At 41.6% G+C, this 72,089-nt stretch overlaps 1 protein-coding gene across 2 annotated transcripts; it reads left to right on the top strand.

Annotated features, from left to right (window-relative positions):
- Positions 1 to 23,706: 23,706 nt before the first annotated feature.
- On the top strand, positions 23,707 to 67,268 carry CNOT2 (CCR4-NOT transcription complex subunit 2). Of its 2 annotated transcripts, none has more exons than XM_075274428.1 (15): positions 23,707 to 23,855; positions 45,348 to 45,470; positions 47,713 to 47,785; positions 48,482 to 48,629; positions 49,244 to 49,426; positions 50,207 to 50,286; positions 51,392 to 51,517; positions 53,933 to 54,057; positions 54,655 to 54,775; positions 56,409 to 56,565; positions 58,496 to 58,557; positions 58,732 to 58,781; positions 59,778 to 59,878; positions 60,593 to 60,737; positions 65,987 to 67,268. In XM_075274428.1, the coding sequence occupies exons 2-15, from the start codon at positions 45,360 to 45,362 to the stop codon at positions 66,071 to 66,073; spliced, it is 1,569 nt and encodes a 522-aa protein (XP_075130529.1). In that variant the 5' UTR covers positions 23,707 to 23,855; positions 45,348 to 45,359; the 3' UTR covers positions 66,074 to 67,268. The 2 variants fall into 2 exon arrangements, with proteins under 2 accessions (XP_075130529.1, XP_075130528.1); XM_075274427.1 differs by lacking the exon at positions 23,707 to 23,855 and adding an exon at positions 23,950 to 24,347.
- The last annotated feature ends 4,821 nt before the right edge of the window (positions 67,269 to 72,089 follow it).

The following is a 72,089-nucleotide window of genomic DNA, read 5'->3' as shown; positions in this document are numbered from 1 at the left end:
CTTATGTACTTGTTTTTGGAGCACCATATACAAAATATTGCAATTTTCATTTTTTTCACTAGATTGTAAATGCGGGACCTTCAGAGTAGGTTGGTTTTTAGGTAAATCAGGCAGATGACGGCAGGGATAGCAGCTCACAGTTGTAGCTTTATTGGTAGCAGTTCACACAGTCCGCCAGTTCATAACTCAAAATAGCTTGCTTCAGCATAAAGATAAAACAAAACAGCTTTCTTTAGCAGGAAGGTATAAAATCAAGTAAAATAAACAGTCCTTACTTGAGGATACAAAGAAGGTAAGTCCCCAGGGTTTTCTCACCAGTAGACTTTGGGCTTTCTCCTCCAGACACACAGGGCAGTGTATACAAGATTTCTCATACAAGAGATGGCTACACCCACTTTACTTGGCTAGCCTTAGCTGAACACTTGGGTCACCCAGGAAAACCAGGACTGGAGTATAGGCCTGGCTTTACAACAACTTCTAAATCCCGGACCCATACTCCAGCCAGTCACCTTGTAGATACCAGCCATCTCAGTGGAAGGTACCTGCCATCTATAATTTTTCCCTCTGCCTGTCTACAATATATACAGACAACCAGGAGACAACATTTGCTCTATCATATCAATAACTACTGTAGAATATAGTCTAGACCAGTCTTATACGTTTTTTTTTATTGATAGTAATGAATATGAGTTTCATCTCCCAAGTTTTAGACAGATGAAAAAAGCACACCAGAATTTGGAAAGCACAGTGCACTGTGGCAATGTTGTTGGTTCTGCTTCTCTAGCTGCTTGGTGTACAAATAAACGTGCTCCAAAAGAGCCAGCCACATTCCTTCTCTACTGGCCTCCAGTCTCCTGCTGCATGCCAACTGGAGAAGCCATCTCTGAATGATGCTGCCATCTGCAGGCACTACTAAATATGTCACCTAATAAAACAGGAGATAAAATGTTTGCAGTTCCTGAAGTCTTAAAGGGGTATTCCCATGAATATAATTATTTTTAAATTTGTAGTTTATTAGGGCCCCTTCACACAGAGTATACGCTGGCTGATTCTGAACGTGTAAACATTCCGAATCAGTGGCGTTTAAAACAGATCCCATTGCTTTCTATGGGAGCCGGTATACGTGTGCTCCCCATAGAAATGAATGGAAAAAAGCAGCCCATTCATTTCTATGGGGAGTGCACGTATGCCGGCTCCCATAAAAAGCAATGGGATCTGTTTTAAACGCCGCTGATTTGGAACGTTTACACGTTCAGAATCAGCCAGCGTATCCTCTGTGTGAAGGGGCCCTTAAAAGTTAAACATATTTGCAAATGTAAGTAATTAAAAATTTTGCAGAGTTTTAAAGATTTTCTCTAAATATCTTGTGGTCACAATTTGTTGTCTTGATCAGTTGCCAGTGGCTACGACCATGAATGCAGGACCTTTCTAAAGTCACAAAATCCACCATAATTTCCTTATTGTGGCCGGGATATCTTCTGATACATGTAGTGTCCCTACCTGATAACCCAGCTACAATAAGGACATCATGGCTGGGTTCCTGACAAGTCCCAGACCCTAACGTTGGGAAACCCCAACAACAGAGACGTGGACCGCTAAAAAACAGTGGCAACAAACAGAGTCTGACAGACCCCAATGACCATATTGGGGTCCTTTGGGTGTCTGTCATTATAAAACTGAAACCGGCATGGAGGACTTTTTGGCTGGTTTTGGTGGAAGTGGGCCCCTGTGCAGTTACAATGGTTGCCCACATGGTATGTCCATCCCTGGTGTATTAACTGAGTATTTGAATTTGAGTAGCTTGCAAGTAAATAACCTTCAACACAGTACAACAATCAGGGCATTTAATAGGAACAAGCCTTCCTAGGCATTCTCTTTCCTATTAGCTGCCCAGTTTAATGATGCCGCCACTCAGCTGACCATCAAAGGAATAGTGAGCTATTCCTTAAAGGGGCTCTATCAGCAAAATAGCCTTTAAAAAGGCTATTCAGGCACCGTAAATCTTATATTAAACTACCCCCCCCCCCCCCCCCCCCCGTTTTAAAATAATAACCTAAAAAAGAATGTGCTGTACTTACCGAACGTGCACCCTGGGCGGGCATTCAGGGTGTGTCTTCATCTTCTTCCCCGCCTCTTCTTCCTCCGATGTCCTCTGGTCCCGTCTTCCTCCAGCGCTCGCGAACGGACAGTGATAGCCTGGGCGCATGCGCAGTAGCTGTAGTAGAAGCCGCATGCTACTGCGCATGCGCCCAGGCCATTTTTTTTATATCAGTGTCCGCGAGCGAGCGCCGGAGGAGGACGGGACCGGAGGACATCGGAGGAAGAAGAGGCGTGGAGGAAGATGAAGACACACCCTGAATGCCCGCCCAGCATGCACGATCCGTAAGTAGAGCACATTCTTTTTTAGGTTATTATTTTAAAACGGGGGGGTAGTTTAATATAACTTTACCGGTGCCTGAATAGCCTGTGGGGCTCTATCAGCATGATTTTGCTGATAGAGCCCCTTTAATATACCAAGCTACTACACATGGTACAGTTTATTGTAGGTAAGTCTACGTTCACATTAACGTGTCTCCATCTGGCACAGATCCATCAGATATCACCAAAGGAAAAGGTCCTGAAAGCCCGACTTTTTCCAGCAATTTCAGTAAAAAACAAAAACTAAAAATCATCTGATGGAAAGACAAAACATGAAAAGCACCGAGCCGTATATGGTGAGTAAAGTAAGGTGAGAAAATAAAAATAGTGGTTGGAAAGCCTCTCACCTGGTGGAGTTGTGAATAATTCACAACTACCATAAACACTTCGGAACCATTTGCAGGGGGTTCCTCCCTTGGTGAGGTACAGCAGCTGGATCCTAAACACCAGAGGTGTGCAACAACATGGATAAGGACTAGGAAAAGGACTGCGCTTCACTGAATTGGATTAAATCACACATGTCACACATCTGGCCTCCCACGGCAGTTTGATTGCACTTGAAAAAGGGCAAATTGTTCCCGAAACGTGTCGTGATGAACTTTAATAAAGAGGTTTTGTAATCCAATTCGGTGAAGCGCGGTCCTTTTCCTGGTCCTTATCCATCTAATGGAAGGAGACCTTTGTGATACATTTGTGTTTGTCATTTCCCTGTTCTGTTGCTGTTCGTTTTGCTGTTCGTCTGGTCCTGAGCTGGACCATAAGAGCGGATCGGACAGCGCAGTTGGTAAATACTTTCTTTCTACACTCTTTGCAGTGATCTCCTCTACCTTTAGACAATGAAAGGATTATATCTATTTAATGTTACTATTTTCTTTAAGTTCCTGCTTATCATTGGGCTGAGGATACGAAAATGTATTTGAGAATATCACTTTTCATATATTATACACTACCAACAAAATTAGCCTCATATAGTAAAGTGTATGTTGTTCAGGGGTATTACTTTTCTATAGCCATCTGACATTGTCATTCATATTGTTTTGTAGTGCTGCCACTCACAGGAGCCGAGAAATAAACCGTGTGGTTCTCATTCAAGTGTACAGCACCAGGACCTGCCGCAGATGAAGGAAGAAAATGTAACACTAACACGGCCAATGTAAATATATTCTTTTGTTATTATCTCAGCAGTGACAGAGAACCATACATTATTAATTACAATGTATTACTTGATGATTATGAGTGCATATGGGGCCCTTAACATTGCAAATGAATTGGACAGTATCACCCATTATCCAAATTGTAGTCAGACATCTTTACTTAACCTATTTACTTTACTGTATTCTTCATAGCAGTGGTTATAGGTACTGTAACAGTGTCCTTTTCAAGTCTACAGGACAATGTTACAGTAGCCATAACTGTTACCAAGAATAGGGCAAGTGAGCAGCACAGTGTCTGGCATATAAATAATGCTAGGAGCTCAATGCCCAGGGTAACAGTTGAACTGCGGATGTCCCAAATATTGACCCCTACCAATCTAAAACTGATGGCCTGTCTTAATGATAAGCCCTCAGTATTGAACAGGTGGATAACCCCTTTAAAAACACAAGATAATAAAACATTACAGCTCTCTAGCCTTAAAGGGATCCTATCATTAAAAGTTATTTTTTTGTCCCTAACATGTAGGGATAGCCTTAAGAAAGGCTATTCTTCTCCTACCTTTAGATGTCTTTTCCGCACCGCCGTTCTGTATATAATCCGGTTTTCATCGGTATGCAAATGAGTCCTCTCTCAGCATTGGGGGTGGGCCCCAGCGGTAAAACAGCACTGGGGGTGTCCCAAATGCTGCGAGAGAACTCTCCAGCGCCGCCTCCATCTTCTTCAGGAACGGGTCTTCTTCGCGTCTTCTTCCGGGGGTTGGCTTCAAACTTCTAGGCCACAGGCCTAGGGCAAAGCCAACTGTGCATGCCTGCTGGCCACAAGAAAATGGCCGCTTACAATACTGTGCAAGCGGCCATTTTCTTGTGGCCGGTGGGCATGCGCAATCGGCTTTGCCTAGGCCCGAGGCCTAGAAGTTTGAAGCCAACCCCCGGAAGAAGATGCGACGCAGACCCATTCCTGAAGAAGATGGAGGCGGTGCTGGAGAGTTCTCTCGCAGCATTCGGGATGCATCCTCTTCTTCCAGCGCAGGTCTCAAACTTCTAGGCTTCGGGCACAGCAGACTGTGCATGCCCACAGGCCAAGAGAAAATGGCCGTTTACAATAATGGGCAAGCGGCCATTTTCTCGTGGCCTGTGGGCATGCGCAGTCTGCTCTGCCGAGGCCTAGAATTCTGAGACGTGCGCCGGAAGAAGAGGATGAAGAGGACGTTCCTGACGAAGATGGAGGCAGCGCTGGAGAGAGTTCTCTGGCAGCATTGGGTACGCCCCTAGTGCTGTTTGATTGTATACTGAATGGCGACCTGGAGAAGACATCTAAAGGTAGGAGACAAATAGCCTTTCTTAAGGCTACTCCGACATGTTAGGGACAAAAAAAAAAAGACTTTTAATGATAGGATCCCTTTAAAGGGATTGTCCCAATTGTATCCCCCAATGATAGGATAGGGAATTACTTCATGATCAGAGGGGCCCTGATCCGGAGAGCTTTTCTATCCTTTTTCTGTCCTTTTGTCAGAGCTCAGCTATTTCCAGCATTCCCATAAAGAGTCAATGGAACAGCAAGGTGCATGCTCAGCCTACCACTTCTTCAGGATGGGAAACTCTGTCCCATGTTCTCAGGATTGGTGGGGGTCCCAGTGGTCAACTCCCACTGATCATGAAGCTATTGAAGGGGGATATTTTTAAAACATGGTGACGGTCTTGAACAGAAAGTGGACAATTTTTACTATTTTTATTACTTTCATATTATAGAAAGCTGAAGTCTTCCGCAGTGCTGTAAATCTGGAAGACAAAGTGAAGTTTCAATGAAATAAGGCAAGGACATACATTGCAGAAGACAAAGCTATTTCCCAGAGCTGAAAACTGAATTTATGCTTCATTACCATAACACTCTAAGGGTGCATGCACACTACGTAACGCCGGGCGTGTATCAGAGCCGTACACGCCGGCATTACAGCAGACTGCCGAACACTTCCCATTCACTTCAATGGGAGCGCTCGTAACAGCGGCGTTTACGAGCGCTCCCATTGAAGTGAATGGGAAGTGTTCGGCAGCCCTGCTGTAACGCCGGCGTGTAAGGCTCTGATACACGCCCGGCGTTACGTAGTGTGCATGCACCCTAAGGGTGCATTCACACTGAGTAAACGCTAGCTTATTTTGTAGAGTAAAATTACACTTGTAAATTTTGCTATCCCATTGACTTCAATGATATTTTTTTACAAGTGTAAAAATACGCCTGTAAAAAATACGCCTGTAAAAATACGCCTGTAAAAATACGCCTGTAAAATGTCATTGAAGTCAATGGGATAGCAAAATTTACAAGTGTAATTTTACTTTACAAAATAAGCTAGCGTTTACTCAGTGTGAATACACCCTTTGGGTGCATTCACACTGAGTAAACGCTAGCTTATTCTGAACGTAAAACACGTTCAGAATAAGCGGCGTCTAAAGCAGCTCCATTCATTTGTATGGGAGCCGGCATACGAGCGCTCCCCATAGAAATGAATGGGCTGCTTCTTTCACTCCGTGCAGTCCCATTGAAGTGAATGGGGAGTGCCGGCGTGTACGCTCCGGCATGAGCAGAGCTTGCCGTATACGCCGGCACTCCCCATTCACTTCAATGGGACTGCACGGAGTGAAAGAAGCAGCCCATTCATTTCTATGGGGAGCGCTCGTATCCCCGCTCCCATAGAAATGAATGGAGCTGCTTTAGACGCCGCTTATTCTGAACGTGTTTTACGTTCAGAATAAGCTAGCGTTTACTCAGTGTGAATTCACCCATAGAACAGAAAAGTATAGTTAGCTAGTACATAAATATCATTCACAATTTTCAGTCTTTGTATACTATTTCCTCTGGTATGTTTGAAGAAAACATTTCACCATAATCAAACTGTGTGTTTATGGGTCCCAGCTCTGACCGTTAGAATAAAATTTAGATCAGGAAAGGAAATATATTATAATCCTATTTTATGTATCTATGGCAACTCTGGGACCCTCACCTACCTAAAGAACAGAGGTCCATATACTTCAGTATAATCCTCCCAAATCAAGTTAGAGAGAGAACAGCATAAGCAGCACTCCTGGGTCTGTGTGTGTTTGCAAGACTGAACAAGATGCAAAATTTTATAAAAATTGTATTTATTTCTTTATTTGTAGGTCGGAAAACGCCAAACCATCAAACAAGTTGGTACAGATGAAGGACATTGCCAGATCATTTACCTACTTAGAGGAAGTAAGTACAATTTGTAACTGATTAATAAACATACCAATGTGGAATATAACCCTGAAATGCTCAGTATGCACCTGTTTGCCACAGTATTTTGTGTACTTCTGAGGTAGATGGGTATAGGGCAGTTGGAGATTTGTCCAAAAAACAATGAATTATGACATTATTGCAAAATTTCAAGGATTTTAGAAAACAGGATGTTCCAACTATATGTCTTTAATCATGATGTAGAGTATATATCACGATGAGTATATCTCACGATGTAGAGTATATATCACGATGTAGAGAATATATGTAGAGTAGAGCACAGGTCCACTGAATAAATAACCTCTTGTAGAACTCCCTCTAAACTAGTCCTCTTTTGGCTGAATTCTTTCAAGGGAAAATGAAAACTCACCGAAAGAGAAATTTAAAAGATATACAGCATCTGGATTTTCTGGACCACATTATACTGCAAATTCTGACACAGACTTAAAGCATCATGAGGATCTGAAACCAAGGTCAAAATTGGTCTGGAAATCCTGGATGCATTACGGTTGTGTATAGGAGGCCTTAAAGGGATCCTATCACGCAAACACATTTTTTTTCTTAGTAACATGATGGAATAACCTTAAGAAAGGCTATTCGTCTCCTACCTTTCGTTGTCTTCTCCGCGCCGCCATTCCGTAGGAATCCCAGTTCTTGTCGGTATGCAAATTAGGTCTCTCGCAGCATTGGGGGTGAGCCCCAGCGCTCAAACAGCACTAGGGACGTCCCCAATGCTGCCAGAGAACTCTCAGTATTGTAAGCGGCCATTTTCTCGTGGCCTGTGGGCATGCGCAGTCTGCTCTGCCCGAAGCCTAGAAGAAGAGGATGAAGAGGACGTTCCTGACAAAGATGGAGGCGGCACTGGAGAGCATTCTCTGGCAGCAGTGGGGACGCTCCCAGTGCTGTTTGAGCGCTGGGGCCCGTCCCCAGTGCTGCAAGATAACTAATTTGCATACCAACAAGAATCGGGATTCCTACGGAACCGCGGCGGCGCGGCTTTCTTAAGGCTATTCCGACGTGTTACTAAGAAAAAAATGTGTTTGAATGATAGGAACCCTTTAAAGAGGTGTCCAACATATTTTTTTTTTTTTTAAATTAGGCTGGGGGAGGTCAAAATTTTTTTTAAAAAACCCCATACTCACCTGTCCCTGTATGCTCAGGTACTTCCCAGCGCAGCCTGTTCCTGCTGCTTGACTGTCTTCTTTTACCAGAAGTCCCGGGTCTCTTCCCTTAGACTGCCTATTGGCTTCGGCAGCCTAAGGAAAAGACCCAGGGATATCACAGGTAGTAATGTTCCTTGTCCATTGCTGAGGCTGCTGATTGGCCTCAGTGGTTACGTGCAGTGGGGACTTCTATCAGAAGAATACAATGAAGCTGCAGGACTGGACCAAGCTGGGAGCTAACCAGAGCATCAGGGCAAGGTATGGATTTTTTCCCCCTTGATAATCATTATGGAGAGGAGATGATCACCAATGTAAGATTAAGGCACCATGTAGGAAACACAACTAAAAATGCTGCGAAAATGCATTGTGTTTTTCCACAGTGTTTTTCATGTAGTTTTTGCAGTACTGTTCGTGCACTTTTACTTCTCCTATTAAGTGTACAGGGAAAACACTTGCATTTCTGCAGGTAAAAGTGACATACTGTGTTTCTACAAAAAGAAGCTTTTCTGCAGCTCTGTATTTTCCCACAGTATGTGGATGGGACTAGCCAGAATCTCATCCACAATGCTGTCACTATAAAATGCTTTTTTTTTTCTACTGCATTACCACAACATGGGACCTTAGCCTAAGCCTTAGTTCATATGGCGGATTTTGGTCCGGAGTACAGTGCACCAGCAAATGAATGTGCCTAGTCCGGAGGGAGTGACGCACTGCCATCTCCCGCGGCTGATTCTGCCACGGAAGATAGATTGAATTCAATGGAAGGCGGAATTTTAATCCAGAATTTGATGCTGTATCCGCGCCAAATTACGGACCAAAGTCCACCATGTGAACTTAGCCTTACGTTGTACTCATGGTCACTATAAACATGGCTGTAAGTTTTACATTACTGTAATATATGTTAATGCATTATTAGAGTAAGTTAAATGTTATAAACTGTTAGTATTTGAACCATTGAAGCCACAAAAAATATGGATATTTATGGAGATGTCAATTCGAGTCAACATGAACTCTCTGGGAAGAAAACAGATCATATCATTAGGGTTTGTTACTGCTATAGCCTTAGATTTTAGGTCTGTGATTTCAGGCAAACAAATTTAGATACAAAAGTAAGATCTACCTAGTTACTATTGGCTTACAATGGAGAGGTCTACTGACAATGGTCCATTAGAAGGACTACCAATTCAGAATCAGAATAGACAAATGATATGGCTGTTGTCAGTTATATTATATGAATTATATCAAATCTTTCTGACAAGTCTTTATTCTGTGAAGCTCGCTATCTTTGAAGAAGAGAGGAAAGAGAAGGAGAGAAAAGAACTGGAACAACATTGCCTTCAGCAGGAAGAAAACAGGGACCGATGGAGGAATTTGCATTATTTAACCCTTAACCAATGTCTAAGCAAGTAAGGCCGATAAGTGACCACTGATAACAGAACATAAAAATAGTTGTACAGATCCATACGGAAAGAAAAAATTCATGAATTGTATAATAGTAACTCTAAAAATACATTACATCCCGTTCATCCTTTCATGAGTTGATGAATCAGGCAACAACATAGAGTCCTAAAACAAATACATTCTGGTTAGGAAGTCTTAATTTTTACATTGTTTAGCAAGTTTTACATTTTGGCCTTTTTCCACATTTAAATCTATCTATCTATCTATCTATCTATCTATCTATCTATCTATCTATCTATCTATCTATCTAGATAATATTTATATTAGGTTTCTAGATCATTTCATGACTGAACACACACAAATACCATATTAGGGAATTCCTAGTTATTAGAATTCTCTGTTTCACAGCTAACTGTCTAACATATGGGTGTCAAACCTATTTTCGCTGTTGGCCATATCAGCCATACAATTGTCTTCAAAGGGCCATTAGTAATTCTGTAGTTGTATGAATGTAGCTCTGCTAGTTAGGCTGATGTTAACATATTGTTAATACACACAGTTAATAGTGTCCCCCACACCTAGATAATAGTGTCCTATTTATCCACCCGTATAGATATTGGTGGCCTTCATAGGTAACAGTTCTCCATATCCCAATCACTGGTGTGAGGTTCAGATTGGCAGCTGGGTTAGGGGTCCTTCAAAAAGGGTTATTTACAGTACCCCCCTTTGTCAGATGTATGGACATCTAGTCTGTCCAACCCCCTGCTAAGCTCCACAGCCAGGCCTGTAAGAGGATATTGTTTGCTTGTATTCATGTCTTTTTTATTACATCTATTTCATTGAGCACTGTACCTTTTTGGGGTATATTAAATCTTTAAATTTAATAAGAATGCCATTAGCTCTGAACTAAATTAGTTTTTTGTTAAGCATCCCCCCATTCAAAACAATCATGATACACCACCAATAACAGACTGCTGAGGCTCTATACACAGCAAGTTATGGCTGATGGTATGTGAGAAAACAAAAATAAAAATCCTCTTTATCTGTAAGGCTGAATATGACCTCGTCATATAGGAAATTGTAATATATGCAATACAAAGTGTGAGGACTGGATAACTTACACTTACAAATCCCTTTAAATTAATGTTTTTATAAAAATGGAAATAATATACAGATGAAAGTTCTAAGCTTGCACAAGTAATACAGGAGGGAATGAGTGCAGATACATGCATATACTGCAGCACAGTTCATTTATAGCACAAATCCAAATAATGAACTCATCAAAATGTTTTTACCGCACAGCAATATACAAAGTGCCTTCTGCATAGTACATGACTATTAAACAGTATATGGCCGATACATTCTGCAAAAAGCAATGTTCATTTCTGCAGATGTTTTCTTACCCTGCAGTCACTAAGAATTTGAAAAATATTTTATTTGGGAAGTTTTTCATATTGTAGGCAACAAGACTAGGTTATATGCTAATAAATATCCATGTTTTTTCTCTCGTAGGCCTTGGGTGTCAAGTTATTTTAGAAATATTCCACTGCGGATCTACAGTCTGCCCCTAGGTAACAGACCACAGGTGAAAAAGAAGAAGAAGAGGAAGTGATAACTGGAATATACATAAACTGCAAGAAAGATTTTTTTTAGAATAATAATTTCAGACAAAGATGTAGACTGATCTTGTCTAATGACAAAGTAATTATCTTTAAGTCCATATCCTTTAGGCTGAGGCCCCACGTTGCAGAAAAGATGCTTTTTTTTTTGCAGATTTTGCTGTATTTTATTGAACCGATGCCAGGTGTGGGCTAAGCAGAAGCGAGAAGCATAAGTGTTCCTTATTTCCCATTCCTTTTGTAGCCACAACCTGGGTTTGGCTCCTGGAAAAATCTGCAACAGAAAAATCAGCTCTTCCACTACATGGTGCCTTTTGGCTAAGGCACCATGTTGCAGAAACACAGCATTTTTGCGTTTTATATTAGTAAGGGCTCGTTCACATCTGCTCCTGATTTCCGTCTGTCAGGTTTCCGTCTTGTGCAGACAGAAGATGTAAACCCGACAGTGTCCGATTCTGAGTGCTGGGGAGCGACTTTTTGTCTGGTTAAAAATAACAGGTTTCGCCGCGGAGAGCACAAAACGCTCCCCGGCGCTCACGGCTGGCTAGTTTCCAAACCCATTCAAATGAATGGGTTTGAAAACTGACTGCAGGTTTCCGTCTTCTGTCCATTTTCGGGCAGGAAACGGAAACCTGCATAATGGAGGCCGGGGCGCAGATGTGAATCCGGCCTTAGGCTGCTTTCACACGGCAGTGTTTGGTCAGAAATTTTGTTCAGTGATTGTTAGCCAAAATTGAGAGTGGAGAGAGATCATGTATAATAGACATATTTGTACCTGTTCTGTGTTTCTAATCCACTCCTAGCTTTGACGCACACTTACTGATGAAAATCAATGACCAAACCCTGACCGTGTGAAAGCACACAACATAAATGAGATTTTGTGTAATCTCATCCACACACTGTGGGAAAAAAAACCCCAGCAGAAAAGTTGCGTTCTCAAAAACAAGTGCATTTGCTGAAAAATGTGGTATGTTAAAGAAGTTTAAGAAAATTAGATTAAAGGCAGGAAATACTTGTTATACAAATGAATAAACATAACTGAGTACCTGTGTATTATGTGTGATTGGACCATTTTTACCATTCCTCATATTCTCAGGCTCATGCAATACTTATTGGTTTCTACTTCCTGGTTGTGGGAGTGTTAGGGCCCCTTCACACGGAGTATATGCTCGCTGATTCTGAACGTGTAACACGTTCCAAATCAGCGGCGTTAAAACAGATCCCATTGCTTTCTATGGGAGCCGGCATACGTGTGCTCCCCATAGAAATGAATGGGCTGCTTTTTTCCCTATTGCTTTCAATGTGATACGCTCCCTTAATGGCACCTCCTGTGACCCCAGAACTGAATGTAGTTATATCTACATCCAAATATATAGTATGTCACTCTCTCTCTGTTCTGAGAAATAGCATTAAATTAATCAGTGCGTCAATTACTTATTAATGATGCTACCTGTCAGCCCAGAACGGAGTACAGTTATAACTACATCCACGTACATAGTGTGTCATCTCCCGTAGTAATAAGAAATGGCTGGCCTGAAGTTAATCCGTGTGTCACATACTTATTAGTGACAGCACCTGTGACCCCAGAACTGATTGCAGTTACAGCTACATCCAGGTACACAGTGTGTCACCAAACTAATAAGAAAAAGTCTGGAATTAATCAGTGTGTCACTTATTAGTGACGATTCCTATGACTGCAGAACTGTGTGCAGTTATAGCTACATCCAGATACATGGTGTGTCACCAGAATTAGTCAGTGTGTCACTTACTTACTAGTAACATCTCTCATGACCTGAACTGAATGGAGCGCCGTTTCCGCAAGCACACTGATGCTCCTTTCACAAGGAAGTCTTAGGAGGAATTTTGGTCCCCATCCCTCTGACCACTGGGGGGGACCCAGCTATTGGACATTTATCCCCTCTCCTATGGATAGGTTATAAGTGTGGATAGTGAGACAACTCCTTTAACGCAACACAAATTGGCAGTTCCTGCCACTTTTCAGTACATGACATGTAAACTAAGAGCAGAGGGTTAGCAGACATATCATTATCATCAGCAGGAGGTCTTACAATAAAAGGTCACGCCACTATTCTAAAGCTAGAGGCAGATAACCCAGGATTACAGCCCTGGCATGAGGTAATGGAGACATCTTAGTTAGGTCATGTGATAAGCACACAGTTTCATGACTCCTTACAAGGCAGCTCTGATTACTGTGCTGTAACGAGCTGTGCACCTGTGTGTCCATCACATGACCATGGACTGTAAGTCACATGACCATGGACTGATTTTTATCCACTGGAAATAAACAAAATGAAAGGCAGCAAGCAGAGATCTAGAAAACTGTAAGGAATTGATACAGAAAGTATATTGGAAAACTGTGCAACTTTTCATTATACAAACAAATATTTGTCTCTCAATTTTGTTCTGAAAATGGTCAACTCCTTTAATGATCGGGAGAAATGATTTATAAAACTGTGCTTGATCAGTGCCTCTGCTATCTCTGTATGTAAATCCCAAGCAAACTTTTAGTCTCAGAACACAATTCTGCCCTCAACTTGTCACTGAAACAGTAGAGGATAGCAGGTGAAACCCTTAGGGCAGGGGTGCTCACACTTTTTCAGTATGTGAGCTACTTTATTAGCTGACCAAGGCAAAAGATCTACTAGGGCGTGGCCAGGGCGTGTCTGTGGGCGGGGCTGGGCGGATTGTGACAGCAGGAGACAGCGGCGTTCTGTGGCCGCCCAGGGATCCCCGGTGTCTGTTTGTTCACAGCGCAGGCTGAGAGTTATCTATGGACATTGGCAGGCTGGGGCTGCGGCATCCCCGCCTGCCAGTGTCCGGAGATGACTCTCAGCCTGCATTGTGAACAAGCAGACACCGGGGATCCCTGCATCCCACGATCGACCCATACGTCCTTTGCGATCTACCAGTAGATCGCGATTGACGTATTGGGCACCCCTGCCTTAGGGTAAATTCACATGCAGGAATTTGGCATTGACTCTTTTCTGATTTTGCTGCCGATTTTGTTTTGCTGACCTTTTGTGCATAACCTTTGCTTGTCTCCGACCTGTGAAACTAAGCGGCTTGTCCAGACCTTTTGGCTTGAGACTGCCAATCTGGCAACAATAACCATTTAGATGCTGTAGTTTAGAGCGACAGTGGAAACTAACTGGCTGAAGAAAGAGGGGAGCTCCATCAACTAGGCATCAGCACCCCAGGAATGCTATTGTGGAATGCTGATACAAGAACATCGTAACTAGAAGCCTAATGAAGGTTCTGAGGTTTGCCTTCATGCCATGCCCGAGGCACGTAAAAAAAACAGGAGTTTAAATCAATTTAGTATTTGTTGGGACCATCCTATAAAGGAGTAGTCATGAAAGTGATGATATGGCCCCCACAGAGCCCTGATCTCAACATCATTGAGTCTGTCTGGGATTACATGAAGAGACAGAAGGATTTGAGCAAGCCTACATATACAGAAAATCTGTCCTGCCGAATTCCTTTGAAAAATTGATGCAAGTGTACCTAGAAGAATTGATGCTGCTCTGAAGGCAAAGGGTGGTTGCACCAAATATTGATTTCATTTAGATTTCTCTTTTGTTCATTCACTTAACTTTCTTAATTGACAAAAATAAACTATTAACAGTTCTAATTATGAAAGCATTCTTACTTTGCTGCATTTTCCCATACCTGCATAAAACTTTTTGCACAGTACTCTATATTTTCGAAAATGGTGCTTTGAAACACTACAATGTGTCCTACCCCAAGTCCTTATACACTTAGATTGATGGAAGAAAAAATGGCTTGATTCATAAAGGGCCAGAGGAGGCCAGTCACTAAGGGATTAGCAAAACCATAACCAATTGAAGCACTTATGTCCATAGCTATAGAAGTCCATTTCATGTCATGAGGTATGAGAACACCAATGGGAGAATGGCTGCCGCCTCAGGCCCTGTATTAGATAATACACAGTGTATCAGTTTTGCTTAGTGTTCCTTTAAAGAGGACCTTTCATCAGATTGGGCACAGGCGGTTCTATATACTGCTGGAAAGCTGACAGTGCGCTGATTTCAGCACACTGTGGGCTTTCCCGATCTGTGCCCCGGGTAAAGCGCTATCGGTCCCAGTACCATAGCGCTTTATAGTCAGAAGGGCGTTTCTGACAGTTAGCCAGGGACGCCCTTCTGCCCAGCAGCGCCTATCGCACTGCACAGTGTGAGCGGGGAGGAACGCCCCCTCCCTCTGCTCACACAGCTCGTCCATAGACAAGTATTATCAGGAGAGAGAGGGGGGAGTTCCTCCCCGCTCACACTGTACAACGCGATAGGCGCTGCTGGGTAGAAGGGCGTCCCTGGCTGTCAGAAACGCCCTTCTGACTATAAAGCGCTACGGCTCCGGGACCGATAGCACTTTACCCGGGGCACAGATCGGGAAAGCCGACAGTGCGCTGAATTCAGCGCATTGTCAGCTTTCCAGCAGTATATAGAACTGCCTGTTCCCAATCTGATGAAAGGTCCTCTTTAAGTTAAGCTTAGGTTCTGCTAAGTGTCAACCAAGTACAATAATGGTGAGTAAGCATCTGATACGTTACCAGTAGAGATGAGCGAACACTAAAATGTTCGAGGTTCGAAATTCGATTCGAACAGCCGCTCACTGTTCGAGTGTTCGAATGGGTTTCGAACCCCATTATAGTCTATGGGGAACATAAACTCGTTAAGGGGGAAACCCAAATTCGTGTCTGGAGGGTCACCAAGTCCACTATGACACCCCAGGAAATGATACCAACACCCTGGAATGACACTGGGACAGCAGGGGAAGCATGTCTGGGGGCATAAAAGTCACTTTATTTCATGGAAATCCCTGTCAGTTTGCGATTTTCGCAAGCTAACTTTTCCCCATAGAAATGCATTGGCCAGTGCTGATTGGCCAGAGTACGGAACTCGACCAATCAGCGCTGGCTCTGCTGGAGGAGGCGGAGTCTAAGATAGCTCCACACCAGTCTCCATTCAGGTCCGACCTTAGACTCCGCCTCCTCCGGCAGAGCCAGCGCTGATTGGCCGAAGGCTGGCCAATGCATTCCTATGCGAATGCAGACTTAGCAGTGCTGAGTCAGTTTTGCTCAACTACACATCTGATGCACACTCGGCACTGCTACATCAGATGTAGCAATCTGATGTAGCAGAGCCGAGGGTGCACTAGAACCCCTGTGCAAACTCAGTTCACGCTAATAGAATGCATTGGCCAGCGCTGATTGGCCAATGCATTCTATTAGCCCGATGAAGTAGAGCTGAATGTGTGTGCTAAGCACACACATTCAGCACTGCTTCATCAAGCCAATACAATGCATTAGCCAGTGCTGATTGGCCAGAGTACGGAATTCGGCCAATCAGCGCTGGCCAATGCATTCTATTAGCCCGATGAAGTAGAGCTGAATGTGTGTGCTAAGCACACACATTCAGCACTGCTTCATCAAGCCAATACAATGCATTAGCCAGTGCTGATTGGCCAGAGTACGGAATTCGGCCAATCAGCGCTGGCTCTGCTGGAGGAGGCGGAGTCTAAGATCGCTCCACACCAGTCTCCATTCAGGTCCGACCTTAGACTCCGCCTCCTCCGGCAGAGCCAGCGCTGATTGGCCGAAGGCTGGCCAATGCATTCCTATGCGAATGCAGACTTAGCAGTGCTGAGTCAGTTTTGCTCAACTACACATCTGATGCACACTCGGCACTGCTACATCAGATGTAGCAATCTGATGTAGCAGAGCCGAGGGTGCACTAGAACCCCTGTGCAAACTCAGTTCACGCTAATAGAATGCATTGGCCAGCGCTGATTGGCCAATGCATTCTATTAGCCCGATGAAGTAGAGCTGAATGTGTGTGCTAAGCACACACATTCAGCACTGCTTCATCAAGCCAATACAATGCATTAGCCAGTGCTGATTGGCCAGAGTACGGAATTCGGCCAATCAGCGCTGGCTCTGCTGGAGGAGGCGGAGTCTAAGGTCGGACCTGAATGGAGACTGGTGTGGAGCGATCTTAGACTCCGCCTCCTCCAGCAGAGCCAGCGCTGATTGGCCGAATTCCGTACTCTGGCCAATCAGCACTGGCTAATGCATTGTATTGGCGTGATGAAGCAGTGCTGAATGTGTGTGCTTAGCACACACATTCAGCTCTACTTCATCGGGCTAATAGAATGCATTGGCCAATCAGCGCTGGCCAATGCATTCTATTAGCGTGAACTGAGTTTGCACAGGGGTTCTAGTGCACCCTCGGCTCTGCTACATCAGATTGCTACATCTGATGTAGCAGTGCCGAGTGTGCATCAGATGTGTAGTTGAGCAAAACTGACTCAGCACTGCTAAGTCTCTGCATTCGCATAGGAATGCATTGGCCAGCCTTCGGCCAATCAGCGCTGGCTCTGCCGGAGGAGGCGGAGTCTAAGGTCGGACCTGAATGGAGACTGGTGTGGAGCGATCTTAGACTCCGCCTCCTCCAGCAGAGCCAGCGCTGATTGGTCGAGTTCCGTACTCTGGCCAATCAGCGCTGGCCAATGCATTCTATTAGCCCGATGAAGTAGAGCTGAATGTGTGTGCTTAGCACACACATTCAGCTCTACTTCATCAGGCTAATAGAATACATTGGCCAATCAGCGCTGGCCAATGCATTCTATTAGCTTGATGAAGCAGAGTGTGCACAAGGGTTCAAGCGCACCCTCGGCTCTGATGTAGCAGAGCTGAGGGTGCACAAGGGTTCAAGTGCACCCTCGGCTCTCCTACATCAGAGCCGAGGGTGCGCTTGAACCCTTGTGCAGCCTCGGCTCTGCTACATCAGAGCCGAGGGTGCGCTTGAACCCTTGTGCACACTCTGCTTCATCAAGCTAATAGAATGCATTGGCCAGCACTGATTGGCCAGAGTACGGAATTCGGCCAATCAGCGCTGGCCAATGCATCCCTATGGGAAAAAGTTTATCTCACAAAAATCACAATTACACACCCGATAGAGCCCCAAAAAGTTATTTTTAATAACATTCCCCCCTAAATAAAGGTTATCCCTAGCTATCCCTGCCTGTACAGCTATCCCTGTCTCATAGTCACAAAGTTCACATTCTCATATGACCCGGATTTGAAATCCACTATTCGTCTAAAATGGAGGTCACCTGATTTCGGCAGCCAATGACTTTTTCCAATTTTTTTCAATGCCCCCAGTGTCGTAGTTCCTGTCCCACCTCCCCTGCGCTGTTATTGGTGCAAAAAAGGCGCCAGGGAAGGTGGGAGGGGAATCGAATTTTGGCGCACTTTACCACGTGGTGTTCGATTCGATTCGAACATGGCGAACACCCTGATATCCGATCGAACATGTGTTCGATAGAACACTGTTCGCTCATCTCTAGTTACCAGCTTTGAAATACATCCTGTGTGCTGAAAATTCAGTCAAAATAATGTCTTGTTACCATGGAGAGTTCATAGCCTCTGTATTTTGCAGATGTTACACTTTCACTTCCTATATGTTCCTGTCAAACATCTTGCTCAACCACAGATCACACAACTACATTATAAGCCATATTTAATATTGTCACCGACAGAAAAAGTCTGGCTTTGTATTATTTAGCTTGACACACTTATAAAATCATTTTTTTTTGCTCAAAGATATATGTCACTTCATATTAAAACAATTGCATGTAATAAGCGGCAATGTCTATGCGGAGATTTTGGAACACACACTTTACTTGGTTTAGCTTTGCCAAGCCCAAGCTGTGTTTTTATGATGTTCATCCAAAAAGACATTTGCAGTCTTTGGTGCATAGTATAGTCTATGTTGTGATAGTACGCTTTACTGGCAGGTAGGCCATTACACAGCATACTATAAAGACTGAACCAAGGCAAGGAGTTGTCCAGACAAACATGTTTTGGAAACAGTCCAGAATGGGTTAAAATAATCCTTAAAAGCCAGTCACCTTACCAGTCACTCATTGTTCCAGTTGTAATGCTCCTAGTCCCCTGTGGCCTCTGCACTTCTGGCTGCAGTGATGGTGTCCCAATAAAGACATATAACCGCACCAACCAGTGACTGACCATAGTTGTCACATTTCTACATGATATCATTACTGTAGCAGGTAGTAAAGAGACTGGTGAGGGACCACGAGTGTTCGTACTGGAGCAGAAGACTGGTAAGGAAAGTATGGCTCCTTCTTTTATTTTACCTCTCAGTTGTGAAACTGCGCTCAGATATTTAGTCAAAGGACAACATAAATTGCTTGACAATTATTGCCCATAATTACTTGACTACCACTATGACTAAGCAATGGGCTACTATTTCTTAACAATTTAAAAATACATTGAATTCAGCGCACTGTCTTTTTTCTAGCGGTATATAAAACTGCATGTGCCCCAGGAGGTGAAAGGTCCTCTTTAAAGAGGACCTTTCATCAGATTGGGCACAGGCAGTTCCATATACTGCTGGAAAGCTGACAGTGCGCTGACTTCAGCGAACTGTGGGCTTTCCCAATCTGTGCCCGGTGTAAAGCGCTACCGGTCCCGTTACCGTAGCGCTTTACAGTCAGAAGGGCGTTTCTGACACTTAGCCAGGGACACCCTTCTGCCTCGCGGCGCCTATCGCGCTGTACTGTGGAGCCGGGAGGAACGCCCCCTCCCACTGCTCACACAGCTCGTCCATAGACGAGTATTATCAGGAGGGGAGGGGGGGGGAGTTCCTCCCCGCTCCACAGTACAGCGCAATAGGCACTGCTAGGCAGAAGGGTGTCCCTGGCTAAGTGTCAGAAACGCCCCTCTGACTGTAAAGTGCTACGGTAACGGGACCGATAGCGCTTTACACCGGGCACAGATCGGGAAAGTGTGTTGAATTCAGCGCACTGTCAGCTTTCCAGCAATATATAAAACTGCATGGGCCCGATCTGATGAAAGGTTCTCTTTAAAGAGATGCTAAATTGTTGCAGGCTCACTCCAGCGAGTGGGTGGCATAGAGAGTGTTACAGATGTATCACATTTATCAAACATTGTTACTTTGATAAATTTGGTGCAAAGTAGTCTAAAGCAGACTCCAGCACAACTGACTTTAAAAAAAAAATCCCCTTATGATAAATCTTTCCCATGTTCTATTGCTACTAGCTCTGCACATAGCCTGTTAGTTGCTGCTTTAATTTTTTTGCACTAAAAAACTTTATTAAGAGTCTGATATTATGAACAGGATTATATGCCACATCCAGCCTCACTCCATTTTTTGGATGCCAAGGAACAATTATTTAACTTGAGTAGAGACATGCAAGAGGGGTTGTCTAAAATAAAGGTGACAATTGTGGCGCAACTCAAGACTTCTGGGCCCGGGTGCAAACTTTTGTTCGGAGCCCACTCCCTTGAGCGAATTCTTGATAGTGGCAGTTATGGGCACTGCAACTCTGATACTTAAAAGGGATACAAATTTAGTACGAACAACTGTAGTTATTAAAAATACATTCAGTGAGCTGTGCAGTGCCAGCATGTAAACAATACTGGGACAGTATTATGCGGCCCCCCCACACGTGGGGCATGATGACGTCATTATGCCGGCGCGGCCCATGTGATCGCTGGGGCCAATCACACGTGCCCTAGCTGTGAGGTCTGGGGTGCATTACCACAGAAACCGGCCAGAAGATCCCCAGAGCCCAGGACAGGTGAGTTTAAATATTTTTTTAAATTTTTAGTCACCTACCCTGGGCTGGCATCGGGCCCCTTTCTGTTAACATGTATAGCAATCGGAGAAAGCCTAGATCTCTGACCACTGTCATGGTGGTTTGGGGCCCCGGCCATTTCCAGCTGACCACAGGCTCCATATCCCTCCGGGCCTGGTTGCATCCCCTGCGACCACGATCGTCACTGGAGACAATGCAATAACTTGTCTATGTCATTAGAATCTGGTTTTCCAGGCCTCTGCAGTACTTTATCCTACTTGTCACTGCTTGCCTCTAAATTAGAAGAGATGATGCTCAGTGAAGATTATCCTCTAGGAAAACATCAATTACCTGTGAGAATTACATGGCCTTAGCAAGAAGACATTTCTGAAATAAGAGGGATAGTCATTGTAATTGTTATTGACAATTAAAAGGGTTTTCCAAAGCCAAAAACATTGATCACTATTGCTACAGATAGCTCACTAATATAAAAACTGGGGTGGATGTCTGAGTACTACAAGCTCTGCGTCCCGGCATTTACATATGCTGGAGAACCTCTACAAGCAGAAACAGACGAATATACCACGCATACCAAAGAAATAAAGCAGGGAACATTCACCTATCACAATATTAGAGCGACCTGCCTAATATTGTGCCATCTTGAGAATATGGTGGCCAAGTCAAAACCCTGAAATTACTGTTATGTTTCACAAACAATTCCTGAAGTTTTTACAGTGTGATATTTTCCTTCTGAAATGGGAATACCATTGTCATGACGGGGAGTCCCCAACAATGTTTACATAGGTGGTATTTGCTTATATAACATCTACACAAGAACCCAAGATTTGCCATCAGAACATTGCCCAGAGCTTATATGGTCACTAACGTTTCTGAAACATTAGTCTCATTTCATAGAGCATGTGATTCTGGACCAAAATGTAATGCACTTTAATATAAAATATGGTTGCTTTCTTCCTGAAACCCCCCTGTACAGTTGATGCCACCAAGTGTCTCCCTTCTATCTAATGTGCAGTTCACTCCCAGTTGCTAACAAAGGTCTGTCCATAGATACATTAGATAAGCAAAACTTTTTCACAATGATTTCAGGTGGAGGTTCTGATCTGTCTTTACACAGTGAATGAAGAGGGAAAAGGTTTATCCTCTTCAAAGTCTACACACATTTGCAAATATTTGCTTTCTTCACAAGACTGAACTTTCTGAAACCCTATCACTTACAATGTATTTGCTCTATATTTACAGTCCATTGTTCCTAAATCTCCTATATTATGCTCACTTAGGCTTTTCTCAGCTATTGTACAGTTACTCCCAGCAGAATTACATATAAAGTAACCAGAAGTATCAATAATGGATACCCACAGTCTGAGAGGCAAACTTAAAATGCGCTGCACCCATATTGTGAATACTAGTAGCAGGAAAACTTATACAGTGATAGTACAGACTGGACAGCAGGATCCTGCACTGTTTTTTTTTTTTTTTTGCTATAGTGTCGAGGGTGTCTGGTGAACATTTTTGTAATATACTTAAAGAGGACTTTTCATGGCCTCATGAATGTGCGGTATTATATACTGCTAGAAAGTCAGCATTGTGCTGAATTCAGCGCACTGTTAGCTTTCCCGAGTTGTGTCCCGGTGGTGGAGATATCAGTGCCGTTAATTTCGGCACTATTATCTCCCCACTGTCAGAAGGGTGGTCTTCACAGCCTAGCGTCATAGCTGGGATGTTAACAACACCCCCTCTGACTGTACTCCAACATAGCCTTATACCTTTAGCGATAAGGCTAGGCTGTAAGGAACACCCTTCTAACAGTGGGAAGATATCGTTCTCGCAATTAACGGCAATATGGCCACCATAGGGACACACATTGAGAAAGCCAACAGTGTGCTGAATTCAGTGCACTATCTACTTTTTAGCGGTATATGATACTTTCTTTCAATAGAAAATAGGCTGAAGTTCCCTCTGAGAATACTCTAAGGGTAAGTTCACACTGAGTTTTTTGGACCGGATTTTGACGCAGGAAGCTGCTTCAGAATCTGGACCAAAAAAACGCCTCCCGCGGCTAGCCGCAACTGGATGCCACCGGCATCCAGTCGCAGCATTCCGCTCTGGATTAGGCCCAAATGAATGGGCCTAGTCGGGAGGGAGTGTCGCGCCACAGATTCTGCGGCTGATTCAGCGGGATAAAACCGCTAGTGGTAAAAAGAAGTGAACGGCTCCCATTGAAGTCAATGGAAGGCGTTTTTTGGAGCCGGATTCTGAGGCGGATACCATGTCAAAATCCGGTCTAAAAAACTCTGTGTGAAGTTACCCTAAAAATGCTGAGGATTACAGCTCTAGCAAAGTGAATACAATTGCATTATTGTATTAACGCTCGTCCCTAAATTGCGCAAAAAAAAAAAAGCATATTAATTTTAGCTGCAAAAGCACTGCCTGTCCCACATAGACCTGTATTTAGGAAAGCAAAAATGCAAAAAGCAGTTAAGAACTGAAGCGTTTTTGTTCCGTTTTGCTGCAGGTGTCCTTAGCCTTTGACCACACATGTTGTGATTGCATCAAACGTGTTTTTGGTGTAAGGCTGTGTTCACATCTGCATTAGCGGTTAAGAGTTTCTGCATGTTATATTAAAACAAAGTCAATAAAAAATAGCGCCACATGTCACTCTACTTTGTCTGGCAAACTAAGAGACGGTGTAATGGAAACCTCCTATATATCATAGTCAGTGTGGTCCGTCAGGCTCATCCTATGGGGGACCAGCACTGCTGTTTTTCAGTTTTCTGCTCTTATGACAAAACAAACAAAAATATTTTGTACTTTCTGTAAAGTTTTATCCTTTTTTATAATATAAAACCAGTTTTGCATGACCCAACTGTAGTGTGGACAGCACCCAGCTGGCATAACACCAAGTATTGGGGTAATGGGAACAGGCCAGCCCTGGATTCTGCTGTGTAGTCTGCTAGCACAGGACACAGAGCCAGCATGTAATGTACCGCAGTTATTACACGACAACTGTAGCTTTGTTCCGGTGTCAACGATGCCCGGTAACTGACACCCGGAAGGAATTGTCGGTTACACTGACTACTACCTGAGGTAACATGTACTCAGGAAATGAGAAGTGTGAAGGAAAACTGGGTCCGCGGGCGGCAATAGTAATGAAGAAAGTGTGCTAAAGGTATGGTAATGTGAGCTACATAGTGACCCCCCCCCCCCCCCGGTAATACATGTCGGGCTGCCCCCGGAGACACAACGTGGACGGCTCCGTCTCCTAGAGGTTAGCGCAGACAGGGACTGTTGCACTATTGCTATACAAGACGGTAGGAAACGACCCCCGGAGCAGCTTCCTCATCTCCGGCCTGGGCTGTGACTGAACACTGAAGCCGCCAAAACGGCAGCTTTCTCCTCCTCTTCTCCCCTCCCCCGCCAGCAGTCACAGGAAGGAGAGGGCTCCCTGAGCACCGGAGAGGAGGGCGCACTACCCGAAAAAGCAGGCCGATCCTTCTAGCTAGGCCCGGGCCGCTTCCTGGTTACCAGCTGCCGTTGTCAGGGAGGGAGGAGAAGGAGAGAGGGTCACGGCGGAGGGTCAAAGGGGAAAGGTCACCCACCCAGCATCCTCCGGGTTGGAAACACAGCCATCTTGGTTCTGCGAGACAAGAAAATTCATGCGGTGAGTGTTTTTATTTGTCAGAGCCGTCACTCGCAGCCGTCCCCCATGCCCGGCCGGCCTTGCAACTCTGTCAGGGAAGGCCGTGAAGAAGAGCCGGAGGCTGGCGGCCGGGGAGACGGGGGGCCGGGGCGAGAGAGAGGCCCGGGCGGCCGCGGCGGCTTTTGTCTGGATGTGGCCGGGGAGGGAGCTAGTGGTTGGAGGAGGAGGCGTTGTATGGCACATCGGTGCGGCGGGAAAGATGTGAGGGGATGGGGAAGAGTGGGGCCTGCAGGAAGATGGCTGAAAGACGCCGGGGCAGCAGTACTAGAGCCGCAGGCTGTGTCCAGGCCTAGGTGATGGATCCGGTGATGGGGGCTGTCAGTGCTGCACTAGCACAGGCTGATCCCTCAGAACTGGCACACCTGGAGGGGGAGCTAGGCCTCTGGTATCCTGCAGGCTGCTGGGCTCCAGTATCTGAAGAGGACACGTTATCTGCTGCATCAACTGTCACTTCCTGCTCATGGATGTATGGAGGTGCACTATCTGTGGTAGCATGCTTCATACTGTACCTGTATACGGCATACCTCCTGTATATACCTGGCCTGCACACATCCTATGTTCAGGATAGGCCTCCTGTAAAGACCAGTACACACAAAGAGGACGACTTGCCAGGAGCAACTGTTCTTGCTTTCCAGTCTACACTTATGGCAGCTGGGAAAAGACTGGTTGCTATAGGCAATGTTTCTATGGTTTGCCTATGCCGGGTTTATACATGAGGCCTTTGTCGCTATTGACATATTTGGTACGTCCCTGGATTTCTGTGACATCCAGTGTGAGACAAAAGGCCTCTGATGTTAGGACTAAGACCCAGATGAAAGTGCTCTGTGTCTTCTACTCTCTTATGTCTGGAATCGGCTGTACCCCAACATTATGCCAGGACGGGTTGTCTTACCATTTAGTGCTCCTGCAGATGTTACAGAGAGGCCACCATGTCTCTACAGCATACTACTACCATATTACTGAGAACATTACACTGATAAACAATTTCTCTGTCTCATGAATGTCACTCTTGTAAGATTTGGAGAAAAACAACTTTGAAGTCTTGAGCAAGTGAGGCAGTTGCTGCATCTGTGGTGGGCCTTAAACTCAGGTAGGATGGGTGATGTAATGGCAGTTGTAATATTGGTCCTCGCTGTACGGGGTGGTGCAGGTAGGGGTCTGAGTAGTAAGACCAGGGCTGAAGGCCCACACTAGTGCACCAAATGCCTCATTTGCATAAGACATCACATTTGTTTGTTTTTTTTCCTCCAAATCTACAGAAGTGAAGTGTATACCTTTGTTATGTATAACACAAATGCAGTGGTAAGCAGTTCTGTATGCTTGGGGGAGGTGATAGACTCCCTTCAAAGGTGTGAAAATTGACACACTCTTTGTTTTGTTGTTTTTATATTTATTGCATTGTTGCCGACAGCAGCCAAATAGACTTCTGCTATATTCTACACATGGTTAGAATGGACCACTATGCTACATCATAATAAGCATGGGGACAGAGTAGAAATGAGCCAGCTGTAGTCAGAATGGTAAAGGAGCAATGGAGTATATGATGGGGGCTTCTGCCATAGAAGGGTAATAATCCTCCCTGGTCAGAAGCTGTTTCATACATTTGTTAGACAATTTTAAAGGGGTTTTCCGGGTGTAGTAATTTAGTTACCTGGTTCTGGGGATCACTGATGATGGAGCCGGGAGTTCAGCAATGTCACGACCAAAAGGTCATGTGATCCGAGGCAACGTTTGGCCCCACTGGGTTTGTACGCCCTCCCCCTTTGTCCGAACTGACAGGTAATTAACTATACTATGGGAACTGACTGACTATAGCGGTTAATGCTGCATCGGATCACATGACCTGGGTGTCATGACGTTGCCAGAATCCCCAGGTCCATCACTAGTTATTTTAGGAACCAAGTAAGTAAATTCTGTGGAAACCCCTTTTAAAGTAGCTTCATCTTCCTTGTAAATGTGTGAATCTGCACTTGTGTAGCAGAAACTAAGTTCCCTCATCCTCTAAAGGCATGTCTGTACTTGTAAAAGAAAATATATACAGCAGTGATGCAGAAAAATACTTGTGCACCACTAAATTCCACAATGTAAACTGGCCATAAACATCAGATAAATGGGAGAAGAATCCAGTGATTTCTCTGGAGCTAGCTGACCATCTAATGTCTATGTGGGTTCCAGACTCCTGATAGCAGATGATTGGAGGGTACAAGGATTGGCTTCCTGGATTTCAGCAGTTTGATGCTTTTGTTTTAGGGAGAGATAAGCAGCCACCAAATGTCAATGGAGAGAACTACTGCCAGACACAACAGATGCATACTTGGCCCAGTCAAGCATACAGGTGTTTGGGGAAGCATGGAAGAGATAAAAGATGTTTACTTGCACCACTTTTACCTTTATTGATTGAATAAAAAAATTTCATCCGCAGCATAAACACTACATATGAACATGAAGAATCCTCATAAAGGGAGTCTGTCACCAGAACCCAGCATAAAAAACTCAGCCCACAGATAGATAGGTTCACTGAAGCAAATCATATTTTTGTCCTTGTGATTCAGGGCCTCTCTTGTCAAGATACCACTGTTTTTGTCTATATGCAGATGAGCTCATTTAGGCTACAAAGTGATCTCCATTTCTCCAAAGAGATAAGCGAGGGCACCCTGCTTGTGCCAAAGAGACAAAAACAGCTGTATCTCGGGAAGGAAAGCTCCCGTTTCATAAGGGAAAGACACAGTTTTGGTCCTGTGACCCTAACCAATCTATCTGTTGGGCAGGGTTGATATGTTGAGTTCTGGTGACAGACTCCGTTTAAGATGGATCCCGTCAGTTTCTGTGAGATCTCATGCTTTTCTATCACAAGGTTCTTCTAAATGTTGCAAAAATGTGTGCTTCCCTCCTTTTGATGATGATATGTTAGGGATGAAAAATTGGAAATCTCATACATACAGTTGAACTGTAACCCAAAACAGTTGTGCTTCTCAATGGTCTAATTTGTATATAGTAATTACACCATTTTGGGATCACCAACCCTTCATCAGGCTACAGTTGCATTATATTGAAGTTCCCCCGTTGAGCAAAGTCAAATGGACGTATCATATGGGGGTTTCCTGAGTGATGAGCCCAGAAGGTGCAGAACAAGGCTGAATGTCATGTCATGTTTCGTTTTTGTTTTTTTCTGAAGACCATTACAGATACCCCATCTCTTCGGGTATGTGACCAGCTCCCCACTCTGGATTCATCACTCAGAAAACCCCCATATGATACATCCATTTGTTTATGCTTGCTGAGGGAACTTCACTCCAACTGCAGCCTGATGAAGGGTTGGTGAACCCGAAACCTTGTAATTACTATATACAAATGAAACCATTGAGAATCATAACCTTTTGGAGTGTCTATGAGTGTTGCATATAGGTGGTGATGGGGGGGGGGGGGGGGGGGTTAGCCCCTCAATGAACTTGCGCACATTTTTGTTCCAGTATCTCAGTGCTACTTGAATGAATTTAGTTGAAAAATACGATACCATCTGCATGACAGCAGAGGCTCCGTTAATAAGGTAATAATATAGTGTTTAGGAATACATTGAGAGAGATCTATCAAAAATGCTTAGGAAATGTAGAGCGACATCCACTCACATCTCACTATTGTTTTTCATAGATCCTTTAGAAAATGTAAGCAGTGGTCTGATTGGTTGCCTTGGGTAACAGCATCACTTTTTATATTGAACATGTTTCGTTCTATCTGCCCCATCTGATTGGTGTTTTTATTCTTGATTGGACATTTGTAGAAAGACTGAATGTAAGGAGCTGTTCACATGATTATCATAGATTCCATTATTAATGGAGTGTCTGTTGTCATATATGGTAGGTTTTAAGAGATACTGACAGATCCTAGTGAGAGAAAACTGATCAAGATTTTTTTAAAGGATAGTGCCACAATGGTGTCCTGGAGGTTAGGCAATATTCATACATGTAAGGCTTCTTTGATGTGCGCAATAGCTTGTATGGCTGAACACTTAGGGGGCGTTCACACTACCGTCAGTGTCCACTGCTAATGTCAGTTCAAAATCTTGCACAGACATTAGCAGCAGACACTAGCTGTGTCTGTGACATTTTTCATTCATTTAAATGGAGATCGGGTGCGTTGTTTTACACTCCGTGCCTGTCCTTAACTGTCCGTTCCCAAAGATGTCCGAATTTTCAAGTGGACAGAAAAAAAACCTACATGCCGGGTTTTTTTTCTGTCCGCTTGTAATGTCGGACATCTTTGGGAACGGACAGTTAAGGAAGAGCACGGAGTGTAAAACAACGCACCCGATCTCCATTTAAATGAATGAAAAATGTCACAGACACAGCTAGTGTCTACTGCTAATGTCTGTGCAAGATTTTGAACTGACATTAGCAGTGGACACCATCTGTTGGACACCGACGGTAGTGTGAACGCTCCCTTAGCGCTTCATGCCAAAATTTTTTTTTTTTTTTCTTTATAAACTTAACATTTTTTTATTCTGTTATAAATCAGAGACCCGTAGATATACTGCAAGCCTTCAGGGCTATCGAGTTGTATGGGTGTCCTCTAATGGCCGTCTCTGTACCAGGGCTATGCAGTTGTACGGGTGTCTTCTAATGGGCGGCTCTGTACTAGGGCTCTGCAGTTATACGGGTGTCCTCTAATGGCCGGCTCTGTACCAGGGCTATGCAGTTGTACGGGTGTCCTCTAATGGCCGGCTCTGTACCAGGGCTATGGAGTTGTACGGGTGTCCTCTAATGGCCGGCTCTGTACCAGGGCTATGCAGTTGTACGGGTGTCCTCTAATGGCCGGCTCTGTACCAGGGCTATGGAGTTGTACGGGTGTCTTCTAATGGCCGTCTCTGTACCAGGGCTATGCAGTTGTACGGGTGTCCTCTAATGGCCGTCTCTGTACCAGGGCTATGAAGTTATACGGGTGTCCTCTAATGGCCGGCTCTGTACCAGGGCTATGGAGTTGTACGGGTGTCTTCTAATGGGCGGCTCTGTACCAGGGCTATGCAGTTGTACGGGTGTCTTCTAATGGGCGGCTCTGTACCAGGGCTATGCAGTTGTACGGGTGTCTTCTAATGGGCGGCTCTGTACTAGGGCTCTGCAGTTATACGGGTGTCCTCTAATGGCCCTCTCTGTACCAGAGCTATGGAGTTGTACGGGTGTCCTCTAATGGCCGGCTCTGTACCAGGGCTATGAAGTTATACGGGTGTCTTCTAATGGCCGGCTCTGTACCAGGGCTATGGAGTTGTACGGGTGTCCTCTAATGGCCGGCTCTGTACCAGGGCTATGCAGTTATACGGGTGTCTTCTAATGGCCGGCTCTGTACCAGGGCTATGGAGTTGTAGGGGTGTCCTCTAATGGCCGGCTCTGTGCCAGGGCTATGCAGTTGTACGGGTGTCCTCTAATGGCCGGCTCTGTACCAGGGCTATCCAGTTGTACCGCAATGGTGTCCTCTAATGGCCTGCTCTGTACCAGGGCTATGCAGTTGTACCGCAATGGTGTCCTCTAATGGGCGGCTCTGCACCAGGGCTATCCAGTTGGTAGGCCACACTACCAACTTCTGTTTTCTGATTTCCCAACTCTGTCTCCTTCATAAATAAATGACAGCTATGATCAGACAGAAGCAGAGAAGTTCCTCTAATTCATTAAAAACAGTGATGGACTTCCTATCAATGTAAATATGCAACTATTCATGTAAATATACAATATTAATAACTGTATGATATAATTTAAAAGAATTCATCATTTTATTTTGAAGCCATAGTTGGCAGGATTTTTCTGATGCAACTTAAAATAGGTCCTGGTGCTGACTGCGACTCCACAGGCCTGCGCCATACAGAATTAATACAAATATTCACTACTGTTTTTTTTCACTGTGATTTGTTCAGAATTATTGGCTTATAACAATGGAGAATGGCTTTGAATTGCAGTTAACGGTGAGGCAGGTCTCGGGTTTTGCGTTCTTCATGCGTTTGTTCCACTGTAACCCAATTTTTGTGAGCTGCCAATTGTTTCCTAAATGTAAGAGTAATAGTTGGTATAGCTGGGCTTACAGGCGCTAATTTACCGATAACAGACCAATTGTTGGATCCAAATAAAAGTTTAAAAAAATAAGTCTTATGCATTACTTTATACATGGGATTTATTTATTTAAAAAAAATAAATAAAAATCGAGGATTCCTCTTTGTATGAGGCTCTTTTACAGAGAGCTGGGGGTAGTGTTCCTAGGAATGGTGGCTCCCAATAATTGACCTGTGTAAATGTAAAAGGGATCCACTGAGAAAAGGCCGAAACGATTATTTATTATCACTTGATCGTGTAATGTATGTAATATAAGCAATGTCAGAATGTCACTAGGTATTTACTGTACTGTTTAATGAAGATTGAGATTCTTTTGTAGGTTTTGTAGTGGTGTCAACAGTAAATGAGCCATATAAATAGTGTAATCCATATACTGTATTCAGTCATCCCCAGACAGTAACAACTATCTGTTGTATTTAAAGGGAACGTGTCAGGGCTATTAAACTACCCACAGGGCCTTATGGAATAGTGGTTTAGTACCTGAAATAGCCCTGTACTAATACTCCCGGGTCCTGCACAGCTCTTCACTGAGATCAGAGACGTACACTTCGGCTGCTTTGTTATCAGGTTGGACCTCGGTTGCATGTGCAGTAATGTCAAGGTACTCGCCCGGCTTCAGAGAAGAGCTATGTATTTTCCATGTGCACCAGATAAAATCATGAGTCTCATCTGTAGGTAGGTATAACATATATATATTTTCTTTTTCTGTAGCCATGAACAGTCAGACGTATGCTATTTGGGGCAGTAAGCCACTAGTCCATAAGGACCTGTGGGTGGTTTAGTGTCCCAAATAAACCTTAGGGTTCTCTTTAAATGCAGAAAACCAGGGTTGTCCAAGACTATGATGCTGTGGCCTCCTGACTACTTCCCTGTGCTTGGTATTGCAGCTTAATCCCATTCATTCAAATGGGATGGAGTAGAAGCACGGCTATGTGACCAATGGACACAATGTCATTGGCTTGAGAAGAGGAGGAAGGCTCAATATCACGGTCCCAGGCAACCACTATGAAGAGACGGTTCAGTGTCTCCTATGGGGGAAACTGAAATATAACTGACTAATTATATTTCACAATGTCTAGTTGTGGCGCATTATAGAAATGTAGTTAAAGAGGAATGGCAGCTCTCCTGACCTAGCCTGCCAGAAGATGGCTGCTGATGGAGGAGCATGTGACTAGACCTAGATTCCTGATAGCGCAAGTGCATGAGGCCGTGTAATGTGCCTGGTCACGTGGCCCTCCATCAGCAGCCATCTTATGGGCACAAAACTTGTTATAAAAAGGAGCTTATGAGATATAGAAAATGGTGCCGAACATTAACAAGACTGTATCAGTGAGTGCCAGGTATTAGCTTCCAGTAGCCAGAAAATAGCCAACCCATTCAGGGTGCTATTACTAGCCGAATGGCACGGTCTGTGTACCCCTCTGCCTCTTACTACACAGCAGAACAGTGTGTATTTGATTCCAAATTGTTGCCAATTTTGGCTTCTAAAGACCTGTGTGACAGTGGGGTGAGGAGAGGAATAAAATGGTAGGCCGGCAGGTTGCATAATGATCAGTTGCTGCCCCTTACAAAAGATGTCAGGAAGTAGCAATGAATTTTTTTTGGTTTTTTTTTCCTTTTTTTTTTTTTTTGTGTGATGTCAGCAGTTACTGAATCACCGCTTTCTATAATAATAGTAGTAGCAGTAGTATATATGGCAGCATATTACAGGTTTTAGTTTTTTAGCAGGTCTTTGAGGTGCAAATTATTATTTTTTATTTTGCTTACTTATCGGTATACAGCGCCATCATATTCCGCAGCGCTTTACAGACCTTGTCATTCACTGTCCCTTATAGGGCTTACAATCTACATTCCCTATCGGTATGTGTTTGAAGTGTGGGAGGAAATCAGAGTAAACCCACACAAACACGGGGAGAACATACAAACTCCGTACCGCTCCTGACATGTCTGCTTTAGAGAATCCTTGTGTTTGCCGTGAAATAACAATAACTTAGTATTTGCCATTCCTCTATTATTCCTCCTGGAAATGTTTTAATAAACAATTTTTCGTTCCCTTTGTGATACACTTGCTGATGGAGGAAGTTTTGGGGAACATTTTCCCTCCCTTATGCTTGGACCCATTTCTGGTAAATGAGGGAGAACAGACGGCACAGCCACACATGTACTTGGATTTTGTTTGTACAGTGTGTTATTGATTTGCCCAAATAGCAATTCCACAGTATAATATCATTACAGAAATTACATTGTTAGGTAGTGGGAGGCGTTATGCTAAAAAACCTCAAGACTGTGAGGAATTTCACATTTCTTATTAGCATCTTGAGCAATCCACCTGTAGTCACAGACAAACATATGACTCCATCATCAAGACATGCTGTGTTCTGCTGACAGGTTCATAGGGTAAGACTGTGTTCATATCATACTATTAAAAAAAAATGAAAATTGCTGCTGACTGTACAAGATAGGCATGAAGTCGCCCATTTTGGTACGGCATCAATGCAAATCGGCCATAAAAAACACAGTTGCATCATTTTTCCATCACAATCATGTGAATCTAGCTTATTTTAATGTCTTTTCTGTATGTAAACCTAGCATCCATGTTTTTGAGAGTTCCTTAACCCATGGGATGTATTCCTAAATGGGAATGTCCTCTTATGTAATCAGAGAGTTACAGGTTTTTATCACACTCCCTGCCCCTCATTTTACTTGGGCAAACCCTGGCCTTAATTATTGATGGCCATTCTGTTCAGTGCTTCTTATGTACCTGCAGTTTATTGGCTTCATTACTTTACTCTTCTGAGATGAAAATGAGTGAATTAATAATTGATATGACAGACGTAGTTACAGTTTACATTAGACGTATGATTGCTTATTATACGTGCTTGGTTTCTTAATAGTGGAAATAGTAAGCAGAAAACCTAGCCACAATCCCAATACGTATCCTATTGAATCGGCTACAGTTGTATTAATAGATCAGTGAATATAATGCTTCTTTACTGAAGGCTCATGTCAACTCTGAACATCTCTTTCCCAATCTCCTTTTATGTTCCATTTTCAGAACAGAAAAATGGAAATCCCAACATGGATGGATTTCTAATATGACTATATCCATTGTGGATTTTTTTTGTCCATTATTTTTTATGGAATCTGCAGTGAAGGCTCCAAGCAGAAACTGTGACGCAGATGGGAACAAAGCCAAAGGTGTTATTGAAGGCGATGTGATCAAAACTACTGACACTCCATCTGTCCTCCCAGACCTGTTATTTACAAGTGGCCATCGCTATTGGCATTTGGTGTCCACAGTAGTCAATTGACTGGCAACACTTCTCAATGAGTCCTGTATTACAGCGTGGGAGTACTGTTAGTTGGATAAGCTCTCAACAGGGTGTCACTTTTTCCTGTGTTGCTACCTATCAGGTCCACAGCCTTGCTTGCAGAGAGCTCTAACAAAGCTTAATGCCTGCCTTGCACATCCCCCACTAACAGTGTTTAGCCTCACTGCTGTTTACATCGCCCTAGATAAAGCATGTTTTAGTAAGTATCCTAAAGGGGTGTTCTAGCAATAACAAATTGTTGGTTGGGGTCCAGTTGTGACTTGATCTCCCAAGTCTTTGACACTGCCTAAGATAATGGAGTGCTGCAAATGGATCATCAGTGCACATGCTCAGTAAGTGCTCGATCTCTCACCTTCTGTCCGCAGTTTTTGGCAGCCAGGAGGGGTGATATCTGTAAAACCAGCTTTCGTGTAATTTGTATGGTTAAGTGGTTTAGCGATCCCCATTTTCCCAAATGTTTGTCATAGATTGACTTTACCCTCAATGTGAGATGGTTTGATGTTAAGTTTTTCAGCTGTATGGCTGGGAACAAGAATGCAGTTTTTTTTGTGTTTGTTTCTAATATCTTTTCATTCCTCTGCTGTCTAAGGCTTGGGTCAGATCTGACGTTCATGCAGTGGATTAGTTGCTAGCACAGACATGTGCCCCTAACCCGCTGCGCTGTACGGTGCCACCAGCATCGTGGATAAGATTTTACAGAATCTCATTCGTGACTAAAACCCAACACTCAAATTGACCTGCTCTTTGGGTTTCGGCAGCGTGTCAATACATGCTGTAGCAGAAAACCTACAGCAGTTTCTTGCAGGTGTGTTTTTTGCTGCAGTAGATTTCAGGAAAACGTTCTGCTGAATATCCATGACAGAAGTTCCTAAGCCTTTCTGTCCCGTGTCCCTAACTGAACTGAAGCTCTACAGAGTTGACATGTGAATGAATTCTGCCATCAACAAATGTAATAAAACCTATGCCTGATAAAATTGAATGTTCTATAGTGAATATTATATACCATTCAGAATGTAAACCCCCCCTACATTGAATGCATGTGCTAGTATAATATATTTTTAATTATTTTTTGCATTAAAAGTTTTATTGAAGTTTTTGTGATAAAAGTAGAACAATACAAACTACAACTGAAGACGAGGAGGGAAGAGTTTGAGGGGGATGGAGAGGGAAACTGGGAGAGACGACCCATATCTTTTAAAGAGGACCTTTCATGGATTTGGGCACATGCAGTTTTATATACCTCTGGAAAGCCGACAGTGCGCTGAATTCAGCGCACTGTCTGCTTTCCTGATCTGTGCCCCGGGTAAAGTGCTATCGGTCCCGATACCGTAGCTCTTTACAATGTTTCTGACAGTCTGTCAGGAACATCCTTCTCCACAGCAGCGGATATAGCTCTGTACAGTGTGAGTGGGGAGGAACGCCCCCTCCCCTCCTGATAATATTCGTCTATGGACGAGCACTGTGAGCAGAGGGAGGGGGCGTTCCTCCCCGCTCACACTGTACAGTGCGATAGGCGCTTCTGTGCAGAAGGACATTCCTGACAGAGTGTCAGAAACGCCCTTCTGACTGTAAAGAGCTACGGTACCGGGACCGCTAGAACTTTACCCGGGGCACAGATCGGGAAAGTCGATAGTGCGCTGAATTCAGAGCACTGTCGGCTTTCCAGCAGTATATAACACCACATGTGCCCAAATCCATGAAAGGTCCTCTTTAAGATATTCATCATTTTATATAAAAAAAAAAAGTGCTCTGTATACTTTGTCGTGATCTGGGTATGCTATTTCAGTTCTACTTCAATTCAGATTCAGGCCTCTCCCTTAATACTGATCAGCAAACTTCAAAAAACATGTCAGTCAGTCATCTGCAACCATGGATCCTCACAATGACTTGTATAGAAACACTACACTTGTCTGTGCTACAAATACAGCACATGCTTAAAAAATTGCTTGTGTGTACGGGCCCATAGAAATACATGGATCCGCAATTGCGGATAAAATTATGGTGTGCGTGGGGCCTAATGAGAGCTGAGCTGCAATAGTATGGCCGAGTCACTACATAGTATACAGACCAGTTTGCTTGAAGAACCATACACTGTACTGAAAAAGGCTGACGTCCACAATTGCCACTTGGCAACTCAATTGTTTTGTGTGTAAGGGGTTTTGGTGAGTGAATTGTTGTTCATGGGGGAAAAAAAAGACGTCCCCCTAAAAATAAGCCCTGAGCAAAACTGAATATAAGACCCTGTCTTATTTTCGGAGAAACATGATGTTTGCATGACTGGGTTGAGTACAGAAAAGTGAAAAAAAAATAGCGCATGACACAAACAAAGGTGGACTTTTGAATGGCTCTGTTGAGTATAATGGGTCCCTTTGTTGTCATGTTTTATTTTATTTATTTTTACAAACAGCGCTTGGGGGTAAAAAATTGTTAGTGTGGAAGGGCCCTTATACCACTTTCTGTCAACTCTGATATTTTTGTGAAATTAACAAATATGACGGATACAAACTAAAACGAGTTATCGGTGGAAGAGCCGAGTCATCATGTTGGATTTATATTTCTTTTTTAGTGGCGTGGGTATTCCTTACATCTGAATTAGAGATGAGCGAGTACTGTTCGGATCAGCCGATCCGAACATCACGCTCGTATAGAAATGAATGGACGTAGCCGGCACGCGAGGGGTTAAGCGGCCGGCCGCCATCAAAGCAGAAGTACCAGGTGCATCCATTCATTTCTATGGAGCGTGCTGTTCGGATCGGCTGATCCGAACAGTACTCGCTCATCTCTAATCTGAATTGTTTCAGTAGAAGCTGGAGCGAGGCCACAGATCAATGCAAAGACCAATTGGTGATATGTCATTTTAACCTGGGGTATTCAAAAATAACAATATTCACAGACCAACCATGAACAAGAGTTATTGTGTACATGCTTTATTGTCCCATCCCCCTGCTCTATTTCTTGTATCTCCAGCCAATAAAATATAAAAAAAGAAATAAAACCTTAATGGGGTTATCCACGTTTTCAACATTCGTTGCCTATTGCTAAGTCTGAGTTCACACCAGCGTTTGAATTCTATTCAGGGATTCGTCCCGAATCTGTTTGAAAAACACAGAAAGAAAAGTCCTGCAAGCACGACTTTTATCTCCGCATTTTTAGGGCGGAAACCCAGCGGACCCCATTATATGCTATGGGGGTCCATGGGTTTCCCCAGGTAACCATTTTTAAGAGGATTGGGTTTCCATTTTTCGGGTCCCCAAGAACAGAAAAGTGAGCGCAAGAACCTAAAGTAACATAGGCCATCAGTTGTAGAGCAGTGGGCATCTGACTGTTTTGGGTCTCCCCAGATCATCTGTTTCCCTGGGTGTACATGTCGGGTGCTGTGCTTCTCACTTTCTGCGTGGTTGATAGTGGCAGTAGTGGGTATTTGTAGAAGTGTGCCATTGTCTGGCAAACAGCTGAACAGGTGTGAACCCGCCCTCAACTGGTCCCTGAGCTCTTGTTTTTTTTTTTTCCACCCACCCACAGTGGATTTGGTTGTGTGCCGCGTCATGGTTCCTGGAAGCTCTGGATAGGGACTAGTGACGTATGTGAGTGATGTCACCGGCCCCTCTCATGCAACTGCTAAGGCCACATTGGCCTCAACTGTTTTGTGGGCTTGAGCTTCTTTGGACTCAGGCACATTACGCAATCAAAGTGAGTGATGGCTGACATCAAAGCTCTGTGACATCTGGGTAGGCTTTTTTGTTCTATGTTACTCCTGCTCTGGACCCTTCCAGAATTTGTTCAATTTCTGGACAACCCCTTTAAGTTTGTGTGCCTATTGCTGTACAGATTGCCATTCTAAATCCCAAATAATATACAGGAAGGTCACAATACCACAGAGGGTTTATCAGAAAGGCTTTTCTTTTCTGCTTTTTCAATTGTCTTGTTCTAGTCTGAGTTTACACTACCTATTGGCTGGCTTTTTTTTTAGCGAGTATTATCATGCCCAAATTTTGGCATAGTTGGGATGTACATTGATATATTATAAGCCATAGCCCTTCTTAAACTTTTCAGAAAAAAAAATCTAAAACTACGTGCAACTTTGTGCACCTAAAATACACCAATCTTAGGGCAGAATTCAGACAGTCATCGTGGATGCTTGTATAATACAATACCAGGTGCATGAGGTATATATAACTATTGCAACGTAAATCTATGGTTTCTTGCGTCAGGCATTATAGCAACTACCATTATTACAGTGCAGCACTTGTGAATGTAACTTCTAGTCATAGGCCCCAGTCTGCTGAGAGTTCTGCTCTGTATGTATGATACACTTGTGCACGTGCCAGTATTTTCCTTTGTACTATTTGGCAGGGAAGCTTGCCGACCTCCTTAAGTAAATGGAGTTCTATAAGGCTGAACTCCTGGTTGCTTTAGCGTGAATATAAAGCATCTTTCATGTTTTTTTTATTTTGCTTTCCCTATTCACCACCTTCCTGCCCTACACTATGTTTATGAGAACTGGTGTTTAGGTTGCAGTTTTATAGGTATCCCTGTAGGCAAAACTTTAGAGGCCCATTCACATGCAGTCATGAGGTGTCTTGAAGTCTTTCTGCAGGAAACTTTGCTTTTTGCTTAATTTTAAGGTGAAGCTCTCCTTGTATTCACTATTACATTATGAAAAGCTATGGAAAGTAGCATCACTTTGAATGTGAAGGTATATTATTCGGTTTGCTTGCGTTTCCTACAAAACACAGCGGCCATTGACATAAGCCAATACTTCCCGAATGGTGATAGCCCCTATTACAATGTATAAGTGCATTGTTAATGGTTGGTTTACTATGGTAGACTTCAGTGCTGGTCTATGGTGAGAACCCCCGCAGTTAAATATTTCTATTGTGGAACTGCAAAGTAGTGATGCCATATACTTTATAAGTTAACCTATGCAGACTTGTTTGCTGGTGCCCGATGTCACATCTTGGGTCAGGCCGCTTTCCTGATAAGCCATACAATTATCCCAATTTTTTTTTTTTTTTTTTTTGCATACATGTAAAATGCAGCGGAATTTTGCTATAAATTGTGCAAAAAAAAAAAAAAAGTCTATGTCTTGTCATATTTAGGATTAATTAGAGCCTTTGTGGAAACTTTTATGACAAAGTATGAAAAAGGGGCATGGCTTCAATGGAAGGGGGGCGAGAGCAACATGCACCAACTAATAAGAGGTGTAGAGTTAGAATAGACAGTCTTAGGGTGCATTCACACTGAGTAAACGCTAGCTTATTTTGTAGAGTAAAATTACACTTGTAAATTTTGCTATCCCATTGACTTCAATGATATTTTTTTACAAGTGTAAAAATACGCCTGTAAAAAATACGCCTGTAAAAAATACGCCTGTAAAAATACGCCTGTAAAATGTCATTGAAGTCAATGGGATAGCAAAATTTACAAGTGTAATTTTACTCTACAAAATAAGCTAGCGTTTACTCAGTGTGAATGCACCCTAAGAATGTGACAGATTTATCAAACGGCATTAGACACTTTAATAAAGCTGGCACGGTTTAAGACTGTTTGCTCTGTCTAGTATTAGTAAATCTCATTGAGCTATTATTCTGCTTCATTACTAAATCTGCTATATTCTATACGTTTTCTGCTGCTATGAATCACATCTAAATTGGAACGGACACATTATCCTTTGAGTTTTCACTCCTATTCTGTTAATGGCCATTCTTTTAATAAACCTGAACAATTCCTTTAAGTTGTTCACTGAAAGATCCTAAATAAGTATGATAGGAAATATTTCAATAAACAACGTTGTCTAGACACTTGCTTTAATGAAAGTCAATAAACCTTTGGCATTGAGTCTTTAAACACATATAAAAACCTTCTGTCAGCCAGCCAAGCTTGTCATTTGAACTTGGAGGGTTTCCTCTGTCTTAAGTCTGTATTCCCAATGGCAGATTGGTTGCAGAAATTTCTGTGGCTGATTCATTTATGTGAATGGGGCTTGCCTGCAAAAATTAAAAAAACTAAAAATATCTGATGAATAGAGTTGATTCTCAGATTCCGTAACACAGTACAACAGTACCATGAATAGGTCAGCATGGTTTGCAGAAGACCCTCTTAGCCCCAAAGGCCAAGAGAATTTAAAAAAATGTATACATAATATTTCTAAACCAAAATGGTTGGCATCTGCCTGACTTCCTTCTCCAAACGTTTTATGGCTTTCTCTCAAATTATATTTTGTAGCTTACACCTTTAACCCGTTCTGATTTTTATTCTTTTGATTTTCATTTTTGAGTCCTTTCCTTACAAATCCCATGACTTTTATTTTTCCACTCACAGAGCCTTATGGGGGCTTAATTTTTTTTATTTATTTTTTTTGGGGAGTGGGGGGGGGCAAATTGTAATTCTATGGGTCTGTTTGAGTCAGTGGATACTAAATGTATATTTGTTTATTTACATCTTAACGCCTTGAAAATATCCAAAACTTTGCAAAAAAATATTTTTCTCTTGGAGTTGCCATATTTTGAAACGCATAACTTTTATATATATATATATATATATATATATATATATATATATATATATATATATATATATATATATATACACTTTCATTTACAGGGATGCATAAGGTGTTGGCTTTTTTGCGGGGCTAGAGGTACATTTAAGTTATATTGGGGGATGTCTCTTGCTTTGATCAAATTTTTGAGTGGGAAAACATAATATTTAGAAAAAAAAAAGTTAGAAGTTTGTAGCCCGAGTATTTTGAGACACAGGGATACCCAATGTGTATATGTTTCTCTTTTTTTTATTATTTACTTTTACAGTGATATGGGGTCCACCATATTTAAATACCTGACATATGTCATATAGGCGCCGCTCAACTGATTCCAGGACAGTTGGAATTTTTTCTGTAGCCCCCACCATTATTAAGCCTTCAGTGCAGTTAGTTTTGGCTCTGTAATGTCAGGTGGGTGTTGCTGTTGATCAGGCAAAATCTAAATCGTTGTTTTGGAATGCTATGAAAAAATATGACCAAATATTAGTGGGGAGGATCGGAGCTGCTGTATTGGAATGATGAGGCATCCACTAAGTAAAGAATAAGTACCTTTAACCAGTCTGCTGCTTGAGAGTATGCCCTGAGGTTGCAGTCTCATGAAGACGACCCCTTCTCATACAATATATACTATGTGGACATCAATGAGAATGGGGACGAAGCGTACTATATGACTGAAACCTTTTAATGGTCAAAGTTGAGATCCAGGTGTTGGGCCCCTTTCGTATTATGCAGATCTGGTCAGTATTTTGCTTCAATATTTGTAAGCCAAAGCCAGAAGTGGGACCTGCAGAAGGAAAGATTTGTATCCCTTTGATATTTTTTGGACAAACTTTGGATTTTGTCTTCCATACACTGCTGTGTGAGAGTATTAGATAATCAGGTATTTTTTAATAGATTGAATGGTTTCGCTTATGTACCATCCTAGCACATGTGGGTGCAACTGCAAAGGGTTAATCTAATCCACTCGCTCAGTCTTGTAAGAACCCTTCTTGAACATAAAGTTAAATCCTCATGTTGTGGAGACGCGGCAGAAATAAAAGCTACATTTTACATTACCTGCAAAGTGAATGAGATTCTGGTTCATCCCATCCACACATTGCAGGAAAAAAATTGGCTCCATACAGCATACCGGGACTAAAGTTAAAGTGAAAGCTTTAATGCAAAAAGGTTCAGTGCTGACAAAATAGATCTGACATAAACAAGAAAAAAAAAAAACCTTACAGGTTACAGTTCTTCTGATTCCTTGGGGCAGGGAAAAAAAATGATGGCTGCACCCAGCTTGACAGACTCCATGTGTGACAAAGGTTACTCTGGGTGTAAGTCAGGTTTTATAATGTTAGGCCTTTTACACACGTTTATTTTAAAGTGTCTGTTCACATGTCTGTTTTTTGACCATTTTTCAAAAAACTCATGCTCTATCTTTGTCCGTTTTCACAAGCACAGGGACCCATTAGAAATCAATAGAGGCGTATTTGACTGATGTAGAATGGATTGACTTCTGTTTTATGTCTCTTAAATACAGATTACTGGGTTGGCTCACAAAAGAAAGGCAGTTATCCATGTTTTTGTTTTTTTTTTTCCCCTGACCGTAAACTGAGTCAAAACAAATGGTAATCGTCCGTCACAAACAAAAACTGCACTGGTGTAAATAAGAGATCCTCTGGGGGCGGGGGAGTAGATAAGCTGGGACATCTGTTGTCAGTAGTGGTTATGGCACTATGGAAGTTATTTCTTCTATTGCAATACTGTCTTTCATGTGTAATGTAAATGAGGTGACTGCTGCAAGGAAAGCCCTCTACAGAAATGATCAGTCTACTATTAGGTTTAGTGACCAGATTGAAAATTGGAAGGATTTTGTACTTATTTTTAAAAGTAGATGGAGACATAGAAAACTTTTTTTTTTTTAAGGCCTCATGCACACGGCCGTGTACTGGCTGTGTTATTCACAGCTACCACACTGACCTATTCATTTCTATGGCCCCATACAAACAACTGTGTATTTTCATGTATTTTACAATGTATGAAGCCATGAGTAGAACTCAGGAAGGGTCCTATTCCTGTCCATCTTGCGGACTATGCTCATTTGCCCCAATGAATGGGGATACATTGGGCATTTTACCATGTCAGCTGCGTCTTGTTGTCCATAAAATCCGGTACATTTCTGTTATGAAAGTATCTATCTAATAAAATTCCTGAAACATTAAATTAGAATTGTTGGGGGGCAGAAGGACAGATAATTTTTAGGTGTTGTATATCCATTCCTTTTCTGAGATATGGCAGCTTCCAAAATCTGTCTGTTGTTTATACAGCTCATTTATCATTTTATCTCCCAAAGTGAAAGCTATTTTTTTGTTGTTGTTTTTTGCTGTCTTGCTAAATATCTTTAAAAAAAAACATTAAAACAAACAAACAAAAAACCTACAAAGACTGCTGGCAAATTATGACCCGAATAAAAATCACGACCAATTGACCATTTTTACCTTAATTGTGAATAATGAATGACTATTTTAGGACCCTCCCCATCTTACATACCACGCCCCTATTTGTCATTGTATTTTTGTTATTCACCGATCTCCCAATCCTTATTGCACATGTGCTTTAGCCGGCAGCAGTCTGGCTAAATGACAGGATGGCGGGGATGTGGAAGAATTGATGTGAGCAATTTCACATCGATTACCTGAGCTGACTTGCGGTTATTTTGCACCTAATTCCCCAGCCCTCGTCCATTGATGTATGGTACGCTCATACGTTTATCGCATGTTGATGTTTTTACTGGTGATGTTTTACCTGTAAAAACTACATGTTAAATAAGTGTGTTTCATCTCAAAATCTACAAATGGAGAGCAATTTTTTTTTCTTGTGTTCCTTTATAGTTTTAGAGCGGTAAAGCCATACCACTCAGAGTATACCCTCAAGTTTGTATTCTTCCATCACCTTTTCTTTGCCTGTATGATTTGTGATATAAAATCCTTGTGTGGAGTCCGATGGCATGACCTGTAATGCGAAAATGACTACTGTGCTCTGCTGTGCCTAGTATATAAGACTGCTTGACTTTCTGACACTCTTTGTCACTACCATTGAGAAGCAAAATGGCAGAGCTGAATGTTAGATATACTCACTTTTTCTTCCAGTTCATTTTTCTAAGTAGTCAAAGTAGGAACCAGGGACATTTCTGGGGCCAAATCATTGACGGCCCTGAATTAGGCTGACCTGCAATACCAGACATGATCACATGTTATTTCAGCAAACTTCTGCCAAGTCCTAGTTTTATCCTGGGGTGCTGTATGGTTGTGTAGCTGTGTGCGCCTCCAATGATCATAGGATTATACTGTCTTATTGTATGCTCATTGGCAACCACAAGACTTTAGATCTGTGGTTGTCAGACTGCTGAGACTCCCCCACTAATGGTTGTCAGGAGCATAGGCTTCTGTGAGGTTGTCTGCAGGTGCTGACTACAACTCATGACCTCTGAAAGGGCTGCAGACTTGACAGAGCATTCCCTTCCTTTGCAGTCAGTGAGTGTACTGACGCCTGGTCCTGAGACCCTCCGATATGAAATGAGTTGCTCTTTTAAGTTCTGTTGACTACACATGAGCTTTGATTTAGAAAACCCATTTTTGCTTTTTGCTTGCTGATTTTGCAGCATGTTTGTTGAGCCACAGCTAAAAGTGGATTTAGTAGAAGGGAGAAGTATAGGAGCTTCCCTTGTGTTTCATATCCCTCTTAAAGCCACTTTCAGTTTTGGCTCAAAAGAAATAACCAAAATCTGCAACAAACAATGCAGCTATTCTGCAGAGTGTGGCCTCAACCTGAAGAACATTCAGGTTTTGATATTAAAAAGTGTTTGAAGACACAAGCTTTGTTAAATGGAGTCTGCTTGTTTATCAGGCTTTCCAGTCTGCAGAATGTTTAGTAGGACAAATCCATATAATGGCCGTCATAAAGCACTGCAGTACCAAACGCTTCTGAGCTAGAGAAGCTGCCTGTTTACTGAAGAGCTGTTGGCTGCTTCAGGGAACCACACAATGGGATATATGATCTGCTATTTGGTTTTATGGATGAACAGCTTTATACGCTAAATTTGTGTTTCTAATTTTTCATTTTTCCATTTTTCTTTTTCTTTTGCTTTGAAGCATTTGAGCATAATGATATTGACCTCATTGGTGCCCATTTCTATTCAGCTTTCACATTCTGTGTGTTTGCTTGTTAAATGGCCACTAAACCCAAGTTGGAACAATTGCACAAGTAAAGCTTATAAAAAAAAAAACAAAAAACAACTGAAATTACTACAATGTCGCAGAATGGATTTTTCTGGCTTTCCAGTCCACTCAGTCTTCCCATTTTGAAAGGGTTGATTACAGGGAACTATAGGTAAAGAAATTAAAGGGGTTGTACAACATTTGTCATACTGCCACTCCATGCTTATAATGGTATAAAATAACAATTGGAGTCATGATGGCCCTACCCCTGCCCTGGGGCTGCTGTGCTCACTCTTTCCTTGTCCTCCTCCAATCTCTGCATCACCAATGGAGCTGGATAAACAATGTGTGGCGCTGTGGAGTTGGAGTCATGGCCAGTTTTAGGTGGTTGAGTAGCAAAAATTGTTTCAGACTCCGGCCTCAAAATAAAACTTATTACTTTAAACGCTATTGTATTCAACAATTATTGAAATTGTATCAATTAGATGCATTGTTTCTTGCAAATTTACTTTCATAGGACTTTAATTACTGGGTTTTTTTGTGAATTAGGTGAGCTTTTTTTTCCTTGTGATTGTCAGACATTTATAAAGGGCCAGAGTCTTTCTATTAACTCCAAAGCCCTGGATGACAATGTGACTTTAACAGTGATACGTTGCCACCACTTAGGTCACTTCCATGGCCAAGTGCTTGATCACATGTTGACCCATCATTCCTGGAGCTGGATGAATATGTAAAAAGAAAAATAAATAAAATTTATGTTGGAATACCCCTGTAAAGTTACATATTTCTATTTCTAGGTGACATACAGCATGTTTGGTGCTTCAAGAAAGAAGTTTGTAGAAGGGGTCGAAAGTGACTACCATGATGAGAATATGTATTATAGCCAGTCCTCGATGTTTCCACATCGGTCGGAGAAAGATGTAAGTGACTCACGTTTTTGCCTTCTGTTTACAGGCCACATACTACTACCCTTTGCTCATAGCCTTGGTCTGGTGCAACACATTGACTTAGGCTGTAGGCTTTTATATTTAATTTGGACGGTTATGCCTTTCTATGAAACCTTTAGGAGCTGATATTTTTGATATTCTTATTAATATCGGACAAGTGTAAAGGAAACTGTAGGAAGAAAGATCATAGAAGTGCTGACTGCTTTGTTGTAAGGTATTTCAGTGGTGCCCATAGCCATTAACCATTGCTGGACCTATGGCTTTGAAATGTGAAGTTGCACGTTTATGTCTTCATTTTAGGCTTAGTTTTTTGTTTTGTTTTTTAAATGCCCCCCCCCCCCCCTTCTCAACAGTCATATTAGAATTGCAAAAGCCCTCCCAAAAATATTACTTTTTTTTATTGCAGATTTTGGATTTACGGTTCAAATAACTATCCCATATCTCTGGTGTCTTATGTACATTTTGACCCTTTAGCAATCTTAGCACATGTTAGCCTTTAAACCAGTAACATTTTATGCCTCTCTGTATTCCAGCTTTCATAACTTTTAAAATTGTATTTCAGTGTAGCTTTACGAGACCTTGTGTTTTGCAGGGACATAAGACTTTTTGATCAGTTTTATTGCTTTTTTGTTTTTGGGAGGTGAGATGATCATTTATTCTGCCATCTGAATTACAAAGCGTATGACATTTATCATGTAGAATAAGGGTGGGTTCACATCTGCGCCCCAGTCTCCACTTTCAGTTTCCGTCTTCTGCCCGAGAAACTGGACAGGAGATGGAACCTGGCATTCGTTTTCCAAACCCATTCATTTGAATGGGTTTGCAAAGTGTCCACCCGTGAGCGTTGTATGGTCTCCACGGCGAAACCGTTTTTTCTTTTTTTGTTTTGTTTGTTTTTTTAACTGGACATAGTCGGACATGCAGGACTTTGTGTCCAGTTTAAAAAAAACAACAAAAAACGGTTTTGCTGTGGAGACCACAAAACGCTCACGGGCGGACACAGAATGCCGGGTTTCCATCTCCTGTTGGTAGAAGACGTAAACTGAAAGCGGAGACCGGGGTGAAGATGTGAACCCGCCCTAAGTAATGTACTAATTTTATTTTAGGGGTTGTTACGGATGTGGTGATACCAGTTGTGTGGTGGTGGTTTTTTTTTTTTTTTTTTTTTTTTTCCATCTGTATTTTTCCTTTGTTTTACAGAAAATAAAAAAAAAAATTAGGTGCTGCAGTTAGCATTGACTGAAGCATATAAGATTTAAATAGCTTTCTGATTGATAATTTAGAGGCTATATACTGAACATAAGTCCATGGTACCCTTCCCCAAGGATCATCTGAAGTGACAGGACAGAAGAATAATATAATGTTCTCTTCTTTCTGCACAGTCAACTGCACGTGTTCTCCTGCTCACTTGTTACAGTAAAGCTGTAAATATATGCAGCTCTGCTTTAACCAGTGATATCTTCTAACCAGAGGTTCCCAAACTTTTTATTTCTTGTAGACCACTTTCAAAATGTTACTGGTTTCAGTGGTCCCCCTGCTGCTACATTTCTACCATATTCTCAAAACTTGTCAAAAAATGTGAAGATTAGATTAGATCTAACGATGGCAGTTTGCATCGCGGCTAAGTTCCCTGGCGGTCCACCTGGACCACTTTGGGAATCACTGCTTCAAATCTAAGTGGGTTACAGACATAATCTTCAAAGTCCAGGTTCGTGGCTCTAGCATTGCTCCAGAACAGTTTAAAGTGACTGCTTCCTCTGCACTCTCCCTCAATACACTTTGCTCAAAGCTGTGAGGAGGTTAAAGTGGTGGTCTGGGATTATAAAGGTATGGCACGCCTAACCACAGGCTGAATGAAATATTGCAGGTCAACTAGTCACTACAGCTGAGCAGCAATGCCCGACCTATGGACAAATGTCACTATTTTAGGAAGAAAGCAGTTGTCATACACTGCTCCTCCACTATACTATCCCAATAAGGGAAACTTGATATTTTAAAGTGAATTCAAATTGATGGGATTTTGACCTGATGTGTATAACGAGTTCAAAACTTGGATAAACTAAGCCCAAATTTGATTTACGGTACCCATACATTGCTGGGGTGTACCTGTACTTTCACATTTAAAGCAATGGCAAGTACAGGTGCAGAATGTACAAAGTTTGGTGCCCTTGTGATTGTCACTAATATGTTTAATTTTCTTTTTTTTCCTCCCCAGATGTTGGCATCCCCATCACCATCTGCATCGGGTCAGCTGTCCCAATTTGGGGCTAGTTTATATGGGCAACAAAGTAAGTTCATTTACAGAAAGGGGTATTTCCACAAATATCTAGGAAACATGCCAAGTTTTCAGTTGGAATCCTGAAAAGTGGTGCCCCCCTGTTGAATGTATTGGGAGTGGCATTTTACACTCTGTTCTTATTGTAATCCTTGCTGTTGTGGGATTTATTGCAATTAAGAGACAATTATCAGAACTAAATCCCACCTTAATAATAAATTTGTTGACCCCACCCACTTTTAAAATAAGAGCGGAAGGTCTTAATTTTTGATACAAAATGGCCTGTGTCAAGATTGGTTTGTTTTATACCTGAAAGATGGTGTAAACATGTTTTAATACATTCAAGAGAAGAAGATGCTTTATAGTGGGATGATTTATTTATTGATTGATTGATTTTAATTGGCCTGCACAAATACAAGTTCCCCTAGGATCTAGTTGATAGGAATAGACTACTGAGCAAGTGTCACCAGCAGCACTGGACATTTAGGAAACGTTATCAGGAGAACTTCAATGGTCACCATAATAAGTATCTAATAACGTTATGCACAGAAAGAGTTCTTTTTAAGGATTGCAAATGAAAGCTTGTTATGTACTGCATGATGTAACATAAATATAATATTCATAGGACATACTTTGATCAGATTTGAAAGCTATTTAATGTGGGTAGTAATAAATTGTGATGTTATATCTCTTGTGTAATTTTCTGTAGGTGCACTAGGCCTTCCTATGAGGGGGATGAGCAACAATACTCCTCAGTTAAACCGCAGCTTATCACAAGGCACTCAATTACCAAACCATGTAACGCCGACAACAGGGGTACCAACAATGTCACTTCATACGCCACCATCGCCAAGCAGGTTACTGGAAGACCTATTTTCATTATTCAGCAATTTTCAAATTTTTAGTATTGCTGTTTTCTTTACCTGAAATTCGTGTTACTCACAGGCCCTTATGGATAAGGGGGTTTAGTGTTCCAAATTTCCATGTAATAAAGCTATTCACGCCTGCAATAAAAAATAAAAAAGCAATATGCTTACCCTGCCACAGTTCTACCTGGCCGGAACAGTCCTTCACTGAAGCTGGGTGAGTGCAACTCCGTGTACATACCCTGTACCTCTGGAACTTGTGCAGTGAAGTCTAGATGTACGTCCTCTGCTTCACTGAAGAACTGCCCAGACACCGGGAGCACCGGCCTCATTTCCAGATCAGTATAAAGATTTAGGTATTTTTAAAAATTTTTTTATTGCAGGTACGTATGGATTTAAAACAGGGCGATTTGCGATACTAAACTCCAGGTCTATAAGGACCCGTGGGTGTTTCAGTGTCCCAAATCGACCTGACAGGTTTTCTTTAAATAGACCTGTTGAATGAAAACTAATCTGCGTATACTGGTCTTAATATAAGCCTTTGATTTTGATGGAAGTTGTTACTTGTCTTTTTCCTTGCTAATACTTTCAATAATGTGTTTCAGGGGTATCTTGCCGATGAATCCCAGGAATATGATGAACCACTCCCAGGTTGGTCAGGGCATTGGAATTCCCAGCAGGACAAATAACATGAGCAGTTCAGGTTTAGGTAGTCCAAACAGAAGCTCGCCCAGCATAATATGTATGCCAAAGCAGCCATCATCCCGGCAACCTTTTACTGTGAACAGGTAAGTGACTTTCAGATGACTCCTCTCTATACAAGTCTTTGAGGAGGGAAGGGGGAAAAGTGAGCAGGAAGAGAGGTAGATAAAACACGAAATTGCTTTTAGTCTGACCCTAGAGCCTTCACAGCCAAAGCACTCTATTCAAGTCATTACTTCCCTATACATGTCCTGCAAGTTCTTGAGGCTTTTTTTGAGAGAAGGAGAAACAGACAGATCGTATTCCTCCTATTCTACTTACTTTAGAGAGGCAGGTGCTAAAAATACTTTTTTCTTTGGTTTACTATTCTAGGTTGTAGTCTTTGGGACACATGTATAAGGCTGTACTACTGGCGGAGCATAACACCAGCCTGAGAACGCAGAGTATTTTTCCACTCTACCGAGTGACCTGACATTGTGATTAAAAAAAGAAAAGTAGTATTTGACTGTAAGGTCCCACCACATAGCTGACACAAATGACCAAAACATTAGGGGAGATGTCACAGAACTGGTGTAGTGGTTTCAGTGGTCATTGCCTATGCCAACCAATATGGCTGCTGCTGGGACCCAGTTGGTTGGGCAACTGTGCCATTTTCCTTTGCACTAGTTTTGCTGCAGTTTTCCCTTGCAGTTTTCAAAAATGACGGAGGATCTTTGTACTTAAGCCATCCATGGGGAGCATTTTTTTTTTCTGTCAGGATGTCCATTGATAAATAAATCACTTTTTTGTTTTATTCCACATCTTAGTTGTCTTCTGTTTTACATGTTGTATTTTGTAAACTGATGTTGTCCTCTTTGATTACACAGCATGTCTGGTTTTGGTATGAACAGAAATCAAGCATTTGGTTTGAACAATTCATTATCGAGTAATATTTTTAATGGAACAGGTAAGAGGAACCATTTTTCCATAATGACTTTAGACTTGTTATGGAACAAATTAAAAAAATGTATATAAATTAGATTATCTTTTAGCATGCCTGTAGAGTTGGTAGAGCCAAACACTGACTCCTTTGTTCTTCCACAGTCAAACTCCGATTCGTATTCTTTCATAAATGGCTGACATCCATGGTCAGACTGGAGCAGAAAAGCTCCTCTAATTGGGGAAAAGTAGGGTAGGGCATAGTGACAGTGCAAGAGAAAAACTGACCACAAAAAGTGGCTTCGATACCACTGAGATGGGACAGTCCAGACAATACTGTCAGATGACATCAGACAATATCAATATCAATAATTCTATAATATGCAATCATTTATTTTAAAGATGGAGGTTTTTTTTTTTTTTCCTGACTGCAACTGACTTCACCCAAAATTGCTCTGATTCCCACTCCACAGCCCTTAGTTTAAGGTAAAAGACATTTGCAGCATCAGTGGGAACCAATTTGCAGGAACCTAGCGCAGCTACTACTGTCTGCTTGTGGCTTCATCCACTGTTTAGTGCCAGGGCAGACAGCTGCTGAGAACAACTAATTGGTGGGGTTTTTGTAAGACCCACTGATCTGATATTGATAATCTATTCTAGGGAGAGATCACCAATATCATAACAACAGATATCCCATTTAATTTTTATTATGTTTTTATATAACAAATACATTACAATAGAGAAGCCACTAGATGGCACAGATGAATGTATCATTGGATACTGCTTTCTTGGCACAGCCAACAGCCTCCTAACCTAGCAACAGCAAAGAATATTATGTTTCTGTGGTGTATGTAATATCTTGGTCCACAGAACTTTCATACGTAGGTATTTTATGGTGTCAGATGTTAAGATATTTTATGCTAATTTTATGGGAAATTGTAATGGAAGTAATGTTATGACTGGGCTACACCGGGTCATAGAATTATTCTCTGATTAACTGGCAAACTGTTTAAACATTGTGACTTGAAAAATAAAGAGTTTATGTAGTTCTCAGGCTATTCACAAGCCTTTGTTATGTTGCTGCTCTTGCTCCTTGCATTTGGCACACCTTTTGTACCTTTTTTTAATTTCAGACGGAAGTGAAAATGTGACAGGTTTGGACCTTTCAGATTTCCCTGCGTTAGCGGATAGAAATCGAAGGGAAGGAAGTGGCAACCCTACTCCGTTAATAAACCCTTTGGCTGGAAGGGCTCCTTATGGTGAGACAGTGTCCATTTATTTTAAGTGTGCTTCTATAGTTGCTGACAGAGATTTCAGATTGTATATTGAATTTTTTTTTTTGTGGGTGTACTGGTGTAAAGATGGCATTTCTTATAATGCCAGTCACCAGAGCAGGCATTGTGTAGTAGTTGAGCCAGCAAGGACTGTTGGAAGATTTCTGTTTTGAAGTCTGCAAAATCCACAGCTCTGGACTACTAAACTGGGTTAATACATTGCATATTTGTTGTGCACATTGAATTCCTGCATTTGGGACATTTATAGCATATCCATAGGATATTCCATATAATCTCCCATAGACGTGGCATATTATAAATGTGAAATGTTTGTGGGTTTGTGACTTTGGATGTTCGGATGTTTGGCGGTCAATCACGCAAAACCCGCTCCACCGATTTGGCTGAAATTTTCCACAAACATAGTCACTACACTCGATTGCGCAATAGGCTACTTTTCGTCACAATAGCGCACATACGTTTTTCCCAGGACCCCCACAAAACCCAAACTCACATCACTATCTCTGCAATCTCACACACTTTGGACCATAGCAAGCCACAAAATTCATATTACCCCCTACAGCAGAGGTCAGCAACCCCTGGCACACGTGCCAAGAGTGGCACTCCTGCCATATTTCACTGGCACGCCAGCAGCACTGGACCTGCAAGAGTTAAATGAAGTCCGTGCTCTGCTAGAGCTGAGGCATAAGGACACTCCCCTTTGAGAGGGGTGCAGGAAACCCAGGGGGTGGAGCTTCATCGCTCAAGTCTCTGCCTGCCTGCTATAGTGATAGCTCCTGCCATCTGCACCCTGCAAACCTTCCCCCAGGAGGAGAGGAAGCTGCTAGCAAACTGAAAGTAAGAAACACACAGCTACCTTCCTTTAGTTCCTATTCTCATTAATGTCAGCCATTTGGGGTTATTAGTTTAGTGTTAGTAACTCCATGTGCCTCATGTTAATAGGAATAAACCCCATCATGTCCCCCATATTAACCCCTGTGTGCCCCATATAAAGGTTACTAATATGTGAGACATATGGAGGTACTACTAAAAGACCTCAGTAATGAAGATACTTAATTATTACCTCCAAGTCTCTCACATATCAGTAGCTAGAGATGAGCGAGTACTGTTCGGATCAGCCGATCCGAACAGCACGCTCCATAGAAATGAATGGATGCACCTGGTACTTCCGCTTGGACGTAGCCGTCGCGCTTAACCCCCCGCGTGCCGGCTACGTCCATTCATTTCTATGCAAGCGTGCTGTTCGGATCAGCTGATCCGAACAGTACTCACTCATCTCTATCAGTAACTCTTACACAGGGGTTAATGTGAGGGACATTATGGGGTTAATTGCTATTAATAAGAGGCACATGGAGTTACTAAACTGTCATGCACAGGGCCAGACTTTATGTTGCTTGCTCAAGAGTATCCTGTGCCCAAAACTTACATGTACTGGCGCAAAATAACATCATACAATGTCGTATATCGAAGTATATTAACCTGAAATACCTCTGTCCCAAAGACACTATGTACAGTTTCGCAGAACACCGTATAGCAGCTGAACTACAAATTACGTTCAACACAAAAGCCTCACGTATTCTCAGAATTACAGCAAAAACAAGATACAAAGTTACATTTTATATCCCATACCTTAAACACAGTACGAAAACCTTACCCGCGCCTGTATATACCCACTTCTACAATCACCGCAGACGAAGTCGCGAGTACCAGCTAGTACATATTAAACTGAAGTCACCAACAACCATCTCATGTCTTCAGTGAATGGGGAGTATGCTGTAACTGCATGTCTCTCTTCATTCGCCTTTCTGGGACTTTATAGAATAACCCCATTCCTATAGGTTCTAAAAATCTACAGCATATCTCATCTGATGGATTTTTTCCAGGTATATATGGTTTTTCCTTAATAATTTATTTATTTATTTTTTTTTTTGCCAATTGGAGGGTAGAACTGGAAAAGCTGATTGATCACTTATACATTAGTTTACTGGTGAAATAGTTCACCTTTGCCCCTGTAGGCATACTGTAGTGTTATGGTTGCCTTTTAAAGGCTGTTCCCTACTGTCTGAATAGGACTCGGACACTATTAAAATAGTGAGCAGCTTTGATCCCAAACTGATTGAATTTCCCTACTTCCTATTATGTTCTCATGGAACAACTAGTGTGATTGTTTAATTTGGCAAACATAATATCTGATCTGTACACACTTAGTCTTAATATGTTTTTCCTGCTATGCGAGTTGTTTAAAGATTTGTGTAACTTTATAATATTTTATATGTATTTATTACTTTATTTCGTGGTATTAGAACATCTAGATATAACCATTTATCATTTTGAAAGTACATCATTTTGTGTGCACCAGTCTAAAAATATTTGTCTCTACAGTCGGTATGGTGACAAAACCAGCAAGTGAGCAGTCCCAGGACTTCTCAATACACAACGAGGACTTCCCTGCATTACCAGGCTCCAGCTATAAAGATCCAACATCGAGCAATGATGACAATAAATCTGTACGTAGCAATGACATTTTTAGATTATTTTACTTTTGGTTTTATTCAGAGGCGTAACAAAATATCCTGGGCCCTAGTGCAAAATCTGTACCAGGCCCCCCAACTACAATGTATGATTTATCATACTGGTTTCTACATATTGGGCCCCCAAAGCTTCTGGGCCCAGGTGCAACTGCACCCCCGTCAAGTTACGCCCCTGATTTTATTAACATTGGAGCAGCATTTACTTGTTACTCTTTTAATTGAAATCATAGCTATGTTTGGTATCTGAATGTACGAGTTACATCAATGGTACATTTGTGGTTATATCCATAGAATATACCATTAATACCTGATAGATGCTTGTTGATGTAGTTGTAAAGCAGATCTCTGGATGCTGTTATGAGCGGTCAGGTAAAAGATGGCCACTGCCATAATCATGTCTGAAAGTACAATTTAAAAAAAATAAATAAAAATTAATTGAAACTAATAAGAGGAAAAAAAAGGAGTATGTATCAGTATCTGGTTATAACTGGTTAAAACAATAGAGACAAAGCGTATATAGCCTATTAAAGTAATCAAGTTATTAATGTATTTAATTATGCTTTTCTTGTGCAGAATTTAAATACAACAGGAAAGACTGCCTCAAGTACGGACGGACCCAAATTTCCAGGAGACAAAAGTTCCACAACACAAAATAATAACCAGCAGAAAAAAGGGATCCAGGTTTTACCTGATGGTAAGATTTTTTTTTTTTCTGTAGCTGCTTTAACATCCCATACACTAGAATCAGTACATAAACTTGAACAATTCACAGGAAGGGAAACCAGATCTCAAGTTTCACATATCAAGGTTTTAGCTTTTTTGTAGTATTTTTGTCATTAAGTGACCACTCTGAAATCAATCTATTGCATTACATAAATATAAATCTAGCCTAAGTCTAAAGTCAGCATGATATGTTAAAGAGGACCTTTCATAGGTTTGGAGCACAGGCAGTTCTATATACTGCTGGAAAGCCGAATGTGCTGAATTCAGCGCACTGTCGGCTTTCCCGATCTGTGCCCCGGGTAAAGAGCTATCAGTCCCGGTACTGTAGCTCTTTACAGTCAGAAGGGCCTATCGTGCTATACAGTGTGAGCGGGGAGGAACACACTGTACACACTGAATTCAGCGCACTGTCGGCTTTCCAGCAGTATATAGAACTGCCTATGCCCAAACCCATGAAAGGTCCTCTTTAAAGTGGCCATGTTGATTAGATGAATGTCAGCCCTGCCTATTTCATCATCTCGTGTATATATCTCTTCCTTAAAGAGGACCTTCATGAGAGATGAGCTGCCTAGAAGAGGTGTCTGGCAACGGCCTGTGCCCTTTTCCGTTGAAAAACCCCCCACAAAAACATGCACATTCAACTGACGGAAGTCAAAAGGAATAGTTTTTGACCAAAAAGTGTGTAGTCAGCCTTAAAGGAGTTGTGATATTACTGCCATAACTCCCTCTAAGAACAAGAGTAGGTGTCCCTTATAACACTGTCTACTAATAAGCATTTGCACACCCATGCAAATGAAGATATCTGCAGTCATGATGTATGTCACACCTTCCACCGTTAAATAGGAAACAGCATTGGCATTAGTGCATTGGCATTACTCACATGCAAGATGCCACGACGTGCAGAATTGCCCGATTTCAAGAAAGGGGTTATTGATCCTTAAGGGACATGGAAAGTAAACTGAATTGCCCAAAATCGACAGTGGCCTATGTGATTACAAAGTGGAAGGTGAACGGTGATTGTTGGAATGTACCCCGAGTTGGCAGACCCCGAAACTGGGAGATAGAGACCGACGAGTGCTGGCCAGAGAAACCACACCCAACCGATGGCTCACATACAGCAGGAGTTTCAACAGGCAACCGGGAGTATTGTGTCGATCAATACCATCCGTAAGGAAGCATCTGCTGGGGTCTACCAACTATTGAATAAGAAGAAATGTTGTTTTTCTATTCTACCACAGGTATCCAAATACTTATTGGTAGACAGTGTAACTGTTTTAAATTGACCAATGGCAGAGCTAAGAAAGCTGCGGCTTTGTTCAACTCTATAGAGAGAGCTGAATGGAGTACTCAGATTCTCTTCAGCAGACGCATAGAGTTGTTGTGGGTGCCTCATTCTGGTGTCAATGAGGTTCTGGCAGTCAGACACCACTGATCAGACACTTATAAAGTTGGTAAGGAATATGTTGTAGTCTTTGGACATCCTGTTTAATAGACTTTCTTTCCCATGTTCATGTATTCTTGGGCCACTATTTATGAATTACTATATGCATGTTAATAATTTTCTGTTTGCTTGTACTGAGCATTGTCTTTTGTCTCTTACCCAGGCCGAGTTACCAACATTCCTCAAGGCATGGTGACAGACCAGTTTGGCATGATTGGCCTGTTAACATTCATCAGGGCAGCTGAGACAGATCCAGGGATGGTACATCTTGCATTAGGAAGTGACTTGACAACACTAGGCCTCAATCTAAACTCTCCAGAGTGAGTATTTTATTTACAATCTGATTCTATAAAATAGGTAAGCTAGATTGTGTCTCCTGGTAAATCAGAGGTGAAAAGTAGATTTACTTGTCAGGTACAAGTACAGGCGTAACAGGCATTTTGTTTTAATGTAGCATGCTTTTAAGAATTCAAGAGCTCTTTATAATACTCGAAGATTCCCTTGTAGCAAGTTATTCTTATTAGATCTTTTATGTGTGTGCACTTTCTTGGAATTGGAGTGTAATATTTATCAACTGCATATCATTTTGTAAAATCACTAAAACCAGGGTTGAAATCCTTCATATATGTCTTAAAGCTTAGAGTACGTATTCTTGTTTACTGTTGACTTCTATAAGTATAGAAGAGAGGGGTCCCCGATAAGTTATGTGTTTTTTTTTTTTTTTGTTTGTTTTTTTTTAAAAAGGTGTTTATGTCCGTGCTCATCTCATTTGAGAAAACTTTTGATTTTCTGGTAGTAAGTGTGTCATTAATAAATTTTGTAATATATATTATTAACAAATGTTGCATCTTTCTGTGATATTGTGCTTTATTTCACTCTTCCCCTTGCTTCTGCATTGAGAGCTGTTCCTGCCTCTCATTGAATGTTACGGTGTATGGCGTACAAGGTTGGCATGCAAGGCTATGTAACGGGTAGAGAAAATGAGGGATGGTAGGGTCCCTTCAAACAATTATATCGGACATTATAAAATGTACAAACTTGCTTTTGGTGTCATTTGAAAGAGGAGATTCTTCTGCAGTGCTATCTTTGTTATTTCCAGAGATAAGACTGGTTGAAAACAAAGCCTGGGATTAGGATATTTACGTATATGCAGCTTTATAATATATTTGATATCAACATCATAGTGGCACATGAAATAGAGAATCTCCTCTTCCATATGAAGCTAAAAGCAGGTTTGTATGTTTTGATAATGTCTGAGATATAACTGCTCCGTACTCCATACACAGTGACATTCAGTGAGGGGCAGAAACAGCTCTCAACACAAAAGTAAGGGATAGGCTGACAAAATGCAGGATTTCACAGAAAGGATCCAAAATTTGTTAATAAAGTAATTGCAAAATTTGTTAGTGACACAAACACTGCCAGAAAATCAAAACTTTACTTTTAATAGGGATTACACTTTAATGGGATTGACAATGGATCTATCCTCAAATAAGGAAACTACAGCGTTCTATGAATTGGGTATTTTCATGTGAAAAGCTATTTAGAAGAGACGGGCAGTCTTGCTTCCACCACCCACCCACACTGACAGCTCTCACTTTACATAAATTCATGTCATGGACATTTAGGCTCTCTTTACTCCTAACAATATATATGCAGTTTATTACAGTAAAATTATTTTTGATGTATTTTAAAATCTTGAAGCTGCTTCTGAATATACTTCTATGTCTGTATGTTCTTTGCACTGTATTCGTTGGTTACTACTAAAATTACAGTTTTTATAGATTTGTAAAATTGCACAAATGTTCTTTTACCTTCCTCTCCAATCTTGCTCTTGCTAAAACCAAGTGATGCTAAACGAAGTAATTTTATGTAAAGCCCGCACTTAATGGTAAAATAAAAAAAAAAAAAAAATTAAAGAGCTTCATTGTTAAAGGGAGAGTTCTAGAGCTGCCACTGAAGAGCAGAGGGAATATGAGGCATTCAGCAATATATCCTAGGAGACGTAGTAAGGGAGCGCACACACAGGTTTACGGTATAACGTATCAGACGGTGCCCTCACTATAGTTTATCTGTTTTTAATCTGGTTTATCTAACAGTTATGACCTCAAACCTGCTGACGGACTTATTTATTCCATAATGTTTTCTTGTTGCTTCTATTGATGGGGTGCTAGTCTTTTGAAGTAATTTTCAGCAATGATATTGTGACTCATTTGTTAAACAGTGTATATGTTTCAATTTTAACCCCAGAAATCTTTATCCGAAATTTGCATCACCGTGGGCATCCTCACCCTGTCGACCACAAGATATTGGTATGCCATTTTTATGAAGTAAATGTTTCTCTAGATTCACGTAATTGAGTTATTTATTTAATTCTTTTTTTGTTTAATACAATTGATGAAATGTTTTGCAAGCATGGGGATATTGCTAGTGTTCAATGAGTTAACTACTGTCTGAATTTTAGTTTTTCTTATTTGCCCTTTTAGATTTCCATGTCCCTTCCGAATACTTAACGAACATTCACATTAGGGATAAGGTGAGTTTACTATAGTGTCAGATATTTTAGGCTGTAAATGTGGTGGTTATTAATGGACCTATTGTTAGGAAACTGAAATATACAGGCCTTCATGACTTAACTTTCATTCGTATTTTGGAACTACTCGCTTGGGACATTATCTCACTAAGGTGTACTTGAAAAAGTTGAGAAACACTGCTGTAGTGAGTCAAAATCTTCCTAGTTTGGCGGGGCCACACGGTGGCTCAGTGGTTAGCACTGCAGCCTTGCAGCGTTGGAGTCCTGGTGTTCAAATCCCGACCATGTGCAAAAAAAACCATCTGCAAGGAGTTTGTATGTTCTCCCCGTGTTTGCATGGATTTCCATCCCATGTTCTAAAAAAAGACATACTGAAAGGGAAAAATGTACATTGTGAGCTCTAAGTGGGGCTCTCAATCTACATTTTAAAAAAAATCAAAAAAAAAAATCTTCCTAGTTTGGTTCCATTGCCTGGCACCAAAGTAAAGTTTAGAAAATGAAATGGGATACATAATAATAGGTCTACATGGGATACATAATAGTTCTGTTCAGCTAATGAGAATGCAAAAGAATTCTGTCACTATTTGCACAAAAAAAAAAAAAAATACACTTTGTCTGGAATGGAGTGTGGCTTATTTAGAAACTGGTATGTTTAAAACATGTGCACCAGCATTTTGGGGTAAACTCAGCCAAGTTGGACTAGACTGTCCATATATGCACCAAATTCATCGTACAAAATCATCTGCCATATGATAAATTTGGCACATTTGTAGACGGCTTAGCCTATGTCTACACTTCTTCAAGGCAGCATTATTAAATCTGCACCAGCATATTTTTATTGAGGGGGGAAAAAAAACAAAACGACCAGAACTTTTACATGTATGTACACGTGAATGTTAGTTATGTCAATGAATAAATGTGGTTTGGTATAATTTGGATTCTGTATGGTTTTTATAATTATCTTATTTGTTTCCCTCTCCCAATTTCTTTTCTTCCTAGCTGGCTGCAATAAAACTTGGCCGATACGGAGAAGATCTCCTTTTCTATCTTTATTACATGAATGGTGGGGATGTATTACAGCTTTTAGCGGCAGTAGAGCTGTACGTATAATTTTTTGTTTTCTTGTATGTTGTACATTTTTTATACATAACATCATTTACCATATTTTTCGGACTATGAGGCACTTTTTTCTCCCCAGATTTTGTGGGAAAATGAGGGTGTGTCTTATAGTCCGAATGTGGAGGAGCAGAGTGGAATTGCAGCATCGCCACACTGCTGCCGCTGCTGGCTTCCTGCAGGACAGGAGTGTAGCAATGCCGCAGGCACCGGCACCTGTGTTGGCGTCTAAAACTCTCCCCGGCATCCGTCGTTCTATTACAGCGGATGCCGGGTTTGTAATGCCGGCAACTGTGCTGCAGATCTGCAGGTTGACATCTGCCCCATAGTCAGCTATATTAAATTTACAGGGGGGAGGGGGGTAGTTGTCCGTTATTCTCGCTCCTCTCGTAACTCAAAATCCGTCTATGCCGTGAATGATTTATTTCTACAGTATTGGCATGGATTTCTGCAAGTTCCATTTAAATGAATAGGACAGTTGCAGAAATTTCTGCAACAAACCTGCCACATGTGAATATACCGCTAGTTGTATAAATGTTTATACTTCATGACACTGAAAATGTGTTTTGACCATTTAGACAATGGAGCTTTTTGTAATATTATTATATTTGCCAAGGAAGTAGATCCCCCTTCTCATATTTTACTTATTACATAATTCATGTAGAACAACTAAATACTTCTTTTCCTCCATGTTATAGTTTCAATAGAGACTGGAGATACCACAAAGAAGAGCGGGTATGGATAACCAGGGCGCCTGGAATGGAACCAACTATGAAAACCAACACCTATGAGAGGGGAACATACTATTTCTTTGACTGTCTTAACTGGAGGAAAGTTGCAAAGGTACAGTGCATTCTTAGCCTTGGCTAAATAGCAGACACACGGCTGGTGAACATATGTATAAATTAAAAAAAAATGTGACATGGATTACAGGAAAAGAGAAACCTTTGTTCAAGAGTTATACAGTAAGGATATGGTCACACCACCTCAAACTCTGCCTCAATGAAAGCCTTCTATACCTTCCTTCCTCTCCACTTCTTTATGAATATGCATACCCATTATTCTGCTGTCTTATTTTCCCAATACAATCCCCCTATAGCCTTCTCTGTTTTTCCACTTGCTTAGAGATCCATTCCTCTGTTGCTTGACACAAGTTCTCTGTAATGTTTTATGTATTCCATTGTTTGCTGCTTTTGCAGCTCTGCTGTGTCAGAGCAAGCCGCATCCTAACCTCATGTATCATCTTCCCAAAGTATTGTCCTCCCTCTCCCTTCCCCCCACCTTCCTATATTACAACATTGTTGTACCTATTCTCTGTTGTATGTTATGATATGAAAAACTTTTAATAAAAGTTTTAATGAAAAGCCTTCCATAGTATCCCATTAATTTCAGTGGAACTCAGTAGCAGACAGATTTTCAGTTGGATTCCGCCTTGCAAAGCCTATAGAAATGAATGGGCTGTGGAATAAAAACTGCAATGCCATGATTTTTTTTCCCTCTAGCTGAAAAAAATCTGCTAGAGGAAAAAAAAATTAAATTAATGGGAGAGTATGGGAGGCCTTTTATTTCCACCTCAAAATCTGCCTACAAAAAAACTGTGAACCAAACCTTTCATGTATGGCATCCAAATCAAATCAAATCACCACTCCAACCTGGATTTGCCTGGCTACCCGCACAGATCTGACACTGTATTAGGGGCCAGAAAACTCCTATTAAAAGAAATACCCCATCACCTCCCAAATCACATGTAAAGTGAATATAGTGACTAGTAGGGCACTGTTGAACCATTTAAACATACCTTTTTTTTTATTTAGCAGAAAGATTGCTTTGTAAAATATTCAAATGCAGTTCTTTGTGCGCTAGTGATGTGGCTGCGCCTTCTGGTGAACAAGTTTCCTTGTGTCCACATCTCCCAGATCTGCCAAGCTCCATCCCTCTTAAAACAGCCATGTTTACCACCCAGAACAAGCAAAATGAGGTGCATGCGCAATGCTCTCTCTCCCGTAGCTTCCAATACGGTATTGTGCATGCAGATACAGCAAAGGGGAGGGAGAATTCAGTGACTGCGGCTTGCTTTAGGCACACAGCTGTCCTTCTCCTCTGCCATGGCCACCTATACAGTAATGCACATTCTGCAAAGCAGAGAGACGGTACATGTCATATAATACATATTTATGAACCAATTGTTCTTCAAAATGACAGAATTTGCAGAAATAACAAAGATATGTTTAAAAAGGTGCTACAGCGTCCTTCAAGCCAGTATATTTACTTTCCTTGCAAGACTCATCTGTGATCACCAAGCATATACTTATTTCTAAGTATATATAAAGATTTCACAGCTACCCATCTCCCTTTTCCCACTTTCCACAATATATCAGTCTTGTATATAGTTTCTTCTATTAGTACATAAGGAGAAGGCACTCCTATATTGCAATGGAAGCACCCGTGTAACTGTCCGCAGGCACCCTGAGAGCTAGCCATTTAAGCTATTCCTGTTTTTTTTTTCCATTCACTTCAAAGGATCGGATAGAAAGACAGAAAATGGTCACAATACAGTGAAACGATTATAATAAAACAGCTTCATATGTATTTGCTGAAAACTTTAACTTTTTAAATGTTGAAACTATCCAGTCAGGTCACCTGTGTCCAATGGCGGTTATCAGGAGACCATGTTAAACCTGCAAACACTTTAACTACATGTGAGTCCAGATGTGACGTTACCAAGGTCTTCTTGCATGCCAGCATTGTGTTTCTAAATTGTTAACATTGAGCGATCGCAAAGCCGTAAATAGCTAAATGCTTTAACTCCGAATTACCTTGTACAGCTTCCGCAATTAGCCGCACAAATGAAATAAGCTGAATTATAGAGGAGCCCGAATCTGTAGAATAGAAGATAAATCATTTAATAAGGAAAAGATTTTAACTTTAATTTTGTATTGAGTTTAGAGGAAGAAATTAATGACATAACCATTAGACATCTGTCATATAATAATATGCTTAAGTCATTTCATTGTAGTTAGTGTGGTTGAATGGTGAGTCATTGTAAAGTCACATCACAACATTGGTGGTATGTAATTCCAGCGAGAATATAGAAAAGCTTCCACAAGTCTATAGTGAGTAGGAAATGCTGGACAAAATATCAGTAAAGCCACTTCTAGACAGTTAAATTCTGTTGTATGGGCATGTAGGAGCATAGGGAACATACCCCCTTTTTGGTGCCAAGACCATCCCTTTTTTAATCTGTATGTGAATGAGCTGTTCAGCACATGGATGCCTGAGCACAGGTTTTCACATGTGGTACTACCCAGAACAACATGATGAGTTCTGATTAGAGATAAATGAATCAAAGCTGACGAAGTGGAATTCCTACCGAATTTCAAGAAATATTTGATTTGCATGGAATCCGGATTTCCTCACACTTTGTGGTAATGAATCGCATAGGTTCATGTCCCAATCATGTAATGGCCATATCAGGGAAAGTTTTCTGCAGTAACAAACTTTCCCTGATATTAGCTGCTGCCTGCCCACGCACAGCATCGGGAGTGGGTGTTTGCTGTAACTGACAGCTAACACCCTGCTCCATAACCCCCCTACAGCGGTAAAATTTTTTAAAAATACTGATACTCGCCTGTCTTGGGCTCAGCATCTACTCCGCAGCTCTTCCGGCTGGTGACTGAGGTTCTGCTCCCCAGGCCTCACTGCTGGGTTCTGTGATTGGTCCCCAGTGGTTACATGGAATGCAGCGGCGTAATGACAAAAATGTTGCAGGGGAGGGGGGGCTGATCAGGACTCCCAATATATAAGTAAACCACTGAGATGCCGCATCTCAGGGATTAACATCTGTGATTGGAGCTCGGCTCCAACCAGGGATGTTAGAGGACAGTGTTAGCCGTTGCATATGGCCGACATCCACAAAGCAGGGTGCACACACACTTTCTGTGTGCGCATCATGTTTCCACTGTGGTTTGCAGGAAGTCCTTCCCGGCAGTCCCGTACTATTAGGGCGGATGTTGGGAAGGGGTTAATGCGATTTGCTGCGTATTTATTAAAGGCGAATCGGCTGAATCGAATTTTTGAAAAATTTGCTCATCTCTAGTTCTGATGTTTGCCACCCACAGGCAAAAACAGGTGATCTAGCAGATGTAACCATGCCCCGAATGCATCAAGCAATGAAAGTGTACTTTTGTCACTAACGTTAGGTTCACACTAGCTTTCAAGCTTCCGTCCTTGGGGACCTGGAAGACTGAAATCCTATCCCTTTAAAAAGTGGTTACACACGGATCCCCAAAGACTATAATGGGATCTGCTGGGTTTGCAACCTTGCCAAACTTTTCTCTCTGCAGATTTTAAGAGGAATCTGTGAAGGGGAGGCTCGAACTCTAGTGTGAACCTATATGTGCTTTAAGCCATTTTTTTGTGGTGGTGGATTACCAATAGTAGACTGAAATCAAGTCATAAATGCAAGTCACAAGAAGGAAGCGACACTCCACTATGTTCAGTCAATAGTGAAGGTTTTTCTCCCATGGTATACAGAAACGTTTCAGCTCCTATATGGAGCTTGACAATGTCTGCAAGGTAGATGACACATTGCTGTACCACAGCTGAACAAATAATTCACAGTATGTTGAAAATGCCGAGGTACTGCTTCCTTCATTTTTCTGGTTTAGGGTATGTTCAAAAGGAGACTTTTGCAGTCTGTCTTTTATGTGAATTCTTCCTAAAAAAATAAAAATAAAATCCACTTTTAAGAAACTCTTTTACCCTTACAGTTCTATAGATGGCCATCTTGCAAACACTTACTCCACTATTTAAAGGGGTTGGCCACTTTCAGACCAATATTGACAAACAAATGTACAATAGAAAGATATACAATTTTCCAATATACTTTCTGTATCAATTCCTCACAGTTTTCTAGATTTCGGCTTGCTGTCATTCATTCTGTTACCTCTAGTGGATAAAACTCTGACCATGGTCATGTGATTTACGGTCCATGGTCATGTGATGAGTACACAGGTGCACAGCTGATTACCAGGCAGATGTCTGATTACTGTGCTGTGACTATAACGAGCGGCACCTGTGTCCTCATCACATGACCATGGACTGTAAATCACATGACCATGATCAGAGTTTCATCCACTAGAAGTAACAGAATGAATGACAGCAAGCAGAGATCTAGAAAACTGAGGAATTGATACAGAAAGTACATTGGAAAATTGTAAAACTTTTTATTTAAACCACAACATTTGTCTCTCAATATTGGTCTGAAAGTGGAAAACCCCTTTAATATAATAAAAATGGCAACTTTGCAATTGCAAGTATGTTACCTGCATGTCTTCAGCCCTTGTACAGACCTGCACATGGCTGCAGATTACAAAGCATGTGTTGTTAGAAAGGGGTAGGAATGCAGGTTTAGACTGCCGCTAACTTCTTGGTCACATGTATTTGGTTAGCAAGAATGGAAGACACATGTGGAAGGTAATGGTATTGTGATTGGCAGTAGATTGCCCCTTTACAGTCATTTGCCACCTATTTAATCGGTAAAGGTGACTGTACACACCAACTGACCATCTATGTGTATTGTAGAGTCTCAGTATCCCCCCTCCCCTCCCCAGTCAATTTTAGGGGAAATAAAAGCCGTTTCTGATGCATTAAAAGATGTCTTGCAGCAGCTTATTCCCGCTCCCTAAATTAGAAAACAAGCTGAGTGTACATATATATGAGTATATATATCCATAGGATAATTCATCATTATCAATTATTTGGGTGTCCGATATCTGGACCTCACACAACAGCTGTTCCAGCAGCATCTGTGCACCAGAAGCTATAGCAGTGAATGGGGAGGCTCTCCTATTCAAGTAATAGTGGCTCTGCAGGCCCGTCCACTCCTATAGCTTTGATTCTGAGCAATATCTGCTGATCTATGCGGGATCTGGATATCTGACACCCACATATCAACCCCTTTTAAGTGGATGGCTAAATAAAGCAAATGAAAGGTGCCTCAAAGGGACTGAATTGTTATAATATAGATCCATTGTGATCAGCTCTTCCTAATACATGCATTTTCATTGTATTGTTTTCTCTTTATCTTTTAGGAGTTCCATTTGGAATATGACAAGCTAGAAGAAAGGCCTCATCTGCCATCCACGTTCAATTACAATCCTGCTCAGCAAGCCTTCTAAAGACTTCCCTGTTCATGGGGTATGGCTGTCTCAGCACAATACTCAACATAACTGCAGAACTGATGTGGCTCAGGCATTCTGGTTTTAATTCCTTGAGGATCTGGCAATTGTCTCATGCAAAGGGATCATCACTTGAGGTCCTGCCTTACTAATTATGTGCTGCCCAACAACTAGAATTGTCATTTGTTTCTTTAGTTTGAGCAGGGTCTGATATTTTTTTTTTTTTTTTTTTTTCCTCCTTTTCTTTTTTTTTTCTTGTTTTCATTTTATGCCAGCGGACAGACTTAGGTCTGTACACAAACACACACATGAGAACAGAATACTGACAGAGTTTACCACCCGGATTCCAAATTGTACAAAAAAAAAAAAAAGAGTGAGAGCGAGAGAGACAAAACAAAATTAGACAGCGAAGTTTGCATTGTTCATTGTAGCACTATTTGGTAATAAAAGAAACACATGTTTGTGCATTTTTATGTGAAGATCCTTCTCGTATTTCATTTGGAAAGATGGGCAAGGTCTGCTTCCTTCATTTTACTTCCCCTCTCTTTTTGAAAGGCAATTTTCTGCCATGTTCAGTCCCTTCACGGCCAGAGGAGTATGTTTCTCCTTGCAGTGCAAGGATCTGCAGGCTCCTGTGGCAGGGAATGGGCAGACAAAACTGATAATTCACTCTTAAGGAGAAAGATATTGCCGCAACCTTTGGACAATTTCCAGAGTTGTGTATTACTGAGCTTCATCTTTCCAGAATGAGCAAAACACTGTCCAGTCTTTGTTACGATTTTGTAATAAATGTGTACATTTTTTTTAAATTTTTGGACATCACATGAATAAAGGTATGTATGTACGAATGTGTATATATTATATATATGACACCTATTTTGGAAATGTTTGCCCTGCTGTACCTCATTTTTAGGAGGTGTGCATGGATGCAATATATGAAAATGGGACATTCTGGAACTGCTGGTCAGGGGACTCCATTGTCGCCCTGTGCACTAAAGGGCCAGATTTTCAGCAGCCAAGGACATCCATACCCAAGTGAACGTGATGGGACTTAAAGAAGTGAACTGAGACAATTCACTCTGGCTGTTTGAACAGCAGCGTTTCATAGGAAGAATAAAAAAAAAAGATCAATCTTGTATTTTCTGACCACATAAAGGCTTCTTCTCTTTGTAATAAAGTAGAAAAGCTCTCCTCACTGCAGTGTTGACTTTGATTTGAGATTGTGAAGTCATTTGTGCAATCATGAGAAGGATTCCCATTAAAACTTAGGCGCTACTATTAGTGTATATGAAAGTAGAGGTGGTAAGAACTGAGGATTTAGGCCCTGTGTACGGATTTCTGTTTGGGGAGCCCGAACAGAAACCTATATGCATTAAAAAGCGGTTACCTTCAGGAAACCCATGGACCCATAGACTAAAATGGGGACTGTGTGGTTTCCGCTCTGTTTCCATACGAAATATGTGGAGACAAAAGTTTTGCAAGTAGCACTTTTCTCTCCACATGTTTTGTGTGGAAACCACACGGACCCCATTATAGTCTATGGGGTCCGCAGGCTTCCTGAAGGTAACCGCTTTTTAATGCATATAGGTTTTTGTTCTGATGGTCCTCAAGCAGACGCCCCGAACAGAAACATGTACATAGATGTGAATCGGGCCTTAAGTGTTCATTTACACGGGCAGACAACTTGCCTGTAACAAGCGCCAGTTGACAATACAGCAAGTCGATCAGCACTTGTTTACTTTCATTTACATGAACAATGATCATAGTGTGTTTGGATGAACAATTGTTTGCACAATTATTCCTCCCCCACATTTTGCATTATTGTTTGCAACATGCTGTCCACAAACAATGTTTATGTCCACTCAAAAGGTGCAGACAGCGCCAAAGCTCATGTGTTTAGCCATTTTTACATCAGACAGTAATCCATGACAGACATCTGTACAAGCTATTGTTGTAATTGGGCTTTAAAGTGGATCTTTCATTTCTTCCTCCAACATTGAGCTCTGTTCATTGTTTAAAGGGGGTCTACTACCTCCCAAAGCATATTCAACCTACACCAATGTATTACAAGATACATTACAGTGGTAAACAACATACGTTTGTGTTATGTATGCCAAGTTTGTAGTTTTGGGGAAAAACAACTTTGAAATTATGTAATTATAAGACAGTTAGTGCAATGGAGGCGGGCTTTCTGCTTTGGGAGCATTGCTTCTCCAAGAGGATTGGTGATGTCATAGCAGTGGGAGGATCAACTCTGTCACTCGCTGCACATGGTGGCACAGGCAGAATATGGTATAAGGCTTAGCAACAGGAGCAATACTCCAGGGAGGCGAAGGCCCCGTCCCCAATACACTAACTACTTAATTTGCATAACATTTCAAAGTTGATTTTTTTCTAAGTCTTCAAAAGTAACATGCATAACAGTTTCACTGTAACATGGTGAAGACGTTGAATATATTTGAGGCAGGTGGTAGACTACCTTTAACAGGAGCTGCTTCACTGATTTTGGTGCAGTTGTAATTTTGTCTCCAGCTCCCACCATTCCCTGAGCAATTAGTGCAGTTAGTTTTGGTGGCTGATAAGCTAGTTAGACTCTTCAATGTCAAGTGGGTGGTGTTGTGCAGGATAATCGAGAGGTCTCTGATACTGTATGCTTCTGACTGGAAGTCAGGGCTTGTTCACCTCTGTGCCCGGGTCTCTGTTCTGCAGGTTTCCGTTTCCTGCCTGAAACTGGGCAGGAGACGGAAACCTGCAGGTCATGTTTCAAACTCATTCATTTGAATGGGTTTGGAAACTGTCCGTCCGTGAACGCCAGTGAGCGTTTTATGCTCTCCACGGTGAAACCGTTTTTTTAATCGAACATGCAGAACTTTGTGTCCGGTTTAAAAAAAAAACAAAAAAAAAAAACAAACTTTCGCCGCGGAGAGCATAAAACACCAAACAGTCTGACAGGTTTCCGTCTTCTGCATGCAGCAGACGGAAACCTCAGAACAGAGACCGAATGCTGGTGTGAACCCAGCGTCACGCCCCCTTGCCTTGCTAATACTACCCACTTGGCATTAGAGAGTATAATCGGTGTATAATATCATAGTATAAACAAAGACACCAGAAAGACACTGCAAAAAAAATAAAAAATTATATCCTCTGGGTGCATTTGATCTAGCAATAATTGCATACACAAAAATCTAAGAAAAAGCACAAGATGATTAGAATGCACACCAAAAATAAATAAAAAATACGTTTTATTAAAGAACCATAAAGAGTCCAACATACAATCATCAATACTGAGTTCTATGTTGTAGTATTCAAATCCCATAAGAAAATAACATCCATCACTCCAAAATATACAGTTATTCAACATTGCATTCTAATAAATAGGACTAAAGACCAATAACCTATTAATCCTAATCCGTAAGGAGCTACAGGATGGGCATGCATTACCAGCAGCAGGGGTACCCCATATGTATGGCTGCCTCTACCCAATGAAGGCAGGCTCCTTTTTTAATAGGCTTGACGTGTTCTTGGCCTTTAGCCTTAGGTTGGGTCCACACTTGTGCTTTATGACCGTTTGGGGGTTCCGCACACCATTCTATTTGAAAAACGCAGAGAGAAGTGTCCTGCAAGCAGAACTTTTCTATCTGCATTTTTTTGGGTAGAAACCCGGTGGACATAATTATAGTCTATGGGGTCTGCGGGTAACCACTTTTTAAGCAGATTGGGTTTCCATTTTTTGGATCCCCAAGTGGACCTGAATAACGGAAGCCTGAGCGAAGGTGTGAACCTAGTGTCATTTATTACAATGTCATGTTGGATAACTGTAAACTTTGAAATACTATTTCTTATACTGGGCTTTGAATACATCAATACAACCTCAGCCTAGAGCTCATTATAATTTTTTTTTTTTTTTTTTTTGTTTGTGATGTCTTTATGGCTATTTAATTAAATATATATATTTTTTTATTCTTGGTTTGTGGTGTTGGCTTATTGGACACCAAAACTAACTGATTGCTGGGAAACTGTGGGGGCTACCGAACCAATTCTCACTGTTCTGGAATCGGTGGACGGGCACCTATTAAAGCATGAGGTTAGAGGAAGGTGGGGAAAAAGAAAAAATGCCAGTCTGTCTGCTCAGTCTCTAAATAGACATCTAGGCTCTTCATTTAGCACCAACAATATAGAGCATTACAGGAGTAGATAACCTGAATTATATATTAGTCACACCCTATTATAGATTAAAAAACATGAAGAGCAATTTCCCACATTTCCACTGGTCTGTCCTAATCTTGACAGTACTATCAATACATACATTTCTAGTTTTAGTTACCGTACTGTAGTTGTCATGATGATTGTGGGGATATCAGGGTTAAAAGAACTACTCTGTTCTCATGTGATACAATATGCATATATATGCACAGCAGTGACACTTTATACAGTGGATGTATAACAAGTGGTAAAATAATGGAGAAGCTTGATTATATTGCTCAGGTACTGTAAGAAGGGGAGCTGCTGAGGAATGTCACCCATGTTATAGGCTCTTATCTCCACAGGCAGGTTTAAGATTATGAGGCACCAAATGTTACCACTGAAAAGACACCCTCATCTGTTTGATCAATGCAAAGAGTTAAATATGAGATGTATATGTTGAGTGTTTGAAGAGCACTGCAATACTTTGTACCTTGCTGTTTTGCTTTTTTTCTACTTGAGACTCCACCACTATATTAAAGACAATGTTCAGCTTTTATACAATCTTTGCATTTCATATTCTTTGCATCTTTTCCACTCTGTGCTAAAAGCATGGTTGTAAGTATGGTGATACTAATATTCAGCATTAGAAAGCTACAGTGCAATGCTTTGTTGGATGTTACACAGGCTCCACTTTGCATCTCTTCCTCGGCTGTTTTGTGAAGAGCACATATTCATAGTTTGCACTAAAGAACCTAAGCTATTTTATGTGGTAAGTCTTTATTTTTACATAAATGTAGACACTGGTTCCTCTTGCAAAGGGGGTTTTCTTGGCCTAGACCACCCTATGTGATTTAGGGTTCTCATGCTAGCCCCATATCACAAGGAGGTCTCATTATAGGATATGAGAACCACAATTTAAATGCTTGTTTTAATGGAAGTTAAGTGTTAAAGGGTGATCACTGGTGTATTAGTACTTTATGGTGTTCCCCTTACATGCCAAACAACTGTCTCGCATTTGTAAATCTGTATTGGATCAAGACAAGATATATTGGATCAAGATGCACTTGAGTTGTTAAGTGAGTGCAACCCCTTAACAGTTCTGACACATTTTGGGATATCCCATGAACCAAGGAACTGCTGTAGCTTTATGATATAACTCTCACCACAGTATCTGTCAGTTACAAATATACCTGATGCTTTAGATATTTATACTCATTCTATCCTATCTGTAATGGAAATACATTCTACGTGCATTACGATCCTAGTGTACTTGAAGAGGACTTGTTATTAATAGGAAGAAGCAAATAAAGGGCTGGAGCTAAAGCAGGGAGGCATAAATAAATGGCTGTCTCCGAAAAGGGTTATCCAGCTTCCAAACATTATCTGCAAATACATCCACCGCAGTGCTAAATACTCACTTTTCCCTTTTCCTAGCCTTTGCTTGGCTTTATTTTACTTGCCACTCATTGTATCACTGTTATTTACATGCAGTGAATATGTAGTCAGACTACATTTCCCATGATTCATCTGCCTGCTCTCGCTCTCTGCTGCTCACGTGGAAAGTGTGTGTGTGTGTGTGTGTGTGTGTGTGTGTGTGTGGGGGGGGGGGGGGGGGGGTTGTGAGCTTGAATGAAACATCACAGCAGCATGCGACTTTGGATGTAGGAGTGATTTATTACCTATGATTTGATTGCAGTGGAGAAGGGAGGGGACACAGAGTCAGAGCAGGTAGAGGAATCATGGGAAATGTAGTTTGTTCACATATTCACTGCAAGTAAATAACAATAAAACAAGGAGTCTCAATTAAAATAACGCCATGAAAAGGCTGCAC

The sequence above is a fragment of the Leptodactylus fuscus genome, chromosome 5 (genome assembly GCF_031893055.1).
Source record: "Leptodactylus fuscus isolate aLepFus1 chromosome 5, aLepFus1.hap2, whole genome shotgun sequence".
Classification (NCBI taxonomy): Eukaryota; Metazoa; Chordata; class Amphibia; order Anura; family Leptodactylidae; genus Leptodactylus; species Leptodactylus fuscus.
This window is presented reverse-complemented; position numbering and strand designations above follow the sequence as displayed.

What these genes read in the sequence shown, in the direction of transcription:
- CNOT2 (XM_075274428.1), top strand. Translation starts at nt 45,360, where the DNA reads ATGTTTGGTGCTTCAAGAAAGAAGTTTGTAGAAGGGGTCGAAAGTGAC. An exon ending in GCAATGATGACAATAAATCT is followed by an intron (nt 54,058 to 54,654) that starts GTACGTAGCAAT and finishes TTTCTTGTGCAG; the next exon opens with AATTTAAATACAACAGGAAA. An exon ending in CTTTTAGCGGCAGTAGAGCT is followed by an intron (nt 59,879 to 60,592) that starts GTACGTATAATT and finishes TCCATGTTATAG; the next exon opens with TTTCAATAGAGACTGGAGAT.